General features: G+C 40.4%; 2 protein-coding genes, 1 long non-coding RNA gene and 1 pseudogene across 5 annotated transcripts; 1 reads left to right on the forward strand and 3 right to left on the reverse strand.

Moving 5' to 3' along the window:
- Window positions 1–769: 769 nt before the first annotated feature.
- LOC117086957 (HLA class II histocompatibility antigen, DRB1 beta chain-like) lies at window positions 770–6,853 on the reverse strand. Of its 2 annotated transcripts, none has more exons than XM_033216657.1 (2): window positions 6,650–6,850; window positions 770–1,148 (listed from the first exon to the last, which is right to left on the reverse strand). In XM_033216657.1, exons 1-2 carry the CDS (start codon window positions 6,747–6,749, stop codon window positions 844–846), a joined length of 405 nt encoding a protein of 134 aa, XP_033072548.1. In that variant the 5' UTR covers window positions 6,750–6,850; the 3' UTR covers window positions 770–843. The 2 variants fall into 2 exon arrangements, with proteins under 2 accessions (XP_033072548.1, XP_033072555.1); XM_033216664.1 differs by lacking the exon at window positions 770–1,148 and adding an exon at window positions 1,484–1,725 and having other exon boundaries at window positions 6,650–6,853.
- A 12,732-nt stretch (window positions 6,854–19,585) lies between these two features.
- LOC117086973 lies at window positions 19,586–19,733 on the reverse strand (annotated as a pseudogene).
- A 29,311-nt stretch (window positions 19,734–49,044) lies between these two features.
- On the forward strand, window positions 49,045–57,398 carry LOC117086968. The gene is made up of 3 exons (XR_004438635.1): window positions 49,045–49,056; window positions 51,867–51,872; window positions 57,312–57,398. It is a non-coding gene; the product is annotated as an uncharacterized LOC117086968 (long non-coding RNA).
- LOC117086946 (HLA class II histocompatibility antigen, DR beta 5 chain-like) lies at window positions 53,237–66,433 on the reverse strand. Of its 2 annotated transcripts, XM_033216636.1 has the most exons (6): window positions 66,232–66,433; window positions 57,963–58,232; window positions 55,407–55,688; window positions 54,594–54,704; window positions 54,095–54,118; window positions 53,237–53,791 (listed from the first exon to the last, which is right to left on the reverse strand). In XM_033216636.1, exons 1-6 carry the CDS (start codon window positions 66,329–66,331, stop codon window positions 53,778–53,780), a joined length of 801 nt encoding a protein of 266 aa, XP_033072527.1. In that variant the 5' UTR covers window positions 66,332–66,433; the 3' UTR covers window positions 53,237–53,777. The 2 variants fall into 2 exon arrangements, with proteins under 2 accessions (XP_033072527.1, XP_033072536.1); XM_033216645.1 differs by lacking the exon at window positions 54,594–54,704.
- Between the last annotated feature and the right edge of the window lie 5,656 nt (window positions 66,434–72,089).

Below are 72,089 nucleotides of genomic sequence, written 5' to 3' on the forward strand. Positions count from 1 at the left end.
AGAAACATACATTTTCGGCTTTTGGTGAATGTTGTAATAAAGGTCAACAAAGGGGAAAGTGAGGTGAGTTGTGTCACAACTACTACATGTAAAAGAGTAATATGTAACCACTAGAAAACTATTAGCATTATAACAAAAGAGTAACTGTGTTAAAACTTTAATTCAAGAAGTTAGTTTCACAGTCATTTCTACTATATAAAAATATATACACTAAAAAACAAACAAACAAACAAAAAAACCAAAAAAACTAGCAAGAAATTTAGACCTAAAGAAGCTTCAAGGTGCCTCAGAGGTCTCCTCAATTCCTCTAGAAATTATCTAATGCTTTTGCAAACGAACAGCACACACTTTTATTTCAGAGATTACGTGAAGGGTGTGTGCCAGGGACAGTCTGGAACTGGCCTCCTCACATTATCCCAAACCTTCCAGACCCCTCAGCTCTCCTCCCCTAAACCTTCACCCCAACCACACACACCTTACATTTCCCTTCCCTGCATCTCTAAGGACCCAGGACAATCAAGGTCTCCTCTCTCTCCAGCCCCCTGCACCTGCCTCCCATGTCACCTCCCCACAGAGGCCTCCAAGAATAAGAAGAAGCCCCCTCCTGCTTCTCCTCCCACAACAGCCACACAGACAAATCCACACTCTACACACACGCCTGCGCCCTCAGAACTCCTTGGTCAGGATAGAGAGGATTCTAAATGCTCACAGATGGTGCGCGCGCTCTCTCTCTCTCTCTCTCTCTCGCTCTCGCTCTCGCTCTCTCTCTCTCCTCTCTCTCTCCTCTCTCTCTCTCTCACACACACACACACACACACACACACACACACTCAGATTCCCAGCTCACAGGGACCAGGCCCCGCCCCCGCCGCGCTCACCTCGCCGCTGCACTGTGAAGCTCTCACCAACCCCGTAGTTGTGTCTGCAGAAGTTGTCCACCGCGGCCCGCTTCTGCTCCAGGATGTCCTTTTGGCTGTTCCAGTTCTCGGCGTCAGGCCGCCCCAGCTCCGTCACCGCCCGGTACTCCCCCACGTCGCTGTCGAAGCGCACGTACTCCTCCTGGTTATAGAAGTATCTGTCCAGGAACCGCACCCGCTCCGTCCCATTGAAGAAGTGACACTCAGATGTAGAGTACTCCAAGAAACGTGCTGTGGGGACACGAAGGATCCGGTCACACGGGCGGCCTCCTGAGAAGACACTGACAGCGACGCCACCATCCGGGGCTCCCTGGGCGGGTGCGGGCACTGGGCACCTTAACCGGTCCCACCCGCACCGCCCACCAGCAGCCCAGGGGCTCATCCTCAGTCTTCCTGAGGCGAACGGGGGCCTGGGGCACCATGCGGGAAAACCCCTTTTGATCTCCAGGCTTTGGGGACCCCTCCCTGCCTCCAGCCTGCTCTGGAAAACTCAATGCAGGAGCTGGAGGAGGATCCGCCCAGCATCGCAGCCCGCACAGCCTCTTTCTGGGAGCCTCCACCCCACAGACACTCTGCTCCTTCTATCCCACATCTTTACCGGTTCCTTCAACAGCACCCACCGCCTTCACCCTGTGAACACTTCTTAGTGATGACTTGTGCCAGGCCTGCGCTGCCTCTAGGAATTCAAACAAGGGATAACAGACCTCTCCACTCTGCTGGGGGAGCTTAAAGAGCAGTGAAAGTGATGGACAAAAACCAAACACACAAGAGCTTAGCCAGGAATGAGAAATGTCGGAAGTGTGGAGTTCTAGAGCGGAGAATAATAGGATGACCTCAGTTACATGAGGGTGCCAGAGAAGGACCCTCCGAAGAGTGACAGTTCAGATGGGACTTGACAGGTTAATCAGGTGTGAGCCAGGGGGCGGAGTGGAGCCTGTGTCTGTTTAGACAAAAAGGGAGGCACACTTTCAGGTTTAGGAAATTCCATTTACAAAAGCTTTAATTGATGGACTTCTTCAAGAAACTAGAAGAAAGTTCACTAAAGCAGAGAGGTTGAGGGGAAGGAGGGTAAAAGATTAGACTGGAGAAAGCACAAGAAGCCAGGTATTGAAAAGCCTCGGGGGTGGTGGTAGGATTTTGGATTTATACTAAAGACAATAGGAAAGTAACAAAGAGTTTTAAGGAGAATAAAACCATGATCCCTGTAAATGTCCACAGACCTTCCTTTGCATTTCTAAATTCACAAAGTTCACAAATTCAGTTAAAAAACTTGTTTCCACAACTCATTTGGCAAATCTCATCTGATAAGGGTAAGTGGTCAAAAGTGTCTCAGAGCTCTTATTGGTGACTTGTGCGTCTGTAGTTTCAATACATATAAACATACATACATATATGTGTGAAAATATACACAGATGTAAAACACTGTATACATTTTTGATGTTTTTGTCTTTATGTTTGAAGTGTGAAAATGACAAAAATAACTTAAAAATAATCCTGTGGGTAAAAGTGAAATGAATAAATAGAAGCATTTTACATTGTAAGTAATATCAAATGTAGAATCACTACAGAAATCTGAGGCATGTTAGTGAGAAATAATTGCAGCAGCATCACTATTTGTGACTCACCAGGGCAAACTGTTGAAAGTTAATAGAGATAATGACGACCGACAATATTGAAAAATTTGCATAAGGCAAAAAATAAAGATGAAAATATTAAGCTTGCATTGAGTAAATGGATTCAACAGGAATATGGTTGCATTTATGCAACTGTCTAATTTTTTATAATGAAACAAGCAAAAGTAAGGCATAAAAAAACTGAACTGTGTGGTGAGTGTATAACAGATGTGAGTTTAGAATTTTCAGAAAGAGCACAGTGTGAACCAGTGCGCTCAGCCTCAGCACTACTGACATTTTGGACCAGATAATTCTTTGTTGATGGCAGAGGTTGTTCTGAACATCGTACGTTCTCTAGCAGTCTGTCCTGCTTCTACTCATTAAATATCAGAAGAAACCCCTGTTGTGACAACCAAAAATTGTTCCAAACATTGCCACACGTTCCCCAAGGATGATGGGAGGGAAGGGAGGGGTGGTGAACTATCCCTGGGTAAGAACCACAGGTGGGAACCATCTGAAAAAATCTGTGTCAACAAGCTACTATTAGTTATGGAGCAGCAGAGAATTGCATTGAAAAAATATTGGTTGGAAATCTTGGTCCTAAGTAAAAAGAATGTTTTGTAGAATTTTGGTCCCAATACAGTGCTATCTTTCCAGAAAATGAACTTGATGAGAACCAAGATTTACTGATTTCCTTGCCTTACCAATCAGTCACTAATCATATCATTTATCGTTCACATCATCTTCCTTCTTAATTTCTCTGCCACTGGTCCACTAACTCTCTGTAGTAATGAATCACAACCATAGCTATATATTCCAGTTAAATGCCCCAACTAACTCATTTCTCTCAACCTCCCACTCCCAACAATACTAGCAGGCATCAAATTACCAGCCTTGGCCAGAGGCAGAACTCTTGGTTTTGTAGTCAAGTCCCTTCAGAAACGGAGAAACCAAGAAAATGACATTCTCATACAGACTGTTTCAAAAATGAGCAGGTCCCCAGACTGTGAGCAAGAGCTGCGGAAATCTCCCTTTGCCCTTTAGAAATGATGGCGGAGAGGTGTGCAGTCTGGATCAAACAATGCCTATCTTTTCATCTCTGAATTGTCTAAGCACTTTCATCACAGAGAAAAAGTTTAAAAATAAACAAGTGTGAAGTTGCTGTCCCTGTGGCTTGCATGGGTAGCACTGTAAGCCATGTCCATGTGTCCCAGCCAGGGTTGACAGATTTGGCAAATAAAATCAGAGGATGCCCAGGTAAATTTGGATTTCCAATAAATTATGGTTGTGCACCTGAAATTCATATTTAACTAGGAACCTGTATTTTATTTGGTAACTCTAGCCCAACTTGCTAGTCAAACCTCAGAAGAAGGAGTGATTTAATTCTTCCTTGTGTTCTTCAACACATGACCATTATAGACATACAGAACTTTTAAAATGATAAATGTAAAATGAAAGAAAGTTTCTCCTATACATCGGAACTAGCAGCCCTTGCATCTCTGTCCCCACTCTAAGAGACAACCTGGTACATATGAATGTCAGAAATTCTGTCAATAATTCAGACACAATATAGTCACTACTCACTAATGATGGACAAACTCTCAAACTCTAGAATCAGAAAACCTGAATAAAAACATGATCTCTTCTACTTGGGTCAATTTTTACCAACCATAAGCTTTTTGCAATCTATCAAATGCATTTAATAATAGCGTAATCCTCACAGGATTACTGTTAAGAGTAAAATTAAATGATGACTCTTCTTAGCACTGATCACATAACAAACACTCAAATACATTCCCATTTTAACTTTTATGATCCCTATAACTGCAGCTCACATTATTTTTTGTATTCCTTAACTCTAAGGCAATTAGTAACTTCATCATGATTTTGCAATTGTCTTCTGTTCTTCCATTAGTTTCTGTGGACATCAGAGCCTAATATAATGAGGCTCCTGACTTCCTCTCTGTGTCCTACCTCATCTTCTGCCTCTCCATTTCCTTACTTTCTCTACGTCAGCACCTGTAGCCTTTCTCTCCCTCCACACAATTTCCCATACCAGGGCTTTCCCCCAATTCGGTCTCCCTGGAACTTTCGTCGCTTAGATCTTCACGACTGTCTACTTATTTTGTTGTCTCAGCTGAATGTCACTTTCTCAGGTAGAGCTCCCTAAACATAGAACTAAAGTAGGTGAATCCATTTCTCCCTTTCCACAAACCTGATGTCTTTTCTTCAGTGCACTATGACTCTCTAACATTTTCTTCTTTGTTAAATGCTTATTGAGTTAATGTCTGTCTCCTCTACGCTTGTGTTACTTCAATGAGAGTAGGGACCCTCTCTATCTTAACCAATAGAATGATTTGAATCCAGAATGGAGCCCAGTACACAGTAGCTGCTGAGAAAAAGAAGCCTGGTTTACATGAATAAACCAGGGTATGGGAATTGATCACCGTGGGCATCCTGGAAAGCAAGAAGGGGCTCAAGCTCCAGCACTCTTTCATTTTGATGTCACACTAGACCACTTCTCCTCCCGGTGAGAAATACAGGCAAACTTCTTCTTTCTCCTTCTTCTAGTTGGAAGAAGAATTCACAGATAAAGAAACAGTGATTTAAGAAAAAGGAAATCTTTTTATTAAGAGTCATCTCTTTTGGCTTGGACACAGTGGCTCACATCTATAATCCTAGAACTTTGGGAGGCCAAGGCAGGAGGATTGCTTGAGTCCAGCAGTTTAAGACCAACCTGGGCAACATGGCAAAACCTCATCTCTACCAAAATTACAAAAATTAGCTGGGCGTGGTTGCCTGTCTGTATTTCCAGCTACTCTGGTGCCTGAGGAGGGAGGATCACTTGAGCGTGGGAGGCAGAGGTTGCAGTGAGCCTCAGTCGCACCACTGAGCTTCAGCCTGGGTGACAGAGCCAGGCCCTATTTCAAAAAGAAAAATATTATCTCTTTCAATGGATCTCCTAGTGCTAAGGATCTGTGCAAGCTTTAGAGATTTCTGGAAACGATGACAACATAACTGGGGAAAAATAGAGAGAAACCAGAGGAAGAGGTAAGCAGACATGGCTAATTAAGGAAAGCTGAGGGCATCATGAGTGAACCTATGAAATTTAGGACAAGACCCCAGTAAGACAATGAGTTCCCGGGACTTGCTCATTGACTTTCAGCCCTATGAGATGTGAACAATGTCCACATTGTCTCAGTAACCCCACACAGAGTATATAGTTTGAACATTATTAAATTTCTGATATTTGATTTTTTTTACTTACAAAAACAGAATTTCATATAATTTATACTATGTTAGTTAAATCTCTTCTGTCATGTCTAATTAGAGAATGTAGGAGATGTAGGAGAAACAAGTGTAGAAAGGTTAAAAAGATTCATAATAAACATTAACCTGGGCCAGTTTTTCAGAGGATGCCTTAAGTTCTTTAGGCAACAAAGAATACCTCATAAATGCTCTGTATCTGTAAGGTGACTCCAAGTACTAAAGATCTCAGCTTCAGTCCAGGGATTTTTCCCCATAAGAAGAAAGAGCACTAAGTATAACTTCTGTCAGAGAACCTACATACACTACAGGCATACAGGCTTTATAAACATTGGAGTTCAGAACGAAAAGAAAGGAGATAATGAGGAGGCCACTGGGTCCATCCTCACATACGAGGAAGAGGGTCCAACACCACAGGTCCTGTGGAGGACATAACCCAGGGTCGTCTAGGAGAGACCCTTTGAATTCCCTTGGCTCCCACAAAATTTTCAGTAAAAATCTCCTTTTGTCTAACATAAGTCAACATAATAAAGGGAAGTGCTGTATGGGGAATTTATTTTAGCATCCTTATTTCTAAATCCTCTAAAGACCCTGAGGACACGTGATGCGGAGGTTTTATTGGTGTAGATTTGAAAAAGAAATGACCTGTACAGAGGCCCCTTACACAGTCTCATGGAGACGGCAAGTAGCCAAGCTCCTTTTGTGGTGGAAATAATTTGGGATCCAATGATAAAGATGGGCAATCTCTCAAAAACGTCACAATTTCATAACAGACATGGTCTGGGCACAATCTTAACAAAACTCCCTATTTTCCCACCCCATAGTAGCTCAGCACCTGCAATGTGCACTTACGTTGGGTGTCCCCAGCCAAAGCCAGTGGGGAGCTCAACACCATCAGTGTCACTGTCAGAGCTGCCATGCAGGAGCCTCCAGGGAGCTTCAGACACACCATGCTGGAGAACAGGACAGGACCAGGGGCCAGAGGAGCAGACAAGTCTCACTCAGGGAGAACTATGATCCCCCCTCCTCCCACATTCCAAATTATAGGGAGGAAGTTAATGGTTTCCTTGCTCCTGGATTGGGTAATCTCGTGTTGGAGAACCAATCAGCATCTGAGTTCAATAGCATAATCAGTCGCTGGTCAGAGATTCAGTATGAAGGTCCCCTTCTGAAACAATTTCCTTCTTTAAATGATTGTTTTCATTTAGTACTTGAAAGGTTTGATCCAGTTGTGTGTAAAACACTTTAATTGGGTCCCTATTGTGAGCCAGCTCTGTGCTGGTCGGTGATGTGTTCACAAGTTTGAGCCTTGTAAGAGCATTGATTTCCCACTTGACAAGACAACTGTTTGCAGAAGTGAGTGTGTGAGTGTGTTTAGGAGTAGAGGAGATGGAGGGAATGTGGTTGCCAATGTGCAGACCTTTAATCTGGTCCTTATTGCAACATATCTTAATGTTGTAGGTTTGGGAAAATTTCTTAAATGTCTCACAGTTGAAATGAAGACACTGTAATCTTTCAGGTCTTTCAATACTGGAAAATCCTGTGATTCTCTGGACACCTCAAGGACCAGCAGCCCGGGTGCTGATATGACAGAATGACAGCTGTTGACTGGAGAGTGCAATCTGCACCTCTTTACAATAGGGATGTCTCTAATAAGTTAAAGGAAATTGAAAGTTTTTAATAATTTAATCTAAGTAAAAGGTTTTTTTCAAATGTGTCTCCTGATGCTGCCCTCAAATTTAGTGGTGCCTCCAAAACACACACAGGCAAGGGGTTTGCAGGGGTCACCTATGTGCAATGGAGGGTCTGAAGGTGCCTTTGTATAGCACTTACCCTAACAATGTGATAAGGTCAACTGTGCAATCAAAGTATTCAGGGGTCTGAGACATCGATCAAAGACTCAATGTCAGCTGTTGACAGAACAACTCTGTTTTAAAATAATTAATATTTTACGTGAAGACTGTTCAATCCCTCATTCTTGGTTCCCATTATTATTTCCTTATTTGCCTGAGACTATGGCCCTTTTCTATTATGCTTCTCTTGTTTTATCGTAAGGGAAAATATAAGACGACTTTGCTAACTAATACGCTACAGAATGTTCAGGAAGAAAACCCTAGGGAAAAACTATGAATTACATCAGTTGATGTAATCATATAATTTTAAACGTATAATTCTACATTTAGATAATTATTATGGTTTATATTATTAATTTTTTTTTCTTTGAGACAGTGTCTTGCTCTGTTGCCCAGGAGGGAGTGGAGTGGCTCAATATTGGCCCACTGCAGGCTCCGCCTCCCAGGTTTACACCATTCTCCTACCTCAGCCTCCCGAGTAGCTGGGACTACAGGCGTCTGCCACCATACCTGGCTAATTTTTTTTGGATTTTTAGTAGAGACGGGGTTTCACCATGTTAGCCAGAATGGTCTCAATCTCCTGACCTCGTGATCCACCTGCCTCGGCCTCCCAAAGTGCTGGGATTACAGGTTTGAGACACTGTGCCCGGCCTATGCTTCATATTAATATAAATATGATATCTAAGATTACAGGTTTGAGCCACTGCGCCTGGCCTATGCTTTATATTAATATAAATGTGATATCTAAGATTCAGAATGGACTTCAAAGTACAACTATACATGCAAAGTTCTGCATTAATTCACACCCTACCACAGTTCTGATAGGTACTTATTCCTTATGTGCCTTAGTGTTTCCAGGGGCAGGATTCTCACCGTGCTGCAATAAAAATGAACATTTTACTTTGTACTCAGAATTGTACTAAGGGCTTTCTAGACTTCATATTTTTATTTAATTCTCACATCAGCTTAGTAAAATAAACCTTTTCATGCTTACAGGTGGAGAGAATAAAAAGATGGAGATAAAACAACTTTTGCAAAGATACAAACCTAGTAAAAGGTATACCACAGAGTGAACCAAATTATATACCCCTCAAGCTCAGCCACTATTTCATACTCCTTCACATTTCATTACTGAGAATAATGTTCCTTGTATTAAAATTATCTATATCCCTATAATTTATGGGTGTTCATAGCAATAAGACTACTTCTTTTAATGAATGGTAGTAACATAATTTGAGAAAGACACTGTGTAGCAATTCTAGTTCCTTCAAAAGATTCCCCTCATCATCACTGACAAGAGGAAGATCCTGTCAAAACAAAAACAACAAAAAAAAAAAACACAAAGAAAGAAAAAAGGAAAGGAGAAAAAGAAAAGAAGAAAGAAATTGTGAAAAAAAAAAACAACTAATGGTGATGATGGTAATCTAGGAAAGCCATCTAAGGTTCACCTTAGCATTTTAGGATAAAAGGGTGGTGATGATGCAGTGACAAGCAGTCCAGAGTGGCTGGTTGCAGCGGGAAGTTGCAAGCGGTGGTGGCAGGAGTGACTGTGGGAGCAGTGGCCATGGTGGGACCCCTATGCCCCATGTCCCCTGTTCCTTGTGTCCCTGACTGCACTGCACCAACCCCTGAGCAGCCAGCAGGACCCGCCCCCATGCTCAGAGCCTCCACCAGTCCTGCATTGCTGCTCTCATCCTGCAGCTGTGGGGAGGGCATGGAGCTGGGGCCATGCCTCTGTGGCCTGGGGTGAGAAGTGGGAGTTGCCCCACTTTGGGGACCTATCCAGCCGCAAGGCCACTGTCCACCCTGCCGAGGGAGCACTGTTCCTGGGTCTCAGGAGAAGGCTCTGCTGGGGCCGCCCAGGGTTGTGCCCTCGGGGGTGGCCACCGAGCCTGATGCTCCCCATAGCCAAGCCCTGCCACCCATGGCAGCACCTACAGCTGCCTGCCCTGCACAGCCAACATGCCTGGCTTTGCACAGTGGCCAGACCCCACACTCAGTTGCACACATATCCCTTGCCACCTGACTCACCCTTGGCAGGTATGAGATCCAGGCCAGTAGTGTGAGCTGAGCACTGCATGCCAGGCAAAGTGGGTGAAATGAGCCCAGCTGGCCCAAGTAAAACTCAGGCAAAGGCATTACCAGCCACAGGATTCTGGCAAGAAAAGCAACACCCCAATGATCCCATAACAGTTACATGCTTAGCCTGGCTCTGTTTCCCCACCCAAATCTCATCTTGAATTGTAATACCCATAATCTCCACATGTCCAGTGTGGGACCTGGTGGGAGGTGATTAGATCATGAGGACCGTTTCTCCCATACTGTTTTGTGATAGTGAGTTCTCACAAGATCTGGTGGTTTTTATAAGTGACAGTTCCTCCTAGGTACATCTCTCTTGCCTGCTGCCATATAAGATGGTCCTCTTCCTTTTCTGCCATGATTGTAAGTTTCCTGAGGCCTTCCAATCCATACAGACTGAGGCAGGAGACTTGCTTGAACCCAGGAGGCGGGGGTTGCAGTGAACCGAGATCGCACCACTGCACTCCAGCCTGGAGACAGAGTGAGATTCCATCTCAAAAAAAAAAAAAAAAAAAAAAAAAAAAAAGAAATTTTTTCCTGTGGGAAGGCTTAACGCTGGAGCTTGAGTTTGTTCCTTCCAATGCCCAGACTTCAGGGTTGATTCCCTCCTCAATCAGGGGACAACAAATGGTTAACTTTTTCCCATATCAAGATAATAGCTCCAGCTTTGGTTAATATGTCCCTCCCTAAGAAGGGTATGGGACTTTCAGGCACAACAAGAAAGGCATGTGAAAAGAGCAAAGTCTCCCAATTACAACTGAGGAAGTGGGAGAAATACCTGGTTACAGGCGGTCCCGGGATTCCTCTTATAGCCACGGACCTTCAGGACAGCTGTCCAGGACAGGAGATTAACAACGAGAAAGCCGTGCCAGTGTTCAGGAGGAAGTCAATTTCCTGGCCCTCAATGGTTAGACATACCTGGGGCTCAGTGAGAGTGATGACATGATGACATGCCCACTTGGGTCCCTTCCATGCTGTGGAAGCTTTGTTTTTTCATTCTTCACAATAAATCTTGCTGTTGCTCACTCTTTGGGTCACCACTACCTTTATGAGCAGTAACACTCACCAGAAGGGTCTGCAGCTTCATTCCTGAAGTCAGCGAGACCACGAACCCACCGGGAGGAAAAAACAACTCTGGAGGCACCACCTTTAAGAGCTGTAACACTCACTGCAAAGGTCTGTGGCTTCACTCCTGAAGTGAGCGAGACCACGAACCCACCAGAAGGAAGAAACTCTGGGCACATCTGAACATCGGGAAGGAACAGACTCCAGACACACCATCTTTAAGAACTGTAACACTCACCACAAGGGTCCGTGGCTTCATTCTCGAAGTCAGCGAGACGAAGAACCCACCGGAAGGAACCAATTCCAGACACACTAGCACAGTAGTAAAACCAGGAAACTGACTTTGGTATAATATGTGTCCATACTTCTATGCCTGTGTCTTATCATACTTGCAGATTTATGTAACCACAATACAATCCAATGGAGAGCTATCCATCCCACAGAGCTCTCCCGCCATGCTGCCCTTTAGAGTCATGCCATACTCCTTACACACTATCAGCCTGACAACTGACAACCACTAATCTCTTCTCCACCAATCTCTAGAAGACGGTCATTTTGAAAATGTTACATAAATAGAATCACACAGTACGTGATTTTTGTGACTGGCATTTTCCCTTCAGCATAATGTCCTTGAGATCCATCTGAGTTGTTGCATGTATCAACAGTTTGCTCTTTTTTATTGCTAAGGAATACTTCATTAGATGGAGCCACTGCAGTTTAACTATTTGCCTTTTGAGGGACATTTTGGCTGTTTCTAGTTTTGGAGCAATTACAAATAAAGCTGTTGTGAACATTTGTGTAAGATTGTTGTGTGAACATGCGTTTTTATTTATCTGATATAAATGTCCCAGAATGTAATTCCTGGCTCATATGGCAAATATATGTCTAGTTCTTCAAGATACTACAAACTATTCTCCAGAAAGACTGTGCCATTTTACATTCTCACAATCAATGTATGTGAAATCCAGTTTTTCTGCATTCTCACCAGCATTTACACTGTCGTCTTAAAAAAAAATTTAGCTATATTAAGAGGTTGGGAGCCCGGGTCCGTGGCTCATGCCTTAATCCCAGCACTTTGGGAGGCCAAGGCAGGTAGATCACGAGGTCAGGAGATGGAGACCATCCTGGCTAATACGGTGAAATCCATCTCTATAAAAATACAAAAAATTAGCTGGGTGTGGTGGTGGGCGCCTGTAGTCTGAGCTACTCAGGAGGCTGAGGCAGGGAATGGCGGGAACCCAGGACGCGGAGCCAAGATAGCGCCACTGCACTCCAGCCTGGGCGAGAGAGGGAGACTGTCTGAAAAAAAAAAAAAAAAAAAAAAAAAAAAAAAAAAAGAGGTGTGTAGCACTATTACATCAAGCTCTTAATTTGCATTTCCCTGAGGCTAGTGATTGGCATGTCATTCATTGTGCTTATTTGCCATATATATATATATTATATATATATATCTTTTGTGATAAAATGTGTCTTCATGTCTTTTGTCCATTTTGTCATTAAATTTCATGTCTGCACTCTATACATTTTATAGTAGGCTTTTATAGTTGATTATATATTCTAGATAATGCATTCTTAGTAATACATGTGGTTTAAATATTTTCTCCATATCTCTAGCTTACTTTTCATTCTTAGCAGGATACCTTACAGAAAAAAAAAGTTTTTTTTTTTTTTTTTTGATAAAGCCACATCTATTGATTTGATTTTGTTTGTTTTTTGTGTTTGTGGGTTTTTTTTTTTTTTTTTTTTTTTCCAAGACCAGGTCTTGTTCTGTAGCCCAGGCTGGAATGCAGTGTCGCGGTCTCGGTTCACCGCAAGCTCCGCCTCCCTGGTTCATGCCATTCTGCCTCCACCTCCCAAGTAGCTGGGACTACAGGCGCCTGCTACTACGCCTGGCTAATTTTTTGCGTTGCCTGTGCTTTTGTTTTTTACCCATAGTGCTTTTGGTGTCATGTCTATGAACTCAGAACTAGACACCAGGCCCTAGCTCCTGACGATTTTCTCATGTTTTTTCTAAACCTTTAACTTGTAGACATGATTTAATTGGGGGTAAATGTTTCATAAGATGTGATAATTTGTTAAGTTTCTTTCTTGCATCTTTTTCCTTTTGCTTCCTTTTTTATTTTGTTTAATTTTGTTTTTGTCTATGGATTTCCACTTTCTTCTCCTGGACCGTATTTTGAAAAGACTATAGACTATATTACCTCCATTGAATTATTATGATTCTGTGTCAAAATGAGTTGGCATAGGTGTTTCCCTATGTTGGTCAGGTTGGTCTGGAAATCTCAACCTCAGGTGATCCGCCTGCCTTGGCCTCCCAAAATGCTGGGATTACAGGTGTGAGCCCCAGAGTTCTGCCCTCATATGCTTTTTTTTTTTTTCCATCTTGCTTTAGGTTATTTTGGACTACTTTTTTAGATTCTTGAGGTGGGAACTAAGATTATTGGTTTCTGACCTTTTCTCTTTTTCAGTGTGTACATTTTGTGCTACAAACAGTTTTTGAAAGCACTGATTTAGCTATGTACCAAAGATTTTGATATATTTTCATCTTCACTTAGTTGAATACATTTTTTATTTTCCTTAAGACATCTGTTTTGATCCACAGGTAATTTAAAAGTATGTTAGTTAGTTTCCATGTGTTTGGAGTTGTACCGATTTTCTTCAGGTTATTGATTTCTGGTTCAACTCCATTGCTTCCAGAGAACACAGTCTGTATGATTTCAATTCTTTCACATTTGTTGCGGTTCTTTTATGGTCCAGGGTATGATCTACATTGGTAAATATTCCATAGACAGTTAAAAATGTGTATTCTTCTGTTTGGTGTGGTGGTCTGTAAATGTCTATTAGATCTTATTGGTGGATAGTTTTGTGGGTTTCATTATCTGGCTAAATTTTGTAGTTTTATTAATATTTCAGAGATGGTTTATGAATTGTCAAAGTTTAACTGTGTATTTGTCTATTTCTTCTTCCAGTTCTGATCATTTTTGCTCTACTGATTTGTAACTCAGTTTTTTGCTGCACACACATTTCGAGTTGCTATGTCTTCGTTCTGAATTAACACTTTTATCTTTATTGTTTCTGTTTGTCTCTTAGAATATTCATTGCTCTGTGTATTTTATGTTATCCGAGATTATAGCCATTTCTGCTTTCTTTGACAGATGTTTGTATGTTTTTTTTTTCCATTCTTCTATTTCAACCTTCCACTCTTGTAATATTTGCAGTAAGTTTCGAATAGTGAGAAGTGAAGCTAGCTGGACTTCTGGGTCGGGTGGGGACTTGAAGAACTTTTCTGTGGCAAGCTAGAGGTTTGTAAAATGTACCAATCAGTGCTCTGTAAAAACGCACCAAACCAGCACTCTGTAGCTAGCTAGAGGTTTATAAAATGGACCAATCAGCACTCTGTAAAATGGACCAGTCAGCACTCTGTAAAATGGACCAATCGGTGCTCTGTAAGCTGGACCAATCAGCAGGACATAGGTGGAGACAAGTAAGGGAATAAAAGCCGGCCACCCCAGCCAGCAGCAGAAACCTCCTCGTTTCCCTTCCGTGGTATGGAAGCTTTGTTCTTTTGCTCTTCACAATAAATCTTGCTGCTGCTTTTCTTTGGGTCCGTGCAACTTTAAGAGTTGTAACACTCACTGGGAAGGTCCACGGCTTCATTCTTGAAGTCGGTGAGACCACAAACCCTGTTGTTGAAGTCAGTGAGACCATGAACCCACCAGAAGGAACAAACTCTGGACACAATAGGTAGTATATCTATGGTTCGTTATTTTTCACTGTGATGTTTGTGTTTTCAGACAATTTACATGTAATGCAATTATTAATATGTGACTTCTTATGACTGCCATCTGTTTTTTGTTTTGTTTCCTTTGGTTTTAGCTTCTCTGTTTGCTTTTCCTGTTTTTTGATATGTTCCTTAAGCAATTTTTAGAATTCCATTTTGTAATCATTTTATTGGTGTATCTCGTATAGTTTTTGTGATTTATCTATCTATTAACATAACTTGTAATGTACTGGTGCTGACATTTTGTCAGTTCGACTAAAGTGTAGACACTTTGCCTCCTTTATATCCCTTTCCATTCCTGCATTTATAATAGACATTTTTTATTTTCGCTACTTGCATCAAAAACCATATCTGACAGTGTTGTAATTTTTGCCTCAACCATCAAATTAATTTACAAAACTGAAGAAAAGTCTGTCGTCTCACCCATATTTTTAATCATTCTATTGTTTATTTTTTTCCTGATCATCCAGCATTTCTTCCGTTATCATTTCTATTCCAGTTCAAGCACTTCCTTTAGCTCTTGTTTTAGGATAAGTCATCAAATTCTCTTGATTTTCCTTTCTCTAAGAATGTCATGGTCGGGCGTGGCGGCTCATGCCTGTAATCCCAGCACTTTGAGAGGCCAAGGCAGGTGGATCCCCTGACTCAGGAGTTCGAGACCAGGCTGGGCTACATGAGCAAACCCTGTCTTGGCCGAAAATACAAAAATTAGCCAGGCGTGGTTGTGCGTATCTGTAATCCCAGCTACTCAGGCGGCTGAGGTGTGAGGATCGCATGAGCCTGAGAGGCAGAGACTGCAGTGATCCATGGTCACGCTACTGCCTTTGAGCCTGATGAAAGAGCAAGACTCCATCTAAACAACAAAACAAAACAAAAACAAAGAATGTCATGATAGAATCTTCATTTTATAATAATATTTTTCTGGTTATACGTTCTAGGTTAACATTACTTTCAGCCATTAAAATAACTTGTGCCACTTCTGACTGGGCTGCATGATTTCTAACGAGCAATCCACTGTTATTTAATTTATTTTCTCCTATGCAGGAGATGTCATTTCTCTCGTGGCTTTCAAGAGTTTTTTGGGGGAGGCTGAAGCAGGAGAATGGCGTGAATCCGGGAGGCAGAGCTTGCAATGAGCCGAGATCATGCCACTGCACTCCAGCCTGGGCTACAGAGCGAGACTCTGTCTCAAAAAAAAAAAAAAAGAAGTTTTTTTTTTGGTCTAAATTTCTTTGGATTTATCTTCGCTTGGGTTTGCACAGATTGTTGAATTTTTACATTTAAGTCTTTGTACAGATTTGGAAAATAGTCAATCTTCCTTCAGAGACTCTTTGGGCTTCACCCATTTGTCATCTCCCTTTAAGACTCCAGTGACACAAATTTCATATCTCTTGTTAGAGTCTTACAGATTTATCAGCATGAAATAATATGAACAACTTTACAAAATAAATTTGCATGTAATGAATAAATTACTCAAAATGTACAATGTACTGAAGCTGACAAATACCATAAAATATGAAGAGTTCCACATCTTACAGAGAAAGTAAGCTCAATCCGTAAAGCTTTCCCAAGACAAAACCGCAGGTTCATCCAGTTTCAGCAACTATTTTCAACTATTTAAGGAAAAAAAACACTAACTTTATGCAAACTTCAAACATATTTGAAAAAAGGAAAAATATTTGCAGTTATGTTTAATGAGATCTGTGTAAACTTTAAGACCTGAAACGAACTCTACAACAAGTAGGAATTGTGGACCAATAACTCTTATGAGTCAAGTTCTTAAGAAATATTAGCCAACTGAATTCAGTGATATAAAAGATGGCTACTACCTCATGACCAAGTGGAGTTTATTGCGGAAATTCAAGGTTGTTGGAACATTTGAGAATCAATTAGTGTGATTCACTACATTAACTGAAGGAAAGAGAAAAACCATGCAACCACCTTGATAGAGTCTTGAAATATTTGACGGAATTCAGCACTTGGTCTTAATTTTAAAAAATCTGGCCAGGTGTGGTGTCTCATGCCTGTAATCCCAGCACTTTGGGTGGCTGAGTTGGGTGGATCACTTCAGGTCGGGAGTTCTAGACCAGCCTGACCAAAAGGAGAAACACTGTCTCTAGTAAATATACAAAATTAGCCGGGCATGGTGGCACGTGCCTGTAGTCCAGGGTACCCGGGAGGCTGAGGCAAAAGAATTGCTTGAACCTGGGAAGCAGAGGTTGCAGTGAGCTGAGAGTGCGGCACTGCACTCCAGCCTGGGCAACAAAAGCAGAGCTCCGTCTCAAAAAATAAATAAACAAAAACAAAAATCTGTTTGCAAACTTGTATTTAAAAGGTATTTCTTCAGTCTAAGAAATGGTTACTAACCTATTGTACATATTAGTCTCAGCAGTGAAATAAATGTAAAACTGTCTCTTTCATATCTGCAGTAGTAGAGGAGTCAGACAATGAAAATGGCAAGAAAAATATATGAGATAATAATTGCATCCAGGTGAAGTTGTCATTATTTACTCTTGACCTAATCAGGTACTTAGAAAATAAAAAATAATAGACAAACTCATAGATTTAATAAGTAAATGTAAATAAGGTTGCTGGATACAAAGTCGCTATACATTAAACCAATTACGTTATTGATACAGTTTGGATGTTTGTCGTCTCCAGATCTCATGTGGAAATGTAACCTCCAATGTTGCATTCTTTTATAATATAAGAATTTAAAACAATTGTTTTTCTAAGGACTGCCTTGGTTGCATAACAACAATTGTAAATATTCATTTCAGTATTATTTTATTTAAAATTATCTTCTAATTTTCCTTCTGATTTTATTTGACAAGTCATAGATTATTTAGAAACATATTATTTTACTTCCAAAAATGTAGCCAATGTTCTTCATCTTATTTGTAATTTGATAAGACTGTGTTCAGATAATATACTCTGTATGATTTTTGTTTGTGAAAGTAATTGAGACTACTTTTATCGTCATAGTATTTGTTCTATTTCGTGGATATCTTTGTGCAATGAAAATAAATAAACATTCTGTAGTTCTCAGATGTCAGTATATATGTCAATTATAAATGCCAGCTAAGCCAAGGTGGTTGAAAGCATCATTCCTATCTTGATTTCCTTCCTGATCTTTGTTTGCACGAAGCTACAGAGATGTTTGTTGTCTTCTGTCTACCTCCCTAGTTCCACACCACCAGCATGAAGTCAGAAAAAAGTTCTGGAAGGAGACTCAGCTGGCAGGGTAAAGTAGATATGTATTATTCAGGGGGCCTCTATAGATTGTAATGCAGCACACAAGCCCACAGGGCTGTTTACAACTCAGCTGCTTTGTCCTCAGTCCCTATCTCCCTTTCTCAGCCAGGCTCAATCTCCCCTCCCCCTCGTTAAGATTCTGTAGAGGGGTCAAAGAATAAGAGTGGACATTTGTCCCTGCTCACCTAAGGAGAATTTGTTCATTTCCGGAATTTGGAATTTTTATATTTTTGATCTATGGCTTATTAAAATTTTAAAAATAAGATTATTTTCCAGTTTATCCATTTAGTCTAGTCTATACATTTTTTTGTTCTTATAGTAACAGTGACAATTCTTATAATTTTCTACTTCCTAATTGGCATTATGTTTCATGATTTTTTTTCCAATTCATGTTGATAGTCCTACATAATTTACTTAAAGCCTGAATATTATTCCTTTCTATGTCTATACCACAATTTACCTTTCTTCTAAATATTGAGAATGTTTCTTTTCTCTCCTGTTACATTTTTTATATGTCATCATGGACGTTCAAGGAAAAATGTACTGAGACTGTAAAAACCTAGAGTGGAAATACTGTAATATCCGCACAACTCAAGGTTACACCAATCTATGCTCACAGTGCCCCACACAGCACCAAATGTCATCCTGCAGTGTGCTGTCACTCCACATGCTGCATAGTTTTTAAGATGCACGAAATTTTTATAATCAAGACAAATTCATCAGTTTTTCTTTTAGAACTTTAAAATGTTTTTGTTATTGCCAACCATAGCTCGAAACGACCAATTTTATATTTCTTTGGGCTCATGTAGGATTGTTTCCTTAAGACAGATGTTCAGAATGGGATTTTTGTTGTTTTCATCAAACATGTAACAATTGCACTTTGAGTTTTAATAGCACACTGCCATCCACTCACAATCCTAATAATATAGGAAAATCTATTCCCATAGAATCTTCTAAATCCTTGATTTTAAAACAACTATTGTATTTTCCAGTTTTTGGGGAGAGAAATTGCTCTTTGAATTTGGATTTTTCCATTCGTTGGTGAGTTTGAGCAAATATTTGACTATTGGAATATTCTCTTCTATAGTCAGTCTATATCTTTTGCCCAATTTTCTGTGGCATTTCCATTAATTAATTTATTGATTAGTTAGCAATTTTTCATAAGGAAATTAACCCATTGTCTATCTTATGTGATCAAATTTTTTCTGAGCGTCATATACTTCTTTTAATTTTGTTATTTTCTTCATGCAAAGAAGTCAATAATTTTCTTCAAATATTTTTTCATTTGTGTCTCCTGGATTTTGTCTTGTTTACAAAGTCTTATTTGTTAAAAAAGAATTATTTTAACAGGATTATTCATTCATTCTATATGTAAAATGTAATGATTTCAGTAAATCAGTACATTTGTGCAATTATCACAACAACACAGTTTTTTTAACATTTCTGTCATGTCCAGAATTTCTCTATTTACAGTTAATTCCCACCGATACCCCAAGCCCTAGGCACCCAATAATCTGCTTTTTGCATCAATCAATTTACCTCTTCTACATATTTCAAGTAAATGAAATCATACATTATGTAACCTTTTGTGTCCAGTTTCCTTCACTTAGTTAACATTATTGAAGTTCAACAGTTTTGTAGTATGTATCATTATTTGGTCCCTTTTCATTTCTTTTTATTTATTTTCTCTTTTTTCATTTGTGTGAATTTATAAGGTCCAAGTGTAGTTTTGTTACCTGTGTAGATTGCATAGTGGTGAAGTCAGTGTTCCACAGTATCCATCACCCAAATCACATGCATTGTACCCATTAAGTAATCTCTCATCACCCGGAGTGCAAGGGTTGAAACTTGCCTTGGGAAAACTACCCTCATGTTCATGGTATCTCCCCTGCCAGATAAGTCTGGTTTTGTTCCCTTTTATTGTTGAATGATACTGCCTTGCATGGATGTAGGTTATCCATTTTGTTAATCCATTTACTAGTTGAAGGATATCTGGATTGTTTTCAGTTTGGGCCTACTATGGCTAATGCTGTTCTGAACTCTTAAACATGTATCTTCATGAGGACATATGTTTTTATGTCTCTTAGGTAGATTCCAAGGAGTGAAATTGCTGGGTCATATGGCAAACATATGTTAAACTTTAAAGAAATTGCCAAATTTCCAGGTATTTGTAAAATCGTACACTCCCACCAGCAACACATAGGGTTTAGAAAGTCTGTTTGTCTTCAAACATAATTATAATGATGATGATAGTATTAGAAATAACATCTGTCTTGTGAATTTTATGTTTTCTCTTTATGTTTCAATTTGTATTCATCCAGGATCCATTTGGTGAAAAAAATGACTTTGAAATACAACTTACCACAAACTGAAACTAAATCTCAACTCTTTCTGGTTCTAATTCTAGACTCTGTTTTACTGGCATATTTAACAAAAAAATAAAAAATCAGTAACAATTTTTTTTTGTTTGTTTTTGTTTTATTTTTTGAGACGGAGTCTCTCTCTGTCACCCAGGCTGGGGTGCAGTGGCGTGATCTTGGCTCACTACAAGCTCCAACTCCTGGGTTCATGCCATTCTCCCACCTCAGCCTCTGGAGTAGCTGGGACTACAGGTGCCTGCCACCATGCCTGGCTAATTTTGTTTTTTGTATTTTTAGTAGAGACGTGGTTTCACCGTGTTAGCCAGGATGGTCTTGATCTCCTGACCTCATGGTCCGCCCGCCTCGGCCTTCCAAAGTGCTGAGATCACAGGCATGAGCCGCCACACCCAGCCAACAAATGTATTTTTTGAAATAAATGTATAGTATGTTTTAGCACCTTATAGAGCTAGTCATTCCTATTCTACTTTTCTCAAAAATTTCCCCATAAAAACAACATGTCAGCATACTGAATTGAGTTCTCATATCAATCCTTTTTCCTTGCTTTTCTGTTTTATTCTAATTGAGTTCATGGCAGACATTTAATGCTCAATACATATGTATTAAAAAAGATCCAAAACACTGAATGGAGGATGCCTATCAGGAATCTCTAGGCCTTCATGTTTAATTTAACTACAAATACTAACAACCTAAGAGTGCCACAATCTATCATTTCCGTACCCTGAAATCAACCTCTCCTACTCTAGCCACCATTTCTTTACTTTTAAAAATGTATGATTTTGCTCCTTTTCTCCCCATGTGCATCAGGCCCACTCTACAAAGGTTGAATCCTGGCCTGTCTGAGCCCGTGTGATCCCACGGTCATTCCAGTGAGAAAGTGGGTACTGGGAACACTCTGAAAACAGTGTAGTTGCTCCTTATAGGGCACACAGGAAAAAGTACTATCCTTTTCCTTTCTCTGGGAGCTGTTGAGAAAGAATAAGAAACCTAAAGCTGCTGCAGGGTTCCTCCTACCATCGCAGGAAAGCTGACGTGCCGTGTGTGATAGAGAGATGAGCTATGAAATGCCAGGGTCGCTGGTGATGCCACTGACCTGCTGAGTTGAGCAACCCTGGAGACGCCCAGCCTTGCATCTATCACCTATGTGAGATCATGAGTTAAAAAAAATAAAGCCCACTAGGTGGGATTTCCTGCTATTTGCAGCAGAAGCATCTTCATTCAAATATTCATCCCACACATTTTAGTTCCACACACAAATCTCATATAAAATGAGAAATCATCTCCTCAACTTAGGGAACAAGGTCTATTTGTTGCAACTCTGGAAACAAACAGAACAGACATAATTATCAGCTTAATATATTTCTATAGGATTTATGTTCTTATAGGATTTATATGTACTTGTACTGATGTGTATGTACAAGTAACATATAACTAAAAATAAAATATGTATAAAATATTGAATTTGATTGAAAAGTTGTCTCTGACAGTAGAGAAATTATGCTGAAATGATTATTACTTTGAAATAGACTTCTGAATTGATTATGTACTTTTTGGATTTGACATATTTGATACTGACTCTCAGAACATAATGGAGAACCCTCCATCTTCTAAATTTGTCTTTCTCTGAAATCTGTGCAAGTCCTTTGGTAATACTATATTACTGAAGTCTCTGGAATGAAAAACCATATACTACTTTACAGTAATAGATACACAATATGGTAGATGGATTAAGGAAGAGCTCTGGGCCGGGCGCAGTGGCTCATGCCTGTAATCCCAGCATTTTGGGAGGCAAAGGCAGGTGGATCATGAGGTCAGGAGACCAAGACTATCCTGGCTAACACCGTGAAACCCTGTCTTTACTAAAAATCCAAAAAAATTAGCCAGGCGTGGTGGTGGGCGCCTGTAGTCCCAGCTACTCAACAGGCTAAGGCAGAATGGTGTGAACCCGGGAGGCAGAGCTTGCAGTGAGCCAAGATCGCGCCACTGCACTCCAGTCTGGGCAACAGACTGAGACTCAGTCTCAAAAAAAAAAAAAAAAAGAAGAAAAAAAGGGTACTTGCTAGCTGGTTTCTCATCTCATGTTGGCCAAGTTTCTTTCAGTTGTTACAGTCTCTTCTCAGTTTTTATGCATTGCCTTTGTAAACGTTAGGTTTCCTTTTTAACTGACAAGTACAAATTGTATAGTGTATTTATGTTGTAGAGTCAAAGTTTTGATATATGCCTATAGTGTGGAAAGCCTAAATCAAGCTATTAAACATATGCATTACCTCACATACTTATGACATATACATACATATACATGATGATATACCATCATTCTAGGAAAGCGAATCTGTTTCTAAAAGAGAATGAAAAGGTGTTACCTATTGGCTGAAGTACAGAGAGTCCTGGAAAAAGGGGAAAAGATATACACTTAAAAGATATGGAAGCAGGCAGGTGCGGTGGCTCATGCCTGTAATCCCAGCACTTTGAGAGGCCAAGTCAGGTGGATCACGAAGTTAAGAGATCGAGACCATCCTGGCCAACATGGTGAAACCCCATCTGTATTAAAAATACAAAAACTAACTGGGCCTGGTGGCAGGTGCCTGTAGTCCCAGCTACTCGGGACGCTGAGGCAGGAGAATCACTTGAACCCAGGAGGAGGAGGTTGCAGTGAGCTGAGATTGCGCCACTGCACTCCAACCTGGTAACAGAATGAGACTCCGTCTCAAAAAAAAATATATATATATGGAAGCAAATCTGTCCTCCAACATAATATCCCAGCCCCAGATTTCCCACCTGAGATTTCTCTAACATCACAACCTACATGAACCAGGGCAGAGAGGAGAAGAAACTCACCACGTGACCCATGAAGCATGACGTGTCTGTCACAGGATCCAGTGTAATCGCATTAGCCTTAGTGGCTCTGCCTTAATTTGCTCCAGAATCTCCAACCAAAGGATCCCTACTTACTAGCCTTTTTTTTTTTTTCTTTCTTTCTTTCTTTTTTTTTTTTTTTTTTTTTTTGAGGCGGTGTCTCGCTCTGTCGCCGGGACTGGAGTGCAGTGGCCGGATCTCAGCTCACTGCAAGCTCCGCCTCCCGGGTTCACGCCATTCTCCTGCCTCAGCCTCCCGAGCAGCTGGGACTACAGGCGCCCGCCACCTCGCCCAGCTAGTTTTTTGTATTTTTAGTAGAGACGGGGTTTCACCGTGTTAGCCAGGATGGTCTCGATCTCCTGACCTCGTGATCCGCCCGTCTCGGCCTCCCAAAGTGCTGGGATTACAGGCTTGAGCCACCGCGCCCGGCCTTTTTTTTTCTTTTCTTTTCTTTTTTTTTAGTCTCTGCAGGCCACAAGCTATTAGGCAGGCGCCTGTAGTCCCAGCTACTCGGGAGGCTGAGGCAGGAGAATGGCGTGAACCTGGGAGGGAGAGCTTGCAGTGAGCTGAGATCACACCACTGCACTCCAGCCTGAGTGACAGAGTAAGACTTCATCTCAAAAATAAATAAATAAGTAAGAGCATTTCACTTTGTACTCAGAATTGTACTAAGGAATTTCTATACTTCATGTTTTTATTTAATTCTCACATCAGCTCAGTAAAATAAACACCCTTTTCATGCTTACAGGTGGAGAGAATAAAACGATGGAGATTAAACAACTTTTGCAAAGATACAAAGCTAGTAAATGGTACACTATAGATTAAACCAAATTATATACCCCTTAAGCTCAGTCACTATATCACACTCCTTCACATTCTATTTCTGAGAATAATGTCCCTTGTATTAAAATTATTTATATCCCTATAATTTATGGATATATGTATATATAGCTCCTGAGAAGTCTCCTTTTTATTAAGGTAACAGTGGCCTCAAAATTCCTAAATATAAACTATTGCTCAGAATTATTATTTCAGATTTCTCATCATAAAGTAATAAATTTGACCATCTCAAAAATAGAAGAAAAATGGTGCTTTATTTACTTTGGAAAAACACCTCTATTAGTACAGAAAGTTCAAATTGTCTTGGGTAAAAGTGGTTATTGTCCCTGGATTTGAGAATAACTATGTCTGTAAACCCCAATAATAATTCAAGACTATTGGAAGTTGTGCAATTGCAACCAGAAGATCACATTCAATTTGGTCAACAGAAAATAATACGCTACTTAAAAACTAATTTCGTCCCAGTACTCGGGAGGTAGGAGGATTGCTTGAACCTGGAAGGTTCACGCTGCGGTGACCCAAGATCATGCCACTGCATTCCAGCCTGGGCGACAGAGGGAGAACCTGACAAAAAAATAAAATAAAATAAAAAGGCCGGATGCGGTGGCTCACGGCTGTAATCCCAGCATTTTGGGAAGCCAAGGTAGGTGGATCACCTGAGGTCAGGAGTTCGAGACCAGCCTGGCCAACATAGCAAAATCCAGTAAAGTACAAAAATTAGCCAGGCGTGGTGGCAGGCGCCTGCCATCCCAGCTACTCAGGAGGCTGAGGCAGGAGAATCATTTGAACCAGGGAGGTGGAGGTTGCAGTGAGCAGAGATTGCGCGGCTGCACTCCAGCCTGCGGGACAAGAGTGAGACTTTGTCAAAAACAAACCAAAACAAAACACAACAAACAAAAAACAGAAAAGAAAAATAAAAGAAGAAACAAATTGTGAAAAAAAAAATAACTAATTGTGATGATGATAACCTAGGAAAGCCGGCGAAGTTTCACCTTAGTATTTTAGGATAAAAGGGTGGTGATGGTGGCAGTGGCCAAGTTGTCCAGAGTGTCCCACCGCAGCGGGAATTTGCAAGCAGTGATGGCAGAAGTGCCCCAAACATGGGGACCCTTGTGCCCCATGTCCCCTGTGCCTTGTGTCCCTCAAGCAGCATACTGTGCTGTCCCAACCCTTGAGCAGCCGGCAGGACCGCCTCCAGGTCCGTAGCCTCCACCACTCCTGCCCTGCTGCTCTCACCCTGCAGCTGTGGGCAGGGCAAGGAGCTGGGACCATACTTCAGGGGCCAGGATGGGAAGTGGGAGTGGCTCCGTTTTGGGGACCCAGCCAGCGGCAAGGCCACTCACTGTGCCACCCTGTGAGAGTGCCCAGTTCCTGTGCCTCAGGAGGAGCCTCTGCATGAGGCTGCCCAGAGTTGTTTCACTGGGGGTGGCCAGTGAGCCTGATGCTCTCCATGGCCAGGCCCAGGCATGATCTGCTCCCCAATGTGCCTCCCCGGCCCCATCCAGGCGAGGGGGAGCCCTGGGTGAGAGGTGAAGCCCGCTGGGCTTCTAGGTAGGGTGGGGACTTGGAGAACTTTTCTGTGTCTAGCTAAAGGTTTGTAAACGCACCAATCAGCACTCTGCAAAAACGTACCAATCAGCGCTCTGTAAAAATGCACCAATCAGCACTCTGTGTCTAGCTAAAGGTTTGTAAACACACCAATCTGCACTCTGTAAAAACGGACCAATCAGCACTCTGTAAAATGGACCAATCAGCACTCTGTAAAATGGACCAATCAGCACTCTGTAAAATGGGCCAATCAGCAGGATGTGGGCAGGGCCAAATAAGGGAATAAAAGCTGGCCACCTAAACCAGCAGTTGCAACTCCTGGGGGTAGCTTTCCGGCTGTGTAATGGTTGTTCTTTCAGTCTTCACAGTAAATCTTGAAGCTGCTCACTCTTTGGGTCCGCACTGTCTTTAAGAGCTGTTAACACTCACTACAAGGGTCTGCAGCTTCATTTCTGAAGTCAGCAAGACCAGGAACCCACCAGGAAGAACAAACAACTGTGGACACGCCACCCTTAAGGGCTGCAATACTCACTGAGAAGATCTGTGGCTTCACTTCTGAAGTCAGCGAGGCCACGAACCCACCAGAAGGAAGAAACTCCGAACACGTCTGAACATCTGAAGGAACAAACTCCACACGCACCATCTTTAAGAAATGTAACACTCACTGCAAGGGTCCCTGGCTTCATTCTTGAAGTCAGTGAGACCAAGAACCCACCGGAAGGAATGAATTCTGGACACGTGGGTACCCCTGATTACTAGGGGAAGAACGTGCACACATCACCCTTGCACCAGATGTCAGCCTGGGCACAGCGAGAGGAGCTGCCTACCCCAGGCTGCCAGAAGGTAGGACAGGGCCATCTGCCGGCTCCCCGTATTGGGGGTGAGCAACGTCTTTCCTGCAGCAAGATCCAGGCCTCTGCACTCCAGGCTCTGAATGCCAAGAAGGGCCTCGTGTCCCTGCTCGGGCGTGTCTGCTTCCCGGCTGACCTTTCCCGGCTGCCAAGCACCCACTCTAATTTCAGAGTGCAGGTGGGGCCAAGCCCCAGTGCTGTCACATCCTGGTCGAGTGTGTACATGCTTAGAGCAGCATTGACACACCAGCCTACTGCCACCTAAACAATGGGGAAGCCGAGGAAAGATGGGTGGAGGGCAACTGGTGCTGGCCTGCAGGTGCCCCTTGGCATGAGCAGCCCGGGGGCCATGGATGGCAGTGGGAGGCAGACAGCCGCCGGGGCAGAAGGTGGCAGGTCCCTGATTATTTTCCTCCTGCAGCCCAGGGAGAGCCTGAAAGCTGCTGGCTGGGTTGCCAGTCCTGCTGACAGGGGTCGTAACTTGTGCATTTTTCTGGACCTGCCCCATGGCTGCCCATGGTGCACACTTCCTCCTCTCTGAGGCCGGTTAAAGTCCTGGGCTCAGGCAGACATGAGCAGAGGACAGCAGAGCAAGAGGATGGGGAGATGAGGGATGACCTGCTGCAAAGAGGAGTTGACCTCCCCAGGGTCTCCTCTCAGTGGCAGAGTGGAGCTGCCTTCCCCAGCATCTCCTCAGCTGCAGAGTGGAGTTGCCCTCCCCAGGGTCTCTTCTCTGCTGAAAACTGAGGAGAGGACAGGACAATCAGCTGCAGAGTGGAGCTACTCTCCACTGAGAGCTGAACAGGGGTTGGGACAACCTGGCTGTGGCGATGAGCTGCCAACTGAGGATCTCTGAGCTCTTCTATTGTTTAATAAAGCTCCTCTTGGTCCTGCCCACCCTCCACTTGTCTGCATACCTCATTCTTCCTGGACTCAGGACAAGAACCTGGCATCTGCCGAATGGTGAGGCTAAAAAAGCTGTAACACAAACATGCACTGTTCTCACCATGTTGAAACATGCATCTGTTGAAATATGAAACATGAAGCTGTTGAAACATGCACCTTCCTCAGCATGTTGTGGGTAAAGAGAAGGAGAGAAGAGCTATGGCTCTTCAGGAGCCCGAACCTGGGAGCTCACCAAGCCATGGATGTGACTCCCATTTTGGGGCCTGTCGTTCCTGCAGTCCCCAATCTTCCAGGTGCCACCATGTTCCCCAGTGCCAGCTGTGGAAGCTGCTTGTGGTGTGCCAGGTCCAGCTGCAGCCTCACAGGCAGCTGGCATCCATGCTGGCTCGTAGAGCTGCCCACTCTACACAGCCAACATTCCTGGCTGTGCAGTGTCCGGATCACATGCTTATTTGCTCACACATCCCTCGCCACCTGACTCATCCTCGACAGGTGTGGGATCCAGGCTGGTAGAGTGAGCTGAGTACAGCCTGCCATGCAAAGTGGGTGGAATGAGCTCAGCCGGCCCAAGCAAAACTCGGGCAAAGGCATTACCAACCACAGGATTCTGGCAAGAAAAGGAACACCCCAAATGATCCCGTAAGAGTGACATGGTTATGCTGGCTAGGTTTCTCCACCCAAATCTCATCTTGAATTACAATTCCCATAATCTCCACGTGTCAAGAGTGGCACCTGGCTGGAGGTTATTTGATCATGGGGGCCATTTCCCCATGCTGTTCTTGTGATAGTGAGTTCTTATGAGATCTAATGGTTTTATGAGTGTTTGACAGTTCCACCTATGGGTACATTCTCTCTCGCCTGCTGCCGTATAAGATGGGCCTTTTCCCCTTCTGCCATGATTGTAAATTGCCATCCCATCCATACAGGACTGTGAGTCAAACCTTTTTCCTTTATAAATTACCCAGCCTCAGGTATTTTCTTATGGCAATATAAGAACAGACTATTATAGGCAACAAAGAAAAGTAATTCTTAATCAATAACATACTGAAATAGGGTTAAAGGGAGCACTTTCAAAACTTGTTCCCACCATTTTATTATCACCATGAAATGTTTCTGTGATATACTGCATAGGATTCTTTCTCTACTGTAGAATTTTCCAAACATTCTATGGGGACATTCTCCATGTACTTATTGCTTCAAGTTTCTTCAAATAATGATTTTTCTGAATATACTATATACTATTTTGATGGTTCTTTGGTGAATTTTCTGGTTATTTGCAGTGAGGGGAGCGGGAGGATTTATGTGATCCCTTCATTCTGAATTGTGTGAATATCAAATGTGTCAAATGTATCATATAAGATCTGTTATCGTTAGAGTAGGCAGATAGCCAGAAATCAGCAGGCAAGGGAGCCCCTGGGAAAAGGAGTCTTGGAGTCACTGCCCACTGATAATCACACTGCGCACTAATAGCAAAAAGGACAATGGCTACACAGGCTACATCTGGCCTTGTGGTTGGTCCCTCCGCCCCTGGAGGGAACTTACCATGCCCAAGCCTGAAACAGCCATGGCAGGGACTTTCTCCACTGATGAAATTGTGCACTCCTCCAAAAACTTCCCATAGAATAGCCTCTTGCTCATTGTAATAATAAAAAGCACGGCTCTGGGTGGAGATTTTTAATACTGAGACATTCAACATGTGTAGTAACATGTACAACCACAGAGCATGAGCACCTGAAGAGTCCTCCTGAAACATGTTTGCAAGTGACACCCCCTCAGGCCCCTCCATGAATAATCATGTGAGATTCTCGTAAAGAGAGTCCTTCAACACTGGCTGCTGCTGGCTCCTTCTTTTGAGCAGCGCACTCTGGCTCCTTCTTCAGAGCGTACTGTCATTTTATTTTATTTTATTTTATTTTTTTTGGAGACGGAGTCTCGCTCTGTCGCCCAGGCTGGGGTGCAGTGGCCGGATCTCAGCTCACTGCAAGCTCCGCTTCCCGGGTTTACGCCATTCTCCTGCCTCAGCCTCCTGAGTAGGTGGGACTACAGGCGCCCACCACCTCGCCTGGCTAGTTTTTTTTTTTTTTTTTTGTATTTTTTAGTAGAGACAGGGTTTCACCATGTTAGCCAGGATGGTCTCGATTTCCTGACCTCGTGATCCGCCCGTCTCAGCCTCCCAAAGTGCTGGGATTACAGGCTTGAGCCACCGCGCCCGGCCATATACTGTCATTTTAAATAAACACTGCTACTACTATTTTTCCAGCTGGAACAGCCCAGAACTGTTTTCCACTCCTCCCTAGGAATGTACTTTATTTTCCTTCAATAATCTCTGCTGCTCAACCCTTGCTATGCATCTCTTGGCTGAATTATTTCTTCCGAGTTAGAGAAGAATGGAAGATTCGTACACTTCTTAGTAACATAATTAATCAGAAGTATGCAGGCTCATTGGGTTGTTCTCTTTCTGAGTATGTGCAGGTAGTTCTGTTGCTGTGTTCTCGTCCTCCAGAGGAAAACGCTAAAGCTGGGTTTTTTTTGTTGTTGTTGTTGTTTTTGTTGCTTTTCGTTAAACGATCTCTACTGGACAGTGGGCTCAAAATCACTTTTGGGTTCTTGAGCCTGCAAGTCAATGACATGCTTGCATCTTCAGTAGAGTAAATCTGAAACCCCAGGGTTTGACCTCTGAGAATGGGTGAAACAGATAGAGAGGAGGAGATAGGGGATAGACTGGGGAGTAGAATGAGAAGAAGACCCACAAATATTACAAGATTGATATATCAGCAATGCTCATTCCAGATTTAAAGAGGAATGAAATTAGACACTGCAAATTGACATTGCCTGTTCTTTAAGAAAAAGCCTTGGATGCCTATTTTATTACCAGGAGAACAGTCTGACTTATTATCGAAACCATCATCTCTTTGGACATGTGTATTTGGGTAGAAAAACTGAGTAATGGGAGCAGGGGCAGGATATGGGATTAAGATGAGAAGAAAATTTTAGAAACACAGTGAGTTCTTGCTAATTTGTCTGTAAAAGTATGATAGTATTTATTTCTGAAATGGTTATGAGAACCTACCATAAACCATAAAGATGAATTATGCATGACAGTGTGATAGACTGCAAATAAATATTGAGTTAGATTTGGATTTCATCTGGGCTGTATAATTTACTAGCTTTGTTTTCACTGGTATCTTGCCTACCTTAGCCTTGCGTTCCTCATAAAAATACTGATAGTAATTTTTACTGCATTGAATTATTATCAAAATTAAAGGGAAAATGTAAGCAAAGTAATTAGGTACCATGTTTGGTAATAATAAAATATTGCAAAAACTATGCTTTCCATTTTTTTCCCAAATTTCTACACCCTAATTATAAAAGATAAAACAAGCACACCCCAAACCAGCATGACCTTGTAAGACTTACCAATAAATAACAAGTTCCTCTACCTATGGTTTAGAGAATCCAAGCAGAATTTCTAGAATATTACATATAGAATAGGCATAAGTGTTTTGTAACATATCTACACTTTTAATATAAAATAAGTAGATGAACAATACAGAATTCTGTCAAATGCAGACAAACACGGAATAAAAAAGCAAAAATAAATCCATATCATTCTATGTAAGGAGACCATTTTTTAAAGTAGTTTTAAGTGTACAGAAAATATTGCAGAGAAAGTTCAGGGAGTTGCCACATCCCTTCTTCCCTAAAACAGCCCTCCGTTCAGTTTTTCCTATTATTAACATCCTACATCAGTGTCGTACACTTGCTACAAATGATGAACCAATACTGATACTTATTGTTAACTGAGGTCCATAGTTAAATTAGGGTTCATTCTTATTATACAGCTCTATGGGTTCTGATAAATACATAATGCCACATATCCACCATTAAAGTGAAATAGTGGATAAAGTGAACCCAAGAGTCGCTTAGACAGTTTTTGTTTAATTAAACAAAGAAGGCCGGGCGCGGTGGCTCAAGCCTGTAATCCCAGCACTTTGGGAGGCCGAGACGGGCAGATCACGAGGTCAGGAGATCAGGAGATCGAGACTATCCTGGCTAATACGGTGAAACCCCATCTCTACTAAAAAATACAAAAAACTAGCCGGGCGACGAGGCGGGCGCCTGGAGTCCCAGCTACTCGGGAGGCTGAGACAGGAGAATGGCGTGAACCCGGAGGCGGAGCTTGCAGTGAGCTGAGAGCCGGCCACTGCACTCCAGCCTGGGCGGCAGAGCAAGACTCCATCTCAAAAAAAAAAAAAAAAAAAAAAAAAAAACATAGAAATGGACACTTCTGGTCTTTAAGCTTGTTTTATCTGAGTTCCTTTCCAAAAACAGATCCCCCAGGCCTCTCAAAAAGTATCAAAGAACTGGAACTCACCAGATCATCTCATCCAGACAATGAGACTTCAGGTTCCCCATTCATCATGATTGTTCCCTTACCCCTCACTAGTTCCTGTTTTCCCATACATAGTTACATTTCTTTCCTGCTAAATAAACCCCTAATTTTACTCCATCACAGAGGTGAACTTGACACTGGTCTCCCATCTCCTCTGCTGCAGCATGTGATTAAAGATTAAAGCCTTCGGCCGGGCGTGGTGGCTCAAGCCTGTAATCCCAGCACTTGGGAGGCCAAGACGGGCGAATCACGAGGTCAGGAGATCGAGACCATCCTGGCAAACACGGTGAAACCCCGTCTCTACTAAAAAATACAAAAAACTAGCCGGGCGAGGTGGTGGGCGCCTGTAGTCCCAGCTACTCGGGAGGCTGAGGCAGGAGAATGGCGTGAACCCGGGAGGCGGAGCTTGCAGTGAGCCGAGATCCGGCCACTGCACTCCAGCCCGGGCGACAGAGCGAGACTCCATCTCAAAAAAAAAAAAAAAAAAAGATTAAAGCCTTCTTCTCTGGCAATACTCATTGTCATCTCGGTGATTGGCTTTCTGTGTGACAAGCAGCAAGATCCAGACTGAAGTCCTTCTGTGCAAGACCTAGACTGAACCTGGTGTTTCAGCAACAAAAGTATCCTATGAAGTAGTTTCACTGACGCAAAATTGTCCCAGGCTCCACCTACTCCTCCATTCCTCTTCCTCCTGAACCCCTGGAAGCCACTATTTACTGTCTCTGTATTTTTGTCTTTTCCAGAATGATATAGTTGTAATCATAAGGGATATAGTTTTTTCAGACAAGCTTCTTTCACTTAACAGTATAAATTATAAATATAGGGGTCGGGCACCGTGGCTCATGCCTGTAATTCCAGCACTTTTTGAGGTCAAAATGGGTGGATCATGAAATCAGGAGTTCAAGACCAGCCTGGCCAATATGGTGAAACCCCGTCTCTACTAACAAATGCAAAAATTAGTTGGGTGTGGTGGCACATGGCTGTAATCCCAGATACTTGGGAGGCTGAGGCAGGAGAATTGCTGGAACCTGGAAGGCTGAATTTGCAGTGAGCTGAGATCATGCTGCTGCACTCCAGTCTGGGCCACAAAGTGACACTCTGTCTCAAACAAAAGAAACAGTATGCATATAGGTTTTCTCTATGTCTGTTCATAGCTTGATGGCTTGTTTCTCTTTAATGTTGAATAATAACCCATGGTATGGATATACCAGATTTGTTTATCCACTAACTTATGGAGGACATCTTGGTTGCTGGCTGCTTTGAATTTTTGGCAATTTGTGGTTCCATATGAACTTTAAAGTAGTTATTTCCAATTCTGTGAAGAAAGTCATTGGTAGCTTAATGGGGATGGCATTGAATCTATAAATTACCTTGGGCAGTATGGCTATTTTCACGATATTGATTCTTCCTATCCATGAGCATGGAATGTTCTTCTATTTGTTTGTGTCCTTTTTTATTTCATTGAGCAGTGGTTTGTAGGACTCCTCTTTTATTTCATTGAGCAGTGGTTTGTATTTCTCCTTGAAGAGGTCCTTCACATCCCTTGTAAGTTGGATTCCTAGGTATTTTATTCTCCTTGAAGCAATTGTGAATGGGAGTTCATTCATGATTTGGCTGTCTGTTTGTCTGTTATTGGTGTATAAGAATGCTTGTGATTTTTGCATATTGATTTCGCATCCTGAGACTTTGCTGAAGTTGCTTATCAGCTTAAGGAGATTTTGGACTGAGACGATGGGATTTTCTAAATATACAATCATGTCATCTGCAAATAGGGACAATTAGACTTCTTTTCCTAATTGAATACCCTTTATTTCTTTCTGTTGCCTGATTGCCCTGGCCAGAACTTCCAACACTATATTGAACAGGAGTGGTGAGAGAGGGCATCCCTGTCTTGTGCCAGTTTTTAAAGGGAATGCTTCCAGGTTTTGCCCATTCAGTATGATATTGGCTGTGGGTTTGTCATAAATAGCTCTTTTTGTTTTGAGATATGTTCCATCAATACCAAGTTTATTGAGGGTTTTTGGCATGAAGGGCTGTTGAATTTTGTCAAAGGCCTTTTCTGAATCTATTGAGATAATCATGTGGTTTTTTTCTTTGGTTCTGTTTATATGCTGGATTACGTTTATTGATTTGCATATGTTGAACCAGCCTTGCATCCCAGGGATGAAGCCCACTTGATCATGGTGGATAAGCTTTTTGATGTGCTGCTGGATTCAGTTTGCCAGTATTTTATTGAGGATTTTTGCATCCATGTTCATCAGGGATATTGGTTTAAAATTCTCTTTTTTTGTTGTGTATCTGCCAGGCTTTGGTATTAGGATGATGTTGGCCTCATAAAATGAGTTAGGGAGGATTCCCTCTTTTTCTATTGATTGGAAGAGTTTCAGAAGGAACAGTACCAGCTCCTTCTTGTACCTCTGGTAGAATGCGACTGTGAATCTATCTGGTCCTGTACTCTTTTGGTTGGTAGGCTATTAATTGCTGCCTCAATTTCAGAGCCTGCTATTGGTCTATTCAGGGATTCAAGTTCTTCCTGGTTTAGTCTTGGGAGAGTGTATGTAACCAGGAATTTATCCATTTCTTCTGAATTTTCTAGTTTATTTGCATAGAGGTGTTTATAGTATTCTCTGATGGTAGTTTGTATTTCTGTGGGGTCAATGGTGATATCCCCTTTATCATTTTGTATTGCGTCTATTTGATTCGTCTCTCTTTTCTTCCTTATTAGTCTTACTAGTGTTCTATCAATTTTGTTGATCTTTTCAAAAAACCAGCTCCTGGATTCATTGATTTTTTGAAGGGTTTTTTGTGTCTCTGTCTCCCTCAGTTCTGCTCTGATCTTAGTTATTTCTTGCCTTCTGATAGCTTTTGAATGTGTTTGCTCTTGCTTCTCTAGTTCTTTTAATTGTGATGCTAGGGTGTTAATTTTAGATCTTTCCTGCTTTCTCTTGTGAGCATTTAGTGCTGTAAATTTCCCTCTACACACTGCTTTAAATGTGTCCCATATTCTGGTATGTTGTATCTTTGTTCTCATTGGTTTCAACAAACATCTTTATTTCTGCCTTCATTTCATTATGTACCCAGTAGTCATTCAGGAGCAGGTTGTTCAGTTTCCATGTAGTTGAGCAGTTTTGATTGAGTTTCTTAGTCCTGAGTTCTAGTTTGCTAGTTTGATTGCACTGTGGTCTGAGAGACAGTTTGTTATAATTTCTGTTCTTTTACATTTGCTGAGGATGCTTTACTTCCAACTATGTGATCAATTTTGGAATAAGTGCAATGTGGTGCTGAGAAGAATGTATATTCTGTTGATTTGGAGTGGAGAGTTCTGTAGATGTCTGTTGTGTCCTCTCGGTGCAGAGTTGAGTTCAATTCCTGGATATCCTTGTTAACTTTCTGTCTCGTTGATCTGTCTAATGTTGACAGTGGGGTGTTAACGTTTCCCATTATTATTGTGTGGGAGTCTAAGTCTCTTTGTAAGTCTCTCAGGACTTGCTTTATGAATCTGGGTGTTCCTGTATTGGGTGCATATCTGTTTAGGATAGTTAGCTCTTCTTGTTGAATTGATCCCTTTACCATTATGTAATGGCCTTCTTTGTCTCTATTGATCTTTGTTGGTTTAAAGTCTGTTTTATCAGAGACTAGGATTGCAACCGCTGCCTTTTTTTGTTTTCCATTGCTTGCTAGATCTTCCTCCATCCCTTTATTTTGAGCCTATGTGTGTCTCTGCAACTGAGATGGGTCTCCTGAATACAGCAAACTGATGGGTCTTGACTCTATCCAGTTTGCCAGTCTGTGTCTTTTAATTGGAGTATTTAGCCCATTTACATTTACGGTTAATATTGTTATGTGTGAACTTGATTCTGTAGTTATGATGTTAGCTGGTTATTTTGCTCATTAGTTGATGCAGTTTCTTCCTAGCATCAATAGTCTTTACATTTTGGCATATTTTTGCAATGGCTGGTACCAATTGTTCCTTTCCATGTTTAGGGCTTCCTTTAGGAGCTCTTGTAGGGCAGGCCTGGTGGTGACAAAATCTCTCAGCATTTGCTTGTCTGTAAAGGATTTTATTTCTCCTTCACTTATGAAACTTAGTTTGGCTGGATATGAAATTCTGGGTTGAAAATTCTTTTCTTTAAGAATGTTGAATATTGGTCCCCACTCTCTTCTGGCTTGGAGAGTTTCTGCCGAGAGATCTGCTGTTAGTCTGATGGGCTTCCCTTTGTGGGTAACCCGACCTTTCTCTCTGGCTGCCCTTAATGTTTTTTCCTTTGTTTCAACTTTGTTGAATCTGACAATTATGTGTCTTGGAGTTGCTCTTCTGGAGGAGTATCTTTATGGCGTTCTCTGTATTTCCTGAATTTGAATGTTGGCCTGCCTTGGTAGGTTGGGGAAGTTCTGGATAATATCCTGCAGAGTGTTTTCCAACCTGGTTCCATTCTCCCCACCACTTTCAGGTACACCAATCAGACGTAGATTTGGTCTTTTCACACAATTCCATATTTCTTGGAGGCTTTGTTCATTTCTTTTTACTCTTTTTTTCTCTACACTTCTCTTCTAGCTTCATTTCATTCATTTGATCTTCAATCACTGATACTTTTTCTTCCAGTAGATCGAGTCAGTTACTGAAGTTTGTGCATTTGTCACGTAGTTCTCGTGTCATGGATTTTCATCTCTATCAGGTCGTTTATGGACTTCTCTGCATTGTTTATTCTAGTTATCCATTTGTCAAATCTTTTTTCAAGGTTTTTAGTTTCTTTGCGCTGGGTTCGTAGTTCCTCCTTTAGCTCTGAGAAGTTTGATCGACTGAAGCCTTCTTCTCTCAACTTGTCAAAGTCATTCTCTGTCCAGCTTTGTTCCATTGCTGGAGAAGAGCTGCATTTCTTTGGAGGGGGAGAGATGCTCCGATTTTTTGAATTTTGAGCTTTTTTACACTGCTTTCTCCCCATCTTTGTGGTTTTATCTACCTTTGGTCTTTGATGATGGTGACATACAGTTGGGGTTTTGGTATGGATGTCCTTTCTGTTTGTTAGTTTTCCTTCTAACAGTCATAACCCTCAGCTGCAGGTCTGTTGGAGTTTGCTTGAGGTCCACTCCACCTCAAGCAAACTCCAACAGACCTGCAGCTGAGGTATCAGCAGCGGAGGCTCAGTTGGAAATGCAGAAATCAGCCGTCTTCTGTGTCACTCACGCTGGGAGCTGGAAGCTAGAAGTCTTCCTATTCGTCCATCTTGGCACCCTATCTCCCTCCATGTGTTTTCATAGCTTGATAGTTTATTTCTCTTTACTGTTGTATAATACTCCATGGTATGGATATATCACAATTTCTTTATCCATTCACCTTAAGGACACCTTGGAGGCTTCCAATTTTTGGTAATTATGAATAAAACTGCTATAAACATCCAGGTATAGGTGTTTGTGTGGACATAAATTTTCCACTCATTTGGGTAAATAGAGGTGCCATTGCTGGACTGTATTAAGAGTATGTTTAGCTTTGTTAGAAACAGCCAGAGTGTCTTCCAAAGTGGCTGTACTGTTTTGCATTCCCACCATCAATGAATCTGGGTCCCCATTGTTCTACCTCCTTCCCAGCATTTGGTTTTCTGAGAGTTTTGGACTTCAGCCCCTCAAAATTTGCTTTTTAATAAATTTTTTCTTGGAATCATTACAGAGTCACAGGAAATTGCAAAGACAGAACAGAGAACATATGTGTACCCTTTCACCCAGTTCTTCCAAATGTTTATATCTTAAGTAGCTCTAGCACAGCAGCAAAACCAGGAAACTGCCTTTGGCATAATAAATGTCCATAGTTCAATGCCTATGTCTTATCATTTTTGCAGATTTATGTAACCACCAAGCAATCCAGTGGAGAGCTATTCCATCCCACAGAGATCTCCCGTCATGCTGCCCTTTAGAGTCACACCCTTCTGCCTACACATCATCACCCTGACAACTGACAACCACTAATCTCTTCTCCCCCAGTCTCTATAATACTGTCATTTTGAAAATGTTACATAAATAGAATCACACAGTATATGACTTTTGTGACTGGCATTTCCCCTCAGCATAATGTATTTGAGATTCATCCAAGTTGTTGTATGTATCAACAATTTGCTCTTTTTGTTGCTAAGGAATACTCCATTAGATGAAGGCACTGCAGTTTAACTATTTCCCTGTTGAGGGACATTTTGGGTGTTTCCATTTTGGGGCTATTACAAATAAAGCTGTTGTGAACATTTGTGTAAGATTTTTGTGTGAACATGTGTTTTTATATCTCTGATATTAATAGCCCAGAATGTAATTCCTGGTTCATATGGCAAATATATGTCTAGTTCTTCAAGACACAGCCAAACTATTTTCTAGAAGGACTGTGCCATTTTACATTCTCACCATCAGTGTATGAAAATCCAGTTTTTCTTCATTATTACCAGCATTATAATTGTTAGTTTTTAAAATAATTTTAGCTGTATTAAAAGATGTGTAGCTATAATATCAAGTTCTTAATTTGCATTTCCCTGATGGCTAGTGATTTGCATGTCATTCATTGTGCTTATTTGCCATGTATATATATCTTCTGCAATAAAATGTCTAATCATACCTTTTGCCCATATTGTAATTAAATTTTATGGCCTGCACTCTACTATAGATTTTATAGTAGAGCTTTTATAGTTGATTATGTATTTTAGATAATGTACTCTTGATAATATATGTGGTTTTAAATATTTTCTTCATATCTCTAGCTTACTTTTCATTTCTTAGCAGGATATCTTACAGAACAAAAGTTTTAAATTTTGATAAAGCTCCATTATTGATTTTTTTTTTTACACATAGCACTTTTGGTGTCATGTCTAAGAACTCAGAAATCAAAGAGCAGCACCCAGATCCTGATGATTTTCTCATACGTTTTCTTCTAAACGTTTTACATCTAGACGTGATTTAATTGGGGTGTTTTCACAAGATGAGAGAATTTCTTAAGTTTCTTTCTTGCTTCTTTTTCCTTTTGCTTCTTTTTGTTTGTTTGTTTGGTTTTGATTTGTCTATGGATTTCCACTTTCTCCTGCATCATTGTTTGAAAAGACTATAGACTCTATTACCTTCACTGAATTCTTTTGCATCTTTGTCAAAATGAGTTGGCATAGGTGTACTTCTGGATTATCTATACTGTTCCACTAGTCTATCTCTGCAGTAATGTCAATCAGTATTGATTACTGCAGCTATAAAAATTCTGAAATTTGGTTACAGTTACTTCTCCATGTTTTTTTCCTATGAAATTTCCCATACTAATTCCCTTGCTTCTCCATATACATTTTAGAATAACTTTGTCTACAACTATTATAAATCTTGCTGGAATTTAGAGAGAAATTGTTTTAAAGCTGATATCAAATTGGGGAGAATTGACATCTTTACTATATTTAGGTTTCTAGTTGATTAGCACAGTAAATCTTTACATTTCTTTAGATTTTTTGTTTCTTCATCAGCATTTCAGCATATGGATTGTGTATATGTTCTGTTGGTATACTTGTGAGGTTTTTTGAGTGAAGATAATTCATGTTGCATTTTCAATATTTGTTTTGATTTCTTTATTACTGTATATTCAAATAAAATTGATTTTTTGGTTGATCTTGAATTCTGTGACCTTTGTGAATTTCCTTATTAGTTGAAGCAGAGGAGGAAAAGCTTTCAGTCTTCCACCATTAAGTGTAATTTAGCCACGTTTTTGTAGAAGTTATTTATCAAGTTGAGGAGGTACTCTTCTATTTCTACTATTTTGAGGTTTTTTTTTTTGTTATCTTAAATGAATGTTGAATTATGTCAAAGACCTTTACTACATCAGTTGATAGAATCATGTGATGTTTTGGCCAGGCACAGTGGTTCATGCCTGTAATCCCAGCACTTTGGGAGGCCGAGGCAGGTAGATCACCTGAGGTCAGGAGTTCGAGACCAGCCTGGCCAACATGGAGAAACTCCGTCTCCACTAAAAATACAAAAATTAGCCAGGCATGATGGTGGGTGCCTGTAATCCCAGCTACTCGGGAGGCTGAGGCAAGAGAATAGCTCGAACCCAGGAGGCAGAGGTTGCAGTGAGCCGAGACTGTACCATTGCACTCCAGCCTGAGTGACAGATGCGAAGTTTCTTCTTTAGCTTGTTAATATGATGGATGACATTGGTTGATTTCAAACTTAAACCAGATTTGCACCCTAGAATAAACGCTACTTGGCATAGTTTACATATTTTTTCAGTTGGCTGATTTTTATTTGCTAATATTTTGCTAGGGAGTTTTGCATCTACAGTCATGCAGGAATATTGCTTTCTAATTTTCTTTTGCTGTACTATTTTTGTGTACTTTTGATTTTAGGAAATGCTGTCCTCATGAAATAAGTTGGGATGTGTTCGTTCTCTTCTGTTTTCTGGAGGAAATTTGCAGACTTACGTTAATTTTACCGAAATGTTTGGTAGATTTCTGCTGTGAAACTATTCTGGCCTAGAGATTTCTCCTTCAGCAGTCTTTATAAGTTCTACTACTTTCATAATTATAGAGCTTCTCAATTTATGTATTTCATATTTAGTTTTAATAGTGTGTACTTTTTAAGGATATTTTTCCATTTCACCTAAGTGTTTTTGGTGTATTTTTTGGTGGACAATTGATGTCGAAGGGTCTCTAGTGATGAAACATGTTTCAATCCAATATTGGTGTTTTTTCTCCTTTTTCCCTTTTATTTTGTCCTAGAAATTGGTCAGTTCTATTAATCCTTTCAAAGAACAAACTTTTTCTTTCACTGATTTTCTCTATTTCTTTTTTTTTTGAGACGGAGTTTTGTTCTTGTTGCCAAGGCAGAATGCAATGGCACAATCTCGGCTCACCACAACCTCTGCCTCTCAGGTTCAAGTGATTCAAGTAGCTGGGATTACAGGAATGTGCCACCATGCCCAGCTAATTTTGTATTTTTAGTAGAGATGGGGTTTCTCTGTGTTGGTCAGGCTGGTATTGAACTCCTGACCTCAGGTGATCTGTCCCCCTCGGCCTCCCAAAGTGCTGGGATTACAGGTACGAGCCACCAAGTTCTGCCCTTACATTAATTTTTTTTAACCTTTTTTTTTTTTTTAACTACTTCTTGCTTTAGGTTATTTTGGACTACTTTTCTAGATTCTTGAGGTGGGAACTGAGATGACGGGTTTCTGACCTTTTCTCTTTTTAGTGTATACCTTTTGTACTGTAAATAGTTTTTCTTTTTTTTTTTTTTTTTGAGACGGAGTCTTGCTCAGTCGCCCAGGTTGGAGTGCAGTGGCACTATCTCGGCTCACTGCAAGCTCCGCCTCCTGGGTTCACGCCATTCTCCTGCCTCAGCTTTCCGAGCAGCTGGGGCTACAGGAGCTCACCTCCACGCTCAGCTGATTTATTTTGTATTTTTAGTAGAGACAAAGTCCATGTATTTTTAGTAGAGACAAGGATGGTCTCAATCTCCTGACCTCGTGATCCACCCTCCCAAAGTGCTGGGATTACAGGCTTGAGCCACCGCGCCTAGCCCAATAGTTTTTCAAAGCACTGCTTTAACTATGTACCATTTTCGTATGTTGTATTTTCATTTTCACTTAGTTGAATACATTTTTATTTTCCTGAAGACATCTTTTTTGATCCAAGGGTAACTTAAAAGTATGTTATTAAGTTTCTATGTGTTTGGAGTTGTACCAATTTTCTTCATGTTAATGATTTCTGGTTCAACTCCATTGCTTTCAAAGAACACAGTCTGTATGATTTCAATTCTTTCACATTTGTTGAGGTTCCTTTTATGGTCCAGGGTATGGTCTATGTTGGTAAATATTCCCTGGGCAGTTAAAAAAAGTATATTCTGTTGTTTGGTGTGGTGGTCTGTAAATGTCTATGAGATCTTATTGGTAGATAGTTTTGCTTGTTTCATTATCTTGCTGAATTCTGTACGATTGTTTTATAATTTTTCAGAGATGTGAAGTCTGAATGTTTAACTGTGTATTTCTCCATTTCTCCTTCCAGTTCTGACCATTTTTGCTCTACATATTTGTAACTCGGTTGTTTGGTGCACACACATTTAGAGTTGCTCTGTCTTTGTTGTAAATTAACACTTTTATCATTATGTAGTGTTTCTGTTCTCTATCAGAATATTCATTGCTTTGTGTATTTTGTGTTATCTGATATTATAGCCATTTCTGCTTTCTTTGACAAATGTTTGCATGGTTTACTTTTTTCCGTTTTTCTATTTCAGCCTTCCACTGTTGTAATATTTGCAGTAAGTTTCGCATAGGTAGCATATGGATGGGTCACTATTTTTCAGTCTGACCCTTGTCTTTTTAGACATTTACATGTAATGCAATTATTAATATGTGAGCTCTTATGACTGCCATCTGCTTTTTGTTTTCTTTTTTGTTTCATTTCACTTTTGCTTCTCTGTTTTCTTGTGTTTCAATGTGTTCCTTAAGCAATATTTAGAATTCAATTTTTTAATCAACTATTTTTTGGTGAATCTCATTGTATAGTTTCTGTGATTTATCTGTCTATTAACATAACTTATCATAGTCTACTGGTGCTTATATTTTACCAATTTGGACTAAGGTGTAGAAACTTTACCTCCTTTATATCCCTTTCCACTCCTGCATTTATATATATTTTATTTTCTCTACCTGAATAAAAAACCACATCTGACAGTGTTGTAATTTTTGCCTCAACCATCAAATTAATTTACAAAACTGAAGAAGTCTGTAGTATCTATGCATGTTTTTACTTACTCTATTGTTTTTTTTTTCCTGATTGTCCAAGTTTTCTTCCATTATCATTTCTGTTCTAGTTCAAGTACTTCCTTTAGCTCTTGTTTTAGGATAACTCTGCTAGCATCAAATCTCTTGATTTTCCTTCCTCTAAGAATGTCATGGCTGGCCCGGTGGCTCTCACCTGTAATCCCAGCACTTTGGGAGGCCAAGGCAGGCGATCCTCTGAACTCAGGAGTCTGAGACCAGCCTAGACAACACGGGAAGACTCTGTCTCTGCCAAAAATACAAAAAATTTGCCAGATGTGGTGATGCATATCTAATCCCAGCTACTTGGGAGGCTGAGATGTGAGGATCGCATGAGCCTGGGAGGCAGAGGCTGCAGTGAGCCGTGGTCACGCCAATCTCCTACAGCCTGGGTGACAGAGCAAGACTCCATCTAAAAAACAACAACAACAACAACAACAACAAAAGAATGTCATGATAGAACCTTCATTTTATAATAAAATTTTCATTGGATATACATTCTGGGTTAACATTACTTTCAGCCATTAAAATATCTTGTGCCACTTCTGTCTGGTCTGCACGATTTGTAATGAGCAATCCACTGTCATTTAATTTTTCTCCTGTGCATGAAGTGTCATTTCTATCTTGTTGCTTTCAAGATTTTGGCATAAATTTCCTTTGATTTATCTTCATTTGGGTTTGCCCAAATTCTTGAATTTTTATATTTAAGTATTTGTTCAAATTTGGAAAATAGTCAATCTTCCTTCAAACACTCTTTAGGCATCATCCATTTGTCATCTCCCTTTAAGATCCCAGTGACACAAATGTCATATCATTTGTTATAGTCTTACAGATTTATCAGCATGAATAATACTAAATATTATGAAAAATTATACAAAAATAAATTTGCATGTAATGAATAAGTTACTCAAAGTGTGCAATATACTGAAGCTGAAAAATAACATAAAATATGAAGAGTTCCACATCACATAGAGAAAGTAAGCCCATTCCATAAAGCTTTCCCAAGACAAGACTGCAGGTTCATCTAACTTCAGTAACTATTTTAAATATTTAAGGAACAATCAACACTAACTTTATGCTAATTTCAAACATATTTGATAAAAGGAAAAATACTCGCAGTTACATTTGATGAGATCTGTGTAAACTTTAAAACCTGAAAAGAACTCTACAACAAATAGGAATTTATAGACTTACAACTCTTTTTTTTCTTTTTTCTTTTTATTATACTCTAAGTTCTAAGCTACATATGCACAATGTTCAGGTTTGTTACATAGGTATACGTGTGCCGTGTTGGTTTGCTGCACCCATCAACTTGTCATTTACATTAGGTATTTCTCCTAATGTTTCCCTCCCCTAGTCCCCTGTCCCCCAACAGGCCCCGGTGTTGATATTCCCCCGCCCTCTGTCCAAGTGTTCTCATTGTTCAATTCCCACCTATGAGTGAGAACATGCAGTGTTTGGTTTTCTGTCATTGTGACAGTTTGCTGAGAATTATGGTTTCCAGTTTCATCCATGTCCCTGCAAAAAGGAGCTGGTACCATTCCTTCTGAAACTATTCCAATCGATAGAAAAAGAGGGAATCCTCCCTAACTCATTTTATGAGGCCAGCATCATCCTGATTCCAAAGCTTGGTAGAGACACAACAAAAATAGAGAATTTTAAACCAATATCCTTGATATCATCAATCACATCAATGCGAAAATCCTCAATAAAATACTGGCAAACTGCATCCAGCAGCACATCAAAAAGCTTAACCACCACGACCAAGTCGACTTCATACTTGGGACGCAAGGCTGGTTCAACATTCACAAATCAATAAACATTATCCATCACATAAACAGAACCAATGACAAAAACCACATGAGTATCTCAATAGATGCAGAAAAGGCCTTCAACAAAATTCAGTAGCCCTTCATGCTAAAAATGCTCAATACACTAGGTATTGATGGAAATTATTTCAAAATAATAAGAACTATTTATGACAAACTCACAGCCAGTATCATACTGATTGGACAAAAACTGGAAGCATTCCCTTTGAAAACCGGCACAAGACAGGGATGCCCTCTCTCACCACTCCTATTCAACATAGTGTTGGAGGTTTTGGCCAGGGCAATCAGTCCAGAGAAAAAAAAAGGGTATTCAATTAGGAAAAAAGGAAGTCAAATTGTCTCTGTTTGCGGATGACATGATTGTATATTTAGAAAACCCCATGATCTCAGCCCAAAATCTCCTTAAGTTGATAAGCAACTTCAGCAAAGTCTCAGGATACAAAATCAATGTGCAAAAATCACAAGCATTCCTATATACCAATAACAGACAAACAGACAGCCAAATCATGAGTGAACTCCCATTCACAATTGCTACAAAGAGAATAAAATACCTAGGAATCCAACTTACAAGGGATGTGAAGGACCTCTTCAAGGAAAACTACAAAACACTGCTCAATGAAATAAAAGAGGACACAAACAAATGGAAGAATATTCCGTGCTCATGAATAGGAAGCATCAATATCATGAAAATGGCCATACTGCCCATGGTAATTTATAGATTCAATGCCACTCCCATCAAGCTACCAATGACTTTCTTCACAGAATTGGAAATAACTACTTAAAGTTCATATGGAACTAAAACGAGCCCACATGCCAAGACAATCTGAGCAAAAAGAACAAAGCTGGAGGCATCATGCTACCTGACTTCAAATTATACTACAAAGTGACAGTAACCAAAGCAGCATGGTTCCGGCACTAAAACGGATGTATAGATTAATGTAACAGAACAGAGGGCTCAGAAATAACACCACACATCTACAACCTTCTGATCTTTGACAAACCTGACAAAAACAAGAAATGGGGAAAGGATTCCCTATTTAATAAATGGTGCTGGGAAAACTAGCTAGCCATACATAGAAAGCTGAAACTGGATCCCTTCCTTACTCCTTATACAAATTATTCAGATGGATTAAAGGCTTAACTGTTAGACCTAAAACCATAAAACCCTAGAAGAAAACCTAGGCGATACCATTCAGACATAGTCATGGGTAAGGACTTCATGACTAAAACACCAAAAGCAATGGCAACAAAAGCCAAAATTGACAAATGGGATCTAATTAAACTAAAGAGCTTCTGCGCATGGCAAAAGAAACTACCATCAGAGTGAACAGGCAACCTACAGAATGGGAGAAAATTTTTGCAACCTACTCATCTGACAAAGGGCTAATATCCAGAATCTACAAAGAACTCAAACAAATTTACAAGAAAACAAACAACAAACCCCATCAAAAAATGGGCAAAGGACATGAACAGACACTTCTCAAAAGAAGACATTTATGCAGCCAGCAAACACATGAAAAAGTGCTCATCATCACTGGTCATCAGGGAAATGCAGATCAAAACCACAATGAGATACCATCTCACGCCAGTTAGAATGGTGATCATTAAAAAGTCAGGAAACAACAGATGCTGGAGAGGATGTGGAGAGATAGGAATGCTTTTACACTGTTGGTGAGAGTGTAAATTAGTTAAACCATTGTGGAAGGCAGTATGGCAATTCCATAAGGATCTAGAACTAGAAATACCATTTGACCCAGCCATCCCATTACTGGGTATATACCCAAAGGATTATAAATCATGCTACTATAAAGACACATGCACACATATGTTTATTGTGGCACTATTCACAATAGCAAAGACTTGGAACTAACCCAAATGTCCATCAATGATAGACTGGATTAAGAAAATGTGGCACATATACACCATGGAGTACTATGTAGCCATAAAAAAGGATGAGTTCATGTCATTTGTAGGGACATGGATGCAGCTGGAACCATCATTCTCAGCAAACTATCACAAGGACAGAAAACCCAACACTGCATATTCCACTTATAGGTGGGAATTGAACAATGAGAACACTAGGACACAGGGTGGGGAACATCACACACCAGGGCCTGTTGAGTGGTGGGGGGCCGGGGGAGATACACCATTAGGAGAAATACCTAATGTAAATGACGAGTTGATGGGTGCAGCAAACCATCGTGGCACATGTATACCTATGTATCAAACCAGCATGTTGTGCACGTGTACCCTAGACCCTAAAGTATAATAATTAAAAAAAATATAAAATAATAAACACTAAAAAAAATTGTCTCCATATCTGCAGTAGCAGAGGAATTGGGCAATGAAAATGGCAAGAAAAATATATAAAAGAGATAATAATTGCATCCAAGTAAGTTGGTCATTATTTGCTATTGACAAAATCAGGTACTTAGAAAATAAAAATAATAGACAAGCTCATAGATTTAATAAGTAAATTTAAATAATGTTGCTGGATACAACGTCAGTATACATTAAACCAATTATGTTATTAATATAGTTTGGATGTTTGTCCCCTCCAAATCTCATTTTGAAATGTAACCTCCAATGTTGGAGGCGAGGTCTGCTAAGAAGTTGTTTGGTCTGGGGGCAGATCCTTAATCATTGGTTTGGTGCCATTCTAGCTATAATGAGTGAGTTCTGACTCAGTTCACAGGAGATTTGTTTGTTTAAAGGAGTGCAACTCTTCCTCACTTTCTGTGTACTCCCGCTCAAACCATGTGATACTCGGGCTCCCCCCTTTCCTTCTGCCATGACTGTTAGCTTCCTGAGACCATCACCAGAAGCAATTGCCAGGACCCCACCTCTTGTACAGCCTGCAAAACCCTGAGCCAAGGAAACCTCTTTTCTTTATGAACTACCTAGCTTCAGGTATTTCTTCTTAGCAATCTCAGAATGAACACAATTATGCTCTACCATAAACAAATAGAAAACAAAATCAAGAAAATAATTTTATCAATTTCTTCACCTCTTTGTTTTTTTCTTCTACTTTTTTGAAGTTAAATTTGCTTTCTTTTGATTCTTAAGTTAAAAGTTTAGATCTTTGATTTTTACATGTTTATCCTTTTATAATACAGGCATTTAAAACTAAATATTTTTCTTTAAGGACTGCCTTGGTTGCATCTCAAAAATTTTTAAAATTCATTTTAGTATTTTATTTAGAATTATTTTCTAATTTCCTTCTGATTTCCTCTTTGACAAGCCATAGATTATTTAGAAATGTATTATTTTAATTCCAAAAATTTGGGCAATTTTGTCCATCTTACTCATTTGTAATTTGATAAGACTGTGTTCATAGAATATACTCTGTATGATTTTGTTCTTGTAAAAGTAATTGAGACTAGTTTTATAGTCATAGTATTTGTCTATTTCATGGATAATCTTTGTGCAATGTAAATAAATAAATATTCTGTAGTTGTCAAATTTTTTTTTTGTAGTTGTCAAATGTTGTCAGTCTATATGTCAATTATAAATGCCAACTAAGTCAAGGTGGTTGAAAGCATTGTTCCTATTTTGATTCCTAATCTTTGTTTGCACAAACAGAGGTTTTTGTGTCTTCTATCTACCTCCCTAGTTCCCACACCACTGGCATGACGTCAGGAAAAGTTCTGGAAAGAGAATCAGCTGGCAGGGTAAAGTAGATATGTATTATTCAGGGGGCCTCTATAGATTTTCAGGGGGCCTCTATAGATTGTCATGCATCACACAAGCCCACAGGGCTATTTACAACTCAGCTGCTTTGTCCTCACTCCGTCATAATCTCCCTTTCTCAGGCAGGCTTAATCTTCTACCCATGTTGAGATTCAGTAGATGGGCCAAAGAATAGAGTGGACACTTACTTGTCCCTGCTCACCTAAGTGGAATTTGGAATTTTTATATTATTTTATCTATGGCTCATTACAATTTAAAAGTAAGATTATTTTCCAGTTTATCCATTTAGTTTAGTCTGTATTTTTTTGTTCTTACAGTAAAATGACAATTGTTGCAATTTTCTACCTCCTAACTGGCATTATGGTTTATGATTTTTTCCACTCCATGTTGATAGTTCTACATTTTACTTAAAGCCCTATATATTATTGCTTTCTATGGCAATCCCACAATTTACCTTTCTTCTATCTAAATATTGAGAATTTTCTTTCTCTCCTGATAACATTTTTTATTTGTCATCATGGACATACAAGGAAAAATTTACTGAGACTGTCAAAACCTAGAATGGAAATACTGTATTATGCAAACTACTCATAGGTTTACACCAATATATGTTCACAGTGCCACATACACAGCACCAAATGTCATCCTGCAGTGTGCTGTCACTTCACATGCTGCATAGTTTTTATGATGTACACGAGTTTTATAATCAAGACAAATTCATCAGTTTTTCTTTTAGAATTTGGAAATGTTTTGGTTTTCCAAACTGTGGCTCAACAAATGACCAATTCCATATCTCCTTGGGCTCATGTAGGATTGTTTCTTAAGACAGATGTTTAGATGGGATTTTTTGTTGTTTTCATCAAGCATGTAACAATTGCATTTTGAGTTTTGATAGATACTACCACACTGCCATTCACTCACAATGCTAATATATGAGAGAACCTATTCCTGTAGAATCTTCTAAATCCTTGATTTTGAAACAAACTATTGTACCTGCCAATTTTGGAGAGGGGAGTGTTGGGAAAAGGACTTGTGGGGTGCCTGTATAAACTGGCCATAAAAATGTGGGACAATACGTTGTGGAAAGCCACAAAAGGCCTCCGAGGAGAAAAGTCTCCTAATTGCCATTATGTTCCCATGCTCAGAGTGAGACCCGCTCTCTTATCTGTAAACACTGTGTTCAAGGAGAAAGACCCTCCTTTGAAGCATTGGAATGTGGACAGACGTGCAGGCTCCTAGTTAAGCCCGCTCCTACTAGCTACTACTCTCCGATAAGTTAATGCTATTTGAGCACAAAGGAAATTCATTTAAACCTCTATTGCTATACATACCCCTATGATGCACTGCCACCCTTTCACTGTTTCGCCCTGAACATCTGCTTCTTAGATCTAAGTGATTGTACTCAATAATAGTGTGGAGACCAGAACTCTGAGCCTTTGGTAGCCTCCAGTTTGCAACTGGCCCCCTGGCTCCCACCTTTATGAACTCTTAACCTGTCTCTTCTCATTCCTTTGTTGCCACTGGACTTCAGGTACCCTATGGGTGGTGTTGAGGCTGGTCCCCAACTGGGGAGAAATAGTTTATTACATTGCTGTTTGCATTTGGATTTTTCGGTTCATTGGTGAGTTTGAACAAATATTTATATTTATTGCCTCTTGGAATTTCTCTTCAATAGTCAGTCTATATCCATTGCCCATTTTTCTGTGGCATTTGCATTAATTTATTTATTGATTAGCTAATATTTTTCTTGAGAAAGTTAGCCCATTGTCTGCCCTATATGATCAAAATTTTTCCAGAGCTTATTATACTTATTTTAATTTTGTTATTTTCTTCATGCAAAAAAATCTGTAATTTTCTTCAAATGTTTTTTCATTTGTGTCTTTTGGATGTTGTCTTCCTTACAAAGTCTTATTTTAAAAAAGAATTATTTTAATAGGTTTATTAAAGCATAATTTACATACTACAAAATTCACTCTTTGTATATGTAAAATGTAATGATTTTAGTAAATTAATGGATTTGTGCAATTATCACAACAATCCAGTTTTAGAACATTTCTGTCATGTCCAAAATTTCTCTGTTTATAATTAATTCCCATCAATACCCCAAGCACTAGGCACCCAATGATCTGCTTTTTGTGTCTATAAATTTACCTCTTCTAGATATTTCAAGTAAATGAAATCACACAACATGTAATCTTTTGTGTTCAGATATCCTCACTTAGTTAACATTATTGAAGTTCACAAGTTTTGTAGAATGTATCATCATTTTGTTTCTTTTCATTTATTTTCTCTTTTTTCATTTGTGTAAATTTATAAGGTACAAGTGTAGTTTTGGTACCTGCATAGATTGCATAGTGGTGAAGCCAGTGTTCTACAGTGTCCATCACCCAAATCACAGCCATTGCACCCATTAAGTGATCTCTCATCATCCAGAGTGCAAGGGTTGAAACTTGCCTTGGGAAAACTACCCTCATGTTCATGGTATGTCTCCTACCAGATAAGCCTATTTTTGTTCCCTTTTATTGTTGAATGATATTGCTTTTTACGGATGTAGTAGAATTTTGTTTATCCATTTACTAGTTACAGGATATTTGGATTGTTTTCAGTTTGGGCCAACTAAGGCAAAGGCTATTCTGAACACTTGAACACATATCTTTGTGAGGACATGTTTTTATGTCTCTTACATAGATTCCAAGGAGTGAAATTGCGGGGTCATGTGGCAAATATATGTCAACTTTTAAAGAAATTGCCAAATTTCCAGGTATTCGTAAAATCATACCTCCCACCAGAACACACAAGGGTTTAGAAAGTCTGTTTGTCTTCAAACATAATTATAATGATGATGATAGTATTAGATATAACATATGTCTTGTTAATTTTATATTTTCTCTTTATGTTTCAATTTTTATCCAACCAGGATCCACTTAGTGAAAAAAAATGAGTTTGGAATAGAGCTTACCAAAAACTGAAACTAAATATCAACTCTTTCTGTTTCTAGTTCTAGACTCTGTTTTACTAGCATATTTAATGAAAAAGAGAATCAGTAATAATGCATTTTTAGGCCAGGTGTGGTGGCTTACACCTGTAATCCCAGCCCTTTGAGAGGCTGAGGCGGTTTGATCACGAGGTCAGGAGATTGAGACCATTCTGGCCAGTATGGTGAACCTCGTCTCTACTAAAAACAACAAACTTAGCTGGACGTGGTGGTGCGCACCTGTAGTCCCACTACTCGGGAGCGTGAGGCAGGAGAATTACTTGAACCTGGGAGGCAGAGGTTGCAGTGAGCCGAGATTGGGCCACTGCACTCCAGCCTGGTGACGAGAGAGAGACTCCATCGCAGAAAAAAAAAAAGAAAAAACGCATTTTTAAAAATAAATGTATAGTATGTTTTACCATCTTACAGAGCTAGTCATTCCTTACTCTCCTTTTTTTCAAAATTTCCCTGGAAAATGTATTTATCTCATAAAATAACACGTCAGCATACTTGAGTTCTAAAAACAATCCTTTTTGCTTGCTTTTTTTTTTATTGTAATAGATTAATGGCTGACATTTCATACTCTCTCTTTCTCTCTCTCTCTCTATACATGTATTTCATACATATGTATTTCATATATTAAACATATGTATTTCATATATATATACATATATATTTCATATATATATATAATTATAAAACGACCCAAAACCCTGAATCGAGGATGCCTATAGGTCTTAATGTGGAATTTAACTACAAATACTAACAACCTAATGGTACCACAATCTGTCATTTCCCTACCCTGAAATCAATCTCTCCTACTCTATCCACCATTTCTTTACTTTTAAAATGTGTGATTTTGCTCCTTTTCTTCCATGTGCATCAGGCCCACTCTACCATTGAATCCTGGCTTGTCTGAGCCCGTGTGATCCCAGGTCATTCCAATGTGTGAGAAAGTGGGTACTGGGAACATTCTGGAAACAGTTTATTTGCTCCTTATAAAGGCACACAGAAAAAAGTAGTATCCTTTTTCTGCCTTGGGAGTTGCTGTGAAAGAATAAGAGACCTAAAGCTGCTGCAGTGTCCTCTGACCATCGCAGGAAAGCTGACGTGCTGTGTGTTAGAGAGATGAGCTATGAAGTTCCAGGATCGCTGGTGATGCTACTGGCCAGCTGAGTTGAGCAACCCTGGAGACAATCAGCCTTGGATCTATCGGCTATGTGAGGTAATGGGTTTAAAAAAAAAAAAAAAGCCTATGTATTAACAAACCTGCATGTTGTGCACATGTACCCTAGAACTTAAAGTATAATAAAAAAAAATTGAAAAAAAAAAAGCCCACTAGATGTGATTTCCTGCTCTTAGCAGCAGAAGGTATCTTCATTGAAATATTCATCTTGGCTGGGTGCGGTGGCTCACGCCTGTAATCCCAGCACTTCGGGAAGCCAAGGCAGGTGGATCACCTGAAGTCAGGAATTTGAGACCAGCCTGGCCAACATGGTGAAACCCATCTCTACTAAAAATACAAAAATTAGCCAGGCGTGGTGGCAGGCACCTGTAATGCCAGCTACTAGGGAGGCTGAGGCAGGAGAATCTCTTGAACCTGGGAGGTGGAGGTTGCAATGAGCCGAGATCACGCCACTACACTCCAGCCTGGAGGATAAGACGGAGACTACGTCTCAAAAATAATAATAAAAACAAAATAAAATAAAATAAAATAAATATTCATCCCACAGATTTTCATTCTACCTTAGAATTCCACACCACAAGTCTCATAGAAAATGAGACAAATCATTTCCTCAACTTAGGGAAGAAAGCCTATTTATTGCAACTCTGGGATCAAACAGACCAGACATAATTGTCAGCTTATTATATACCTATAGGATTTATAGTCTACAGGATTTCTATGCACTTGTACATACCTGCTATGCATGTACAAGTAACATGTAATATAGCTAAAAACAAAATATGCATAAAATATACATTGAATTTGATTGAAAATAAAATAACAGTTGTCTCTGACAGTAGAGAAATTATGCTCAAATGATTATTACTTTGAAATAAACTTTGGAATGATTATGTACTTTTAGATTGACATATTTGATACTTACTCTCAGATAGAACACAATGGAGAACCTCCATCTTCTAAATTTGTGTTCTCTGAAATCCATACAAATCCTTTGATAATATTGTATTATTGAAGTCTGGAATGAAACATTATATGCTAATTTAGTTATGGATACACGGTATTGTAGAATGGGTTAAGAAAGAATTCTGATTGACTTGCTGGCTGGCTTCCTATCTCATATTGGCCAAGTTGTTTCAGTTGTTATAGTCTGTTCTCAATTTTTATGCACTGCCTTTTTCAACGTTAGGATTACTTTTATTGACAAGTGAAAATTGTATAGTATATTTATGTTGTAGAGCATGCAGTTTTGATATATGCCTATAGTGTGGAATGACTAAATCAAGCTATTTAATATATGCATTACTCATGTACTTATGAAATATAGATAAAAACCATTATGCTATTGAGAAATAATCTTCCCTTTTTCATTTCTTTTTATTTTTTGTCTTTGGAGCCATGTGGAACAGATGATTTTTAACTCCAGGTTTCAGAAAATTTAATAATGTAATACATTTGTGGCACACAGGGGAGTACAGATGCACAGGAGGCCATAGGGTTAGGTAAAGGGGAGCACAACAGTTGAAGATGAGGCACTGCCATCAATGTTGGGACTTCAGGCCAAGGGCAGGAGCTGAGGAGGACATTTTCTCAGGGGGGACATTTTCTGCAGTTGCTGAACCAGTAGCAACCAGGTCCTGAGAAAGCTCTCCCTTGTGGAAGAATAAGAGCCAAGCGGGAAAGCTTTCCATCCTGCAAAGCTGGGGTAGAAGGTTTTCCTTGAATGTGGTCATCGGTACTTCAGCTCAGGAGTCCTGCAGAGACAGAGGAAGTGTTGTTTTCAGACCTGGCTCTACTAACAGCTTCTTTTCCCCACTTTGAAGGACTCAGATGAGAGCACTGCAGGAAGAAGAAAAACAAGTTCCTAAGTCTCCCTAAGCCAATACTCCTGCAGAGCACAGGCCTTTTCTAAGCGGAGAGGAGGAGTTTTGTGTAAATTGCCTGATCAGGAATTTAGATCCAAAGTCTTTCCTACTATTTCTGTCCCATGGCTTATCACCTCCAGCATCATTTTAGGAAACCGAATCTATTTCTAAAAGAGGATTAAAAGGTATTACCTGTTGGTTGAAGTCCAGCGTGTCCTGGGAAAAAGAGAAAAAGGTACACACTTAAAAGATATGGAAGCAAATCTGTCCTCCATCACAATGTCCCAGTCCCAGATCTCCCAGCTGAGATTCTCTAACACCACAACCCACACCAACCAGGGCAGAGAGGAGCGGAAACAGACCATGTGACCCATGAAGCGTGACATGTCTGTCACAGGATCCAATGTAATCACTTTAGCCCTAGTGGCTCCTCCTAATTTGCTCCAGGATCTCAAACCAAAGGACCCTTAACTAGTTAACCTTCCTCTTGCCTCTGCAGGCCACAAGCTAGTATGCTTTGACATAGTAACCATGCACTGATGATTTCTGGATTATCAGGACATTGGAGGTCATTTGTGGAAAGAAAGGCTTTATCCAGGGCCACTCATATACTGAGAACTAACCTCAGCAAAACCTTATTTCCTCCTCCAGAAAAGCCTGTGGAGAGACTTAGCTCCCAAAGGCTCCTCACCTTTCTGATTCCTGAAGTAGATGAACAGTCCAGCCCCAAGGAAGAGCAGGCCCAGCACAAAGCCCCCGACTCCACTCAGCATCTTGCTCTGTGTGGATTCAGACTGTGCTCCTGAGAGAGGAAGCCAGCTTTAGTGATTTTAATTCCAAATTGAACCTCTTTAATTGAGACCCTAAGATTCAGAGCTTTGAAAATGGGGAAGAAGGCTGCCCTACAAGAACTAAAATAACCAGCCATTTCTGGAGAAAAATAGGATTTCAAATCACACTGAACAGTTACAGGGTTCAGACATCAAACTCATTCAAATATTACAGCCTTGATGTAAGGCACAAGTTCAACATCTGATCCACAGAAAGCCTGAGACTCAATGAGGCTAAGTAGTTTGTCTAGAGTGACAGAGTTAATAAAAGGCAGAGCTGAGATCAGACTTCCCTTATGTCAGGTAGGGCCCTATACTTCTCCTCTTCCCAGATCACAACCAATAAACTCAGAGCAACAGCACCAGAAACTCAGTCTCAGACCCAGAGGCAGGGCCTGGAGCCTGGGGAGAGCGGGTGACCCTGACCTGTGACATCGCGGGGAGGTTCAAAAGAGGGACAGCCTCTACTGCCTGGCAGGCTAGACTGCTTCTCCAGGAGGTACAGGTGTTTCTAGAAACACCTACAGGGCTACCCCCAGTGACCTGTGCTAATGGAGATGAGAACATGGAGCAAATGAAAATAGGATGTGGGAGAGGAGAAACCTGACAGCCAGGGATTAGTACAGTCCCCTTCTTGGTGGGTGAGAAATTTATGAAGTCAGAAAGCTGCTCACTCCATTCCACTGTGAGAGGGCTCATCACGCTTGGGTGCTCCACTTGGCAGGTGTAAACCTCTCCACTCCGAGGAACTGTTTCCAGCATCACCAGGGTCTGGAAGGTCCAGTCTCCATTGTGGATCAGGCCTGTGGACACCACCCCAGCCTTCTCTTCCTGACCGTTCCGGAACCACCTGACTTCAATACTGCCTGGATAGAAACCGTTCACAGAGCAGACCAGGAGGGTGTGGTGCTGTAGGGGCTGGGTCTTTGAAGGATACACAGTCACTTTAGGTTGGACTAGGAGAAAAAAACATAGTGGGAATGAGTCAGGAAGACAGAGTGTCTCCTTGTTTGGCTATTTTTCTACTTCTCTGTAAACCCAGGCTCTGGCGTTGACCAGGCCTCCAGCACAGCTGGCCATGTGGCCTTATAGTGTCAGCCTGGAATTTAATCTTGATAGTGAGGACCCATTAGATTTGAGAGATGTGAAAAATTATATTTGTTTCTTCATAGCTTGAAATTGGCATGCATTGTCAAACTGTTTACAAATCTTTGAAAGTAAAGAGTATAGTAATTAAAACTGATATCTGAGCTAGGTTGCCTGGTTCAAATTCAAGGGCTGCCTTTTACTGGCTGATCCTGGAAGAGTTTTTCGATTCTTCTGTGTCTCAACTTTGTCACCTACAATGAAGGACAATTATACTAATTTACCTTCTGGGGTTATATGAGGATTAATGCACGTAAAATGTATAAAACAATGACTAAGGATAGCCTTCAATTTATGAGGTCAGAAATTTCTTACTCCATTCCACTGTGAGAGGGCTCATCACACTTGGGTGCTCCACTTGGCACCTATTTATCATCCTTGTACACCGTGACAGAAAAGTATGATTTAAAGCAATGTGGATAGATAAAGGGACAGAGTTGGGTACATGAGGAAACCGAGTATGAAGTTTTAGGAATACTGCCGCCATGCACTCACACCTTAGAACACCACAGAAATGGTTCTGCCCCTGGGAAGATGGGAAAGACAGAAATGATTCTCCAAATTTTTACGTTCCTAGAAAAGCATGAGTCCTGAACCAGAGAGAAGGATTAAGGAATGTCATTTTAGTTTTGAAAGTTCTTATATATACATTTAGCTGATCAATGCATCTCCCGTGCAACACAGCATATTTATTATTAGGCCTATCATTGTGAAATGATTTTTCCTTCCAGAATGACATTTGGATTAAGGCAGGATCTGGGACTCGTTACTTGGGGTGCTTATGCCCAGGAAAATCCCTGACACTAGCAGACTCTCAATAAATGCAATTTTTTTAGAAGTAAGGAGAAACCTAGAGACAACAATACCACAAAATGGTAGATTTAAGATGGATTGTAAATCATTAATCAAAATTTTGCAATGTATTTTATTAAATAAAAATGTTCAAATTCTTAACATGGAAAAAATTTTCAAAATCAACATACCACAAACTGGAGCAAATGCTGAATCAATATCAATAAAGTGTTAATAATCTTACAGTACAAAAAACCCACAAAGTCACTGAGAAAAATACTAAGCCCTCGAGATATTAGACAGTACATCATTGTCCATTACCTGCCTAATACGATAGGGAATTCTTAGAGCAGTAATTGTAACTGGCCAATAAATAGGTCAAAATAATTCAAAGGAATTACAAATAAAAAATATAAATTAAAAATTAACCAGAAACATACATTTTCAACTTTTGGTGAGTGTCATAATAAAGGTCAACAAAGGGAAAGTGAGGTGAGTTGTGTCACAACTATTACACATAAAAGAATAATATGTAACTACTAGAAAACCATTAGCATTATAATAAAATAGTAACTGTTAAAATTTTAATCAAAAAGTTAGTTTCACGGTCATTTCAACTATGTAAAAATATACACACCAAGAAAACAAACAAAAAACTAGCAAGAAATTTAGACCTAAAGAAGCTTCAGAGGTGCCTCAGAGGTCTCCTCAATTCCCCTAGAAATTAATCTAATGCTTTTGCAAACAAACACCACACACTTTTATTTCAGAGATTACATGAAGGGTGTGTGCCAGGGACAGTCTGGAACTGGCCTCCTCACATTATCCCAAACCTTCCATACCCCTCAGCTCTCCTCCCCTAAACTTCACCCCAACCACACACCCCTTACATTTCCCTTCCCTGCATCTCTGAAGACCCAGGACAATCAGGTCTCCTCTCTCTCCAGACCCCTGCACCCACCTCCCTTGTCACCTCCCACAGACACAGAGGCCTCCAAGAATAAGAAGAAGCCCCCTCCTGCTTCTCCTCCCACAACAGCCACACAGACAAATCCACACTCTACACACACGCCTGCGCCCTCAGAACTCCTTGGTCAGGATAGAGAGGATTCTAAATGCTCACAGATGGTGCGCGCGCTCTCTCTCTCTCTCTCTCTCTCGCTCTCGCTCTCGCTCTCTCTCTCTCCTCTCTCTCTCCTCTCTCTCTCTCTCACACACACACACACACACACACACACACACACTCAGATTCCCAGCTCACAGGGACCAGGCCCCGCCCCCGCCGCGCTCACCTCGCCGCTGCACTGTGAAGCTCTCACCAACCCCGTAGTTGTGTCTGCAGAAGTTGTCCACCGCGGCCCGCTTCTGCTCCAGGATGTCCTTTTGGCTGTTCCAGTACTCGGCGTCAGGCCGCCCCAGCTCCGTCACCGCCCGGTACTCCCCCACGTCGCTGTCGTAGCGCAAGTACTCCTCCTGGTTATAGATATCTCTGTGCAGGTACCGCACCCGCTCCGTCCCGTTGAAGAAATGACACTCAAACTTATCCTGCTTCAAGAAACGTGCTGTGGGGACAGGAACGATCCGGTCACAGGGGCGGCCTCCGGTGAAGACACTGACAGAGACGCCGCCATCCGGGACTACCTGGGCGGGGTGCCAGCACTGGGAACCTTGACTGATCCCAACCACAAACCGACCACGCGCAGCCCAGGGGCTCATCCTCCGTCTTCCTGAGGCGGACAGAGACCAGGGGGACCAAGCAGGAAAACCCCCTCTGATCCCCAGGCTTTTGGGATCCCCTCCCTGCCTCCAGCCTGTTCTGGAGACCTCCAAGCAGGAGCTGGAGGAGGATCCGCCCAGCACCTCAGCCCTCGCCGCCTCCTTCTGGGAGCCTCCATCCCAAAGACACTCTCTGCTCCTTCCTTCATCCCACAGGCTTTACCCGTTCCTTAACACCCACTGCATTCACCCTGTGAACACTTCCTTAGTGATGACCTTGTGCCTGGCCTGAGCTGCCTCTAGGAATCCAAATGAGGGAAAACAGACCTCTCCACTCCGCTGGGGAGCTTAAGAGCAGTGAAAGTGATGACCAAAAACCAAACACACAAGAGCTTAGACAGGAATGAGAAATGTCGAAAGTGTGGAGTTCTAGAACAGAGAATAATAGGATGACCTCAATTACATGAGGGTGCCAGAGAAGGGCCCTCTGAAGAGTGACAGTTCAGATGGGACTTGACAGGTTAAGCAGGTGTGAGCCAGGGGGCGGAGTGGAGCCTGTGTGTTTGTTTGGACAAAATGGGGGAGATACACTTCAGGTTTAGGAAATCTCATGTACAAAAGCTTGAATTGATGAACTTCTTCAAGAACTAGAACAAAGTTCACTAAAGCGGAGAGGCTGAAGGGGAGGAGGGTAAAAGATTAGACTGGAGACATCACAAACACCAGGCATTGAAAAGCCTCTTGGGTGGTGTTAGGATTTGAGATTTATACTAAAGACAATACGAAAGTATCAAAGAATTTTAAGGAAAATAAAACCATGATGCCCGTAATGTCCGCAAACCTTCCTTTGCATTTCTAAATCCACAAGGCTCAGATATTCGGTAAAAGAAATTTGTTCATAAAACTCATTTGGCAAATTTCATCTGATAGAGTAAGCGGTCAAAAGTGTCTCAGAGCTCTTATTGGTGACATGAGCTTCTGCAGTTTCAATACATGTAAACATACATACATATATGTGTGTAAATATACACATATGTAAAACACTATATATTTTTGATGTTTTTGTCTTTATGTTTGATTGAAATGTAAAACCGACAAAAATAACTGAAAAATAATCCTCTGGATAAAAGTGAAATGAATAAATAAAAGCATTTTACATTGTGAATCACATCAAATGTAGAATCACTACAGAACCCTCAGGCATGTTAGTGAAAAATAATTGCAGAGTGACTTATAAGGGCAAGTTGTTGAAAGTTAATAGAGATAGTGCTGATCAACAACTCATGAAAATGTTGAAAAATATTGCATAAGGCAAAAAATAAATATGAAGCTATTAAACTTGCATTGACTAAATGGATTCAACAAGAAAGTGGTTGAATTTATGCAACTGTCTAGTTTTGTATAATGGAACAAGCAAAAATAAACCATAAAAAACTGAATTGGATGCTGAGGGTATAAAAGATGTGAGTCTAGAATTTTCAGAAAGAGCACAGTGTGAATCAGTGCTCTCAGCCTCAGCACTACGGACATTTTGGACCAGATAATTCTTTATTGGTGACGGAGGCTGTTCTGAACATTGTAGGTTCTCTAGCAGTGCCCCTGTCTTCTACTCATTAAATATCAGAAGAAACCCCTGTTGTGACAACCAAAAATTGCTCAAACATTGCCACAGGTTCCCCAAGGGTGATGGGAGGGGGGGCAGGGGTGGTGAACTATCCCTGGGTAAGCACCACGGGTGTGAACCATCTGAAAAAATCTGTGTTGAACCAGCCACTAGTAGTTATGGAGCAGCTGAGAATTACATTGAAAAATATCTGTGAATATCTTGGTCCTATATAAAACAAATGTTTCATAGAATTCTGGTCCCAATACAGTGCTATCTTTCCAGAAAATGAACTTGTTGAGAACCAAGTTTTACTGATTTCCTTGCATTACCAACCATCACCAAATCATATCATTTATCTTTCATATCGTCTTCTTTCTTAATTTCTGTGCCACTGGTCCACTAATTACATGTGGTAGTGAATCACAACCACAGCTATTTTGTTCCCATTTAATGTCCCAACTTACTCATGTCTTTCAGTCTCCTACTCCCAACAATAGTAGCAGACATCAAATAACAGCCTTGGCCAGAGGTAGAACTCTTGGTTTTGTAGTCAAGTCCCCTCAGAAAGGGAGAAACCAAGAAAATGACATTCTCATACTGACGGTTTACAAAACATAAGCATGTCCCCAGACTGTGTGTAGAGACCTTCACAAAGCTCCCTTTGCCCTTTAGAAATGATGCAGAGAGGTGTGCACCCTGGATCAAATGATGTCTATCTTTTTATCCCTAAATTATCTATGCACTTTCTTTACAGAGAGAACTTTAAAAAATAAACATTTGTCAAGTCACTGTCACTGTGGCTTGCATGGTTAGCACTGTAATCCATGTCCATGTGTCCCACCTAGGTTGACAGATTGGGCAAATAAAACCAGAGGATGCCCAGCTACATCTGGATTTCCAATAAATTATGGTTGTGTATCTGAAATTCTGATTTAACTAGGAACCTGTATGTTATCTGACAACCCTAGCCCAACTTGCTAGCCAACCCTCAGAAGAAGGAATGATTTAATACTTACTCGTGTTCTTCAACACATGCCTATGATAGACATATAGAACTTTTAAAATGATAAATGCAAAATGAATGAAAGTTCCTCCTATACATTGGAACTAGAAGCCCTTGCATCTCTGCCTCCACTCTAAGAAAGAACCTGGTACATATGAATATTAGAAATTTTGTCAATAATTCAGACACAATCAAATCACTACTCACTAATGACAGAAAAACTCTCATATTCTAGAATCTGAAAATATGAATTGAAATATGACCTCTTTTAAATGGGTCAATTTTTGCCAACCATAAGCCTATTTGTAATCTATCAAATGTATTTTATAATAATCCTCACAGGATTGTTTGTAAGTATGAAATTTAATAATGAGTCTTCTTAGCAGTGATCACATATAAACACTCACATGTATTCCCATTTTAATTTTCTGATCCCTATAACTGGAGCTCACATTATTTTTTCCATTCCATGATTCTAAAGCAATTACTATCTTCATTATGATTTTGCAATTGTCTTCCATTCTTCTATTAGTTTCATAAAGAATTGTCATTCTGAAAACATAGGGCAGGAACACTGGTTTATGTCTAATAAAGCAGTATACCTGAACAAATCTCACACAAAAGGCATCTGCTGACATAGAAGAAATGGACACTCTACATGCTCAGATTTAAACTGTAATCTGATTTCTAGCACCAAATTTGTGATACTAGGTTTTCCTTATACCTTTCAATTTTAGATTCCAGAGATGTATATGTTTTTAAATACCACAGATACAACAGGATCCTTATTGAAATTGAATACTGAAATTCATAGGCCTGGTACACAGTCACTGCAAAATGCTACATGGCATATACTGATGGCGACTGGATTCATTTTATTCATTACTCCATTCTCGTGACCTGGAGTAGTAACCGGTATATTCAAAGTCACTAATAAATATCGGCTGTGTGAAATATTGGCTGTGTGACCTTTTGCATGAGCAGTCACCACTGCACACAGGGACCCTCTAGTATTTCCCTGCTAATCATGACTGAGCATCTCTGCTTCACAGGTCCTCCTGCTTCTCTTCAGCCTCTTTAGCCTTTTCATTTCAATCCAGCTGGCTCCCTAAACCCAGAGCACAGTCCTTCCTGAAGCTCACTACTCAAAACAGTCAACCTTAACCTCATCCTCACTTCTACTCGCTCTTCAAAGGGTCTAATCCATTTTCCTACCTGGATACTCCACTGAGTGCAAATATCAACTCCACCAATCCTAGCAGTTTCTCCTCTCTCACATTCTCACTTCCCCCTCCTCTTAGTGGTACTCATCACAATTGGTCTCTCTCGTCTCCTTGGAAAAAAGTCTGTTTTCCTTGACTTACACATATGATGTAATCTTGTTTTATTTTCCAACATCCCTGGGTCTTTCTCAGTCCCCTTTGCTGGCCTGTGCCCTTTTCTTTTTTCTCCAGACAACCTATCTCCCTATGTACCTCTTCCACTCCCTGGAATTTAACATAGAACACGTATTGATGCCGCCAACATAAATACCTCCAACCCTGGCCTCACCATGAGTCTCCTTTTTTTTTTTTGAGATGTAGTCTTGCTCTGTCACCCAGGCTGGAGTGCAGTGGTGCAATCTTGGCTCAATGCAAGCTCCATCTCTGAGGTTCACGCCATTCTCCTGCCTCAGCCTCCCAAGTAGCTGGGACTACAGGCTCCTGCCACCACTCCCGGCTAATTTTTTGTATTTTTAGTAAAGACGGAGTTTTGCCGTGTTGGCCAGGATGGTCTTGATCTCCTGACCTTGTGATACTCCCACTTCGGCCTCCCAAAGTGCTGGGATTTCAGCCGTGAGCCACCGTGCCCGGCCCACCATAAGTCTCTTAAATGCCATTGACCTTCTGATTGCTCCACACAAATGTCAATAAATTATCTGAAACTTAAACAAAACTTTTATTTCCAACCACCTACTTCAAATCATTTCCTCCCATAATTGTTCCTATCTCAATAAACAACACCGCCACCCACTTATTGGTCAAAACAAAATCCTTAGGAATAAGTTTGATTGTTCCACCCCCTTTACAGTAACCCATTAACAAGGTAAGCAAAAATACATGCCAACTCTGTCCACTTTATCTTTTTCACTGTCTTTATCACTAATGCACTCCATGAAGCCACCAGCCTGTTTTCCCTGGAGAATTCCCTGCTGTGCTCCTAAATAGTCTTCCTAACCACTTGTCAACCCCAACAATCCAATCCCCACAGAGTAGCTAGAATTAGTTTTAAAAATTCAATATAGGCCGGGCACAGTGGCTCATGCCTGTAATCCCAGCACATTGGGAGGCTGAGCAGGCAGATCATGAGGTCAAGAGATCAAGACCATCTTGCCCAACATGATGAAACCCTGTCTCTACTAAAAATACAAAATTACCTGGGCGTGGTGGTGCACTCCTGTAATCCCAGCTACTTGGGAGGCTGAGGCAGGAGAATCACTTGAACCCAGAAGGCAGAAGTTGCAGTGAGCCGAGATTGTGCCACTGCACTCCAGCCTGGTGACAGAGCAAGACTACATCTCAAAAAAAAAAAAAAGAAAAGAAAAAAAAAAAAAAAAAAGAAAAAAAAAGAATATAAATTGACTCTCCTTGTAACCATCCAGGAACTTCCCATATCTATTTAAATAAAATTGAGGCCATGCACAGTGGCTCACGCCTGTAATCCAGGCACTTTGGGAGTCTCAGATGGGCAGATTACCTGAGGTCGGGAGTTGAAGACCAGCCTGGCCAACATGATGAAACTCTGTCTCTACTAAAAATACAAAAAAAAAAAAAAAAAATTAGCTGGGCATGGTGGTGGGTACCTGTAATCCCAGCTACTTGGGAGACTGAGGCAGGAGAATCACTTGAACCCGGGAGGCAGAGGTTGCAGTGAGCTGAGACCATGCCATTGCACTCCAGCCTGGGCAACAAGAATGAACCTCCCTCTCAAAAACAAATAAGATTAAATATATAAATTAACTAAATAAAATAAAATTCAATTTCTTACCATGGACATCAGAGCCTAATATGATGAGATTCCTGACTTCCTCTCTGCATCCTACGTCATCTTCTGCCACTGCGTTTCCTTGCTTGCTCACTTCAGTCCCTCTTGCCTTCTTTCTGTCCCCGCACATAATTTCCCACACCAGGCTTCCCTTGCAATTCTGTCTCCCTGGAACTTTCGCCCTTAGATCTTCACATGACTGTCTACTTATTTTGTTGTCTCAACTGGATGTCACTTTCTCAAGTAGAGCTCTCTACATATATGAACTAAAGTTGGGTGAATCCATGTCTCTCTTTTCTACAAACCTGATGTCTTTTCTTCAGTGCACTGTGACTCTCTGAAATTTTCTTGTTTGTTAAATGCTTATTGCGTTAATGTCTATTTCCTCTGCTGTTGTGTGACTTCCATGAGAGTAGGGACCCTTTCTATTTCACTCAAATAGAATGATTTGAACCTAGAAGGGAGCCCAGTACACAGTAGCTGCTGAGAAAAATAAGTGTGGTTTCCATGAATAAACCAGGCTACGGGAACTGATCACTGTGTGGATCCTGGAAAGCCAGAAGGGGCTCAAGCTCCAGCACTCTTTCATTTTGATGTCACACTAGACCCCTTTTCCTCCCGGTGAGAAATACAGGCAAACTTCTTCTTTCCCATCCTTCCAGTTGGAAGAAGAATTCACAGATAAAGAAACAGTGATTTAAGAAAAAGGAAATTTTTAAATTAAGATTCATTGCTTGGGCAATGAATTCACCGGGCCTGGGCGTGGCAGCTCACGCCTATAATCCTAGCACGTCATGGGGGCAAGGCAGGAGGATTGCTTGAGTCCAGGAGTTTAAGACCACCCTGGGCAAAACAGCAAAAATCTCATCTCCACAAAATTAGTTGGGCTTGTAGTCTCTGTTACTCTGGAGGCTGAGGAGGAAGGATCGCTCGAGTGTTGGAGGCAGGGGTTGCAGTGAGCCTAGATTGGATCACTGCATTACAGCCTGGGTGACAGGCTTCCCCCCCAACCCCCCACCCCCCCAAAAAAAAATCTCTCTTTCATTGGATCTCCTAGTGCTAAGGGTCTGTGCAAGCTTTAGGGATATCTGGATATGATGACAACATAGCTGGGGAAAAATAGAAAGAAACTGGAGGGAGAGGTAAGCAGACATGGCTAATTAAGGAAAGCTGAGGGCATGATGGGTCAACCTATGAAATTTAGGACAAGACACCAGTAAGACAATGAGTTCCCAAGACTTGATCATTAACTTTCAGCCCTATGAGATGTGAACAATGTCCACATTCTCTCCTTAACCCCACACAGAGCATATAGTTTGAACCTTATCAAATTTCTGATATTTGACAATTTTTGACTTACCAAAATTGAATTTCATATAATTTGCCTTATGTTAGTTGAATCTCTTCCTGTCATGTCTAGTCAGAGCATGTAGGAGATGTAGGAGAAAATAGTATAGAAAGGTTAAAAAAGATTCATAATAAACTCTAACCTGGGCCAGGTTTTTAGAGGATGCCTTAAGTTCTTTAGGCATCAAAGAATACCTCATAGATGCTCTTTAACTGTAGGATGACTCAAAGTACTAAAGATCTCAGCTTCAGCTCCAAGGATTTTTCCCCATAAGAAAGAAAGAGCACTAAGCATAACTTCTGTCAGAGACCTTGCACACATTACAGGGATACAGGCTTTATGAACATTGGAGTTCAGAAAAACAAGAAAGGAGATAATGGGGAGGCCAATGGGTCCATCCTCACATATGAGGAAGAGGGGCCAATATCACAGGTTCTGTCAAAGGCATAACACAGGATTGTCTAGGAGAGACACTTTGAATTCCCTGACTCCCACAAAAATTTCAGGAAAAACCTCCTTTTGTCTGACAGGTCAACATAATAAAGGGAAGTGCTGTATGGGGAATTTATTTTAGCATCTTTATTTTTAAATCCTCTAAGGACCCTGAGGACATGTGATGCGAAGGTTATATTGGTGGAGATGTGAGAAGAAATGGCCTGTATGGAGGCCCCTTACACAGTCTCATGGAGATGGCAAGTAGCCAAGCTCCTTTTGTGGTGGAAATATTTGGGATCCAATGATAAAGATGGGCAATCTCTGAAGAAAACATCACAGTTTCTTAAGGGACATGGTCTGGGACAATGTTAACAAAACTCCCTATTTTCCCCACCCCATAGTAGCTCAGAACCCACAATGTGCACTTATGTCGGGTGTCCCCAGCCAAAGCCAGTGGGGAGCTCAGCACCATCAGTGTCACTATCAGAGCTGCCATGCAGGACCCTCCAGGGAGCTTTAGACACACCATGCTGGAGAACAGGACAGGACCAGGGGCCAGAGGAGCAGACAAGTCTCACTCAGGGAGAACTATGACCCCCTTCTACCCATATTCCAAATTATAGGGAGGAACTTACTGATTTCCTTGCTCCTGGATTGGGTAATCTCGTGTTGGAGAACCAATCAGCATCTGAGTTCAATAGCATCATCAGTCGCTGGTCAGAGATGCTGTATGAAGGTCCTCTTCTGAAACAATTTCCTTCTTTAAAGGATTGTTTTAATTTAGTACCTGAAAGATTTGAAGCAGTTGTGTGTAAAACACTTTAACTGGGGCGCTATTTTTAGCCAGCTCTGTGCTGGTCAGTGATGTGTTCACAAGTTTGAGCCTTGTAAGAGCATTCATTTCCCACTTGACAACAGAAGTATTTGCAGGAGTGAGTGTGTGAGTGTGTTTAGGAGTAAAGGAGATGGAGGGAACATGGTTGCAAATCAGGAGACTTTTAATCTGGTCCTTATTGCACCATATCTTAATGTTGTAGGTTTGGGAAAATTACTTCATGTCTCACAGTTGACATGAAGGCACTGCGATCTTTCAGGTCTTTCAATACTGGAAAATGCTGTGATTCTGTGGACGCTTCAAGGAGCAGCAGCCCCGGGTATCTGATGATATGACAGAATGACAACTGTTGACTAGAGAGCTTAATCTATACCTATTCACAGGTAGAGATGTCTCTAATAAGTTAAGGAAATTGAAAGTTAGTTAATAATTTAATCTGAGTAAAAAGGGTTTTTTCAAGTGTGTCTCCTGATGCTGCCCCCAAGTTTAGTGGCACCTCCAGAACACACACAGGCAAGGGGCTTGCAGGGGCCACCTATGTGCAATGGAGGGTCTGAAGGTGCCTTTGTATAGCACTTACCCTAACAATGTGATAAGGTCAACTATCCAATCAGAGTATTCAGGGGGCTGAGAGATTGATCAAGGACTCAAAGTCAGCTCTCGACAGAACTACTCTGTATCAAAATAATTAATATTTTATGTGAAGAGTGTTCAATCCCTCTTTCCTGGTTCCCATTAGGACTTCCTCATTTGATTGAGGCTATGGCCCTTTACTATTCCACTTCTGTTGTTTTATCATACGGGAATATATAAGAAGACTTTGCTGGCAGGACACGGTGGGTGATGCCTATAATCCCAGCCCTTTGGGAGACCGAGGTAGGCAGATCACTTGAGGTCAGGAGTTCGAGACCAGCCTGGCCAACATGGTGAAACCTCGTCTCTACTTTAAAAAATACAAAAATCAGCTGGGCACGGTGGTGCATGCCTGTAATCCCAGCTACTCGGGAGGCTGAGGCACGAGAATTGCTTGATTCCCAGGAGGCAGAGGTTGCAGTGAGTCAGGAGCACACCACTGCACTCCAGTCTGGTCAATAGAGTGAGACTCAATTTCAAAAAAAAAAAAAAGACTTTGCTAACTAATATGTTACAGAATGTTCAGGAAACAGAACCCTAGGGAAAATCTATGAATTACACCAGTTGATGTAATATGTAATTTAAACATATAATTCTACATTCAGATAGTTATTATGCTTTATATTTATATAAATGTAGCATCTAAGATTCAGAATGGACTTCAAAGTGCAACTATACAGATAAAGTTCTGCATTAATTCACACCCTACCACAGTTACTACAGGCACTCAATCCTTATGTACCTTAGTGTTTCTAGGGATGGGATACTCACCATGCTGCAATAAAATGACTAAAATTTCTTGAGCAATTTTTGAGCATTTTGCTTTGCACTCAGATTGTACCAAGAGCTTTCCATACATCATATTTTTATTCAATTCTCACATTAGCTGAGTGAGGGAAATAAATACCCTTTTCATCCCTACAAGTGGAAGAATAAAATGATGGAGATTAAACAACTTTTGCAAGGATGCAAGGCTAGTAAATAGTAACTCGGCCGCCCAAAGTGCTGGGATTACAGGCGTGAGTCACCCGCATCTGGCCAGCAAAGTCATCTTATATCTTTCCTTACAATAAAAACAAGAGAAATGGAATAGTAAAGGGTCATAACCTCTAACAATGAGGAAATCACAATGGGAACCAGGAGTAAGAGATTGAACACTCTTCACATAAAACATTAATTATTTTAAGTCAGAGTTGTTCTGTCAACTCTATTAAACCAAGTTGTTATATATGTGATTCCAAACCTCTCAAGCTCTGCTGTTGTTTTATACTACCTCACAGTCAATTTCTAAAGAGAATAATGTCCCTTATACTCAAATTATTTTTATCACTTTAATTCATGGCTGTGCAAATCAGCAAGACTACTTCTTTTAATGAATGGCAACATTTTATAGACTTTGGGGTAGATACTGTGTAGCAATTCTAGTTCCTTCAAAAGATTCCCCTCATCACCATGGTTACTCTCCTCTGGAAATGACAAAATTTGCCTTTATATTACATAAGGATATCTGTAGCTCCTGCACAAATCTCCTTCTTAATAAAGACAACAACAGCCTCAACATTCCTAACTCCATTCTATTACTCTCAATCATCATTTCCAATTTCTTAGCATGAAGTAGTGCAAGTTTGATCACTTCAGAATAGAATAAAAATAGTATCTCGTTTACTTTGGAAAAATATATTTCTGTTAATGTGGAAAGTTAAAGATTTCTTGGAGAGGTTGGGTGGAAGTCACTATTGTCCCTGGATTTGAGAATAACAGTGTTCCTACGCTACAGTGATACTTCAGTACTATTGACTATTGTGCAACTGCACCCAGGAGAATATCACATTTAATTTGATAATAGGAAATTATAATTTACTAATTAACTAATTGTGATGTAGTAATTTAGGAAAGGAAGCTAAGGTTCACCTTAGCATTACAGGATAAAAGCGGAGGCAAAAATAAGTAATTCTACTTCGAGAATGTACTAAAATATAGTTACAGAGAAACTTTCAAAACTTGTTTATATAAATTTGACACACTGTTTATAAATCATACAAATTTGTATTTAAAAAGATGACCAATGGCAATGAACTAAATTCTGTATGTTTTATACATTTATGAGTAACAAAGATGTTGTCTTAGCTCATTTGTTCTGTGATAAAATACGGTAGACTGGGTAATTATAAAGAACACATGGAGGCTGAGAAGTCCAAGATTAAGGCACCAGCAGGTTCAATGTCTGGCAAAGGGCATGGTCTCCACTTCCAAGATGGCACCTTGCATCCTCCAGAGGGGATGAACGCTGTGTACTCACATGGTAGAAGGTGGAAGGGCAAGAGGCTAAAAACCGTGTGAAGCATTTTTTACAAGGGCCTTAATCCCATTCATGAGTGAGGAGCCCTGCCTGAATTTTAAAGGGGACACGCCTGAACTACAACAGATGTGCTTCTTTAAATTATGTATCTTACACTTTCCTTCAATATTCAATATAAGGATAGTTCAGGCTAAACAATGTAGCAACTGTCACCAAACCATCAATCATACAGGTGATCTCTAGGCTGAACTTTTACACTGAAAACAAGAGAAGAATCCTCTCAACTCTGCTGTGTGTGAGGTGTCAAATATGTGAGCTTATTTCCTGAGGAAATGGCAATTAAATTGGTTTCTGGAAGAAAGTGGTTTTCAGTGTGGAAGTTCCATGGTCTCTGGCCTTGATACGTAAAACCATAGGTTTGGTTTTAGGGGAAATAAATCCCAACATTCCCAGGACTAAACAGGTAAAATCAGAAGCACAGACTTCTGTTGAACAACAAGCATGTTGACAGTGGTAGGATTACAGAATGTCTTGAGTCCTACCGATTGTCACAGAATGGGACTCACTTGTAGTAAGCCTGAAAGCTTGCAATGCATTTTGGAAAAATAGGCTCTTTTGGCTCTCAGCAAGCCTTAGTTATCATAGAATGCCTGCCACTTGTCCAAGTAGTCTCAAAATGTTCTCATGAGTTTTCAGAAAGCAACCACCACTAATCTGGAATTTAAAGTAAAAAGCAGGTTACTAATCCTTATATCTAAAGAAAAGATGATAATAACAAAAAATAGGCAAACAGAACTAGTTTCTTCTTAGCATGGAAGATATATATCCTGAACAGAAAACTGTGCCATTTAAAGGCTTATTAGTATTCATCACACTTGACAGGACCTTTTCCAGTAAGATTTCAGCAATGTCCTCCATTAAGGAACTTTGGTAGTGCCAATCATTACACTATGACACTATCTAGGTCAGTTGACAAGACTTCTTCAACTTCTAAACGTCATTCTTTGACTCAACTTAGCTGTTTTATAACAGAATGCTTGACTTTGGATAGTTATAGAGAGAATAACTAGAATCCCCATAGGCCTTTGTACTAATATTGTAAGTACAAAGAATTTTCTTTTTATTTCTCTTTCTAGATCTTATGTTAATTGTGCTGTGGTAAGTATCCACCTATCTATCCAGTCCAAAATAGGCCAAATTATTTTTCAAAATTTCATTTTGGTGCTCCACTAGCCCACTCTCCAGTGACTGCAGTGTGGACAGTGAAGAAATTGATGAACCTGTTGAACTGTACCAATGTCTTTGCAATCTGCCCTGTAAAGTGTGTGCCTGGCTTGTTGCTTATTTTACTTAAAATAAATAATAAAATCTTTTAACAGTTATTTTTCTAATAGTTCATCCTTGTAGACAATTTATTATCTTGAAAAAGTAAACTTACTAGTACTTACTTATGTTAACATTTTACCTAAATAAAATCAACTTATATATGTGCAAAAGAATTAACTATTCCTTTTGTCATGACATCTCTTCCTACCCTGTGTGCCTGTCAAACAAAACAACTCTCAGTATCTTCCAGCAATTTTGAGAAAAATAAAGCATAAGAACCACACTAATGTTATTACTGTGGTTCATGCTATTGCTAGCATCCCTATTTTGGTCATGTGTTCATTCAAGGATTATACCAGCAAGATAAAGGTGTAAAGCTTGGTACTATTATGTATCCATCTAGAGATGCTAAAGATGATCTGGGTGCAAACAAAACCCTGTCAGTATCCATAGTTCAGTTTTTGGATTTGACCTTAAGGAGGTATCTAGTTAATAGTTAGAATAAGAAAAAAAGTACCAGCTAATAAAAAATAATCTAAGCCATAGCCTTATTATTAACCAGAGGAAAATACTTTATAATAACCACAACAGAAGATAATATAAGGATTATTAGAAATTTTTAAGTTTTTCCAGAAGTGAGGAATTGTTATTGCTATTACAAGTTCTAAAGCTATGAAAAACAAAAAAGCGTAACAAGAATCAGTTCTAAAAGCAATTGGTTCTGCCATTGAGGCAAAATACATAGGTCTGGGTTATTTTCTCTCCAGAACAGGAGTTAAACACTAAATTCTTTTTCTTTTCTCTTCTTTTTTTTTTTTTTTTTTTTTTGAGACGGAGTCTCGCTCTGTTGCCAAGTTGGAGTGCAGTGGCATGATCTTGTCTAACTGCAACCTCTGCCTCCTGGGTTCAAGCAATTCTCCTGCCTCAGCCTCCCGAGTAGCTGGGACTACAGGTGCACATCACCACGCCCAGCTAATTTTTGTATTTTTAGTGAGACAGGGTTTCACCATGTTGGCTAGAATGATTTTGATCTCTTGACCTTGTGATCTGCCCACCTCAGCCTCCAAAAGTGATAGGATTATGGGTGTGAGCCACCATGCCCAGCCTACTAAATTATTTTAACTGTCAACGTTTCCTTCAGTGGTATTGCTGATACTAATTGCAATATCATTAATATTGACCATTTTTTTTCAC

Source organism: Trachypithecus francoisi, unplaced genomic scaffold, assembly GCF_009764315.1.
Source record: "Trachypithecus francoisi isolate TF-2019V2 unplaced genomic scaffold, Tfra_2.0 Contig00602, whole genome shotgun sequence".
Lineage (NCBI taxonomy): Eukaryota > Metazoa > Chordata > Mammalia > Primates > Cercopithecidae > Trachypithecus > Trachypithecus francoisi.

What these genes read in the sequence shown, in the direction of transcription:
- LOC117086957 (XM_033216657.1), bottom strand. Translation starts at nt 6,749, where the DNA reads ATGGTGTGTCTGAAGCTCCCTGGAGGCTCCTGCATGGCAGCTCTGACA. An exon ending in TTTGGCTGGGGACACCCAAC is followed by an intron (nt 1,149 to 6,649) that starts GTAAGTGCACAT and finishes GTGTCCCCACAG; the next exon opens with CACGTTTCTTGGAGTACTCT.
- LOC117086946 (XM_033216636.1), bottom strand. Translation starts at nt 66,331, where the DNA reads ATGGTGTGTCTAAAGCTCCCTGGAGGGTCCTGCATGGCAGCTCTGATA. An exon ending in TTTGGCTGGGGACACCCGAC is followed by an intron (nt 58,233 to 66,231) that starts ATAAGTGCACAT and finishes CTGTCCCCACAG; the next exon opens with CACGTTTCTTGAAGCAGGAT. An exon ending in CTACTTCAGGAATCAGAAAG is followed by an intron (nt 54,119 to 54,593) that starts GTGAGGAGCCTT and finishes TCTTTTTCCCAG; the next exon opens with GACACGCTGGACTTCAACCA.